The following is a 56,676-nucleotide window of genomic DNA, read 5'->3' as shown; positions in this document are numbered from 1 at the left end:
TCCTCCAATTAAGAGCCTGTGGCTCCCCAGCAAACAGAAGACAAAAACATTTGAGAAGCAAGTATGGTCTAGATGGAGATGATTTACAGTTTATTTGCGAAGATGTGTAGAGGTAAATCTAAAACAAAACCCTAACAAGTTTAGCATTTTCCTTCTCCAAATATAATGTGGCTGACTCCAGGCCAACAATATAGCCTCATGCTGATCAGCACACTTCCTCATGTTCAAATGTGCCCAGAACGGCAACCATCAGTGCTCAGCAATGAGACGCCATCCCAGTCATTTGTGAGTTTGTGGCCAGATACTGGCTTCTTCAGACAACCTGCAATCTTACTTACAACTGACCTTGCAGAGAACAAAGTTAATGGTGGAACTTGTTGAAACGGTGAGCCTTTACACATAACCAAAGGTCATATTTTTCCCCCCAAGATCATGTTTTGAATGTGCAATTAATCTTCCTCACAGGTGTGAAGCAACAAGTGAAGAACAGTTGCCATGAAGCAGTGAAGGTCAGCATCTCACAGGTGCCCAGCCGGGAGATTCCAAGTAGCATTTTTGTAGGGCAAACTGATGGTCTTCAAAACATGCAATGCAACTCAGATAATTCATGGAAGGCATGGCATAATTTCGTGGCATATGGTTCCCTAAAGGAGCAAAACAAGTGCCCAATTAACTGACAGAAGGGAGGCACATTCAGGGAACCTGGTTCAGAGTGACAGATGGATGCAGGGGAGAGTGGAGCCACTCCAGGTCAGAGGCTCAGAAAAGGAAATCTTGAGTAAAGGATGTGAGGTTTGAGATGGAGTTGAAAGGCTAGATGGAGGACTTTCCAGGCAGTCCTGTATGATTAGGATTTTGTGCTTCCACTGCCGAGGGCACGGGTTCTATCCCTGGTCAGGGAACTAAGATCCTGCATGCAGGGCAGCTTGGCCAAAAAAAATAAAATAAAATAAAATGAACTAAATTTCTTTTTTAAAAAAGAAAGAAAGGCTAGGCGGGACTTTGAAGATATAAAAAGGAGGAACCCAAATGGTGTTGGAGTGCCAGGTGAGACACACGCCCCCACCCAATCCTGTCTGCCTTCTCCCCGTAGGAGTTAACATTGATTGCATACTTACTACATACCAGACACCATGCAAAGTACTTGTTACATAAATAATTCATTTAATCCTCAAAATACTCCTAAGATTATCCATAAAATAATCTGATCCCATTTTTTCCATCAGACAAACAAGGCAGAGAGAGGTTAAGCAGCTGGCCCAGGATTGCACAGCTGTCGGATGACGGGCTGGATGAAAACCAGGCTAGCTGTTAACAGTCACGGTCTTAAGCACCCCTTCCCCTGCCCTAGGGAGCTTGGGCCCCACACTTGGGGACTTGGCTTGACTCTGCTTGGGGCCAGGGCTCACAGCTGACCTCACCCTTGCAGCAGAGAATCAGGATTCTTGGAAATACCTTACATTTTTAATTTATAAAAATACTGTCTTTTGGTTGTTTTTCTTACTAAAAACACAATACTTATCAGATGATAGAGAGAAAGAAGAAAAGTAAAAGACTTCCAGAATATCACCACCTCCCATCCCAAGACAGTCGCTCATAACATATGGCTGAGTTTCCTGAAAGACTCTCTCTGTACATACATACCACACCCCTGGGGTTATTGCACAGATACAAACTCCCTTGCAATCTGCTTTTTATCACTTAGCACCGACACAAACATCTGTCTGGATCAATAAATATTTATCTATAGCCTGATTTATCATCTCCTAATAGGGAGTTGGGTGCAAAGCACATGGGTAGGGGAAGGGGTTGTTTGGGGCCTGAAGCAGGGAAGAAGGCCCTGGAACTGATGGAATGCAGGATGAAGAGGCAGCAGAGGTGGTCAGGGGCTCAGGACTATCAACCTCCTCCAGAGGGGGCAGAGGACATGGTAAATTCAGCCTGATTCAGAGCTGCCCTGGGAGCAGGTGCGGCTGGCAGACTTCTGAGTGCTGATTATGAAACACCGGGATGGAGCAGGACTGGGGCCAGGACCGACATTCCACCTTATTCTCGGCACCCATCTGGGCTTGACAGGTAGTCCTGCCACGGCTGGAAGCCCACAGATCCATGGTTGGGAGCCCGCTCTGGTCTGCAGACTTCCTGTCTGTTGCAACTTGAACATTTCCACACACCTTCTCACAGGACCCCTCCAAGCCTGCTCCGGGCATCAGTGTTTTTGCTCACAAGGCCTTAGACACCAGGGTCTGCCTGCCGGGCGGCTGTCCTTCCCACACCTGTACCTTACCTGGACCCATCCATCCCTCCCAGGGCCTTTGCACAGCTGGAGTCAGCCAGGCTGACCCATCACATCCAAAGACATTGCAGGAGAATGCCAGAGCACAGGCGGGCTGGGCAAGGATGCCCCACCGTGTCTTGAACAGCAGGACAAGGAACCTCTTCACCTCAGAAGTAAAAGGAGAGCCACAGAAGATTCCAGAGCATAGGCCCTGAAAGATTCATCTGGAAGTCTCATGGAGGATGGATGATGGGGGAGATGACCAAGCAGTGCTTAATTCTGACTTCTCTAGTATCACCTGGGCAGTTGCTGGGCTGCCCATCTTCAGAGACTCTAATGTAAGTGGTCCCTGGGAGGTATTTGTTAAATACCATGAGTGGTTTAACCGGGAATGGGGAGTCTTAAAGAAAGGATGTTATCCCCAAAACACAGCTGAGTGGCCTACTCATTTTTTTCCAAAAGCAGCCAGCAGAAAGATATTTTCTGGAACGAGTTCCTCCCTGGGTCCCTGGGTCCTGGTCTCACTTTGCATTAGTTCCTGAATCTGGTAGCCACTCTCAGGCCCTGCCACCCTCACCTCTGCTAACCAGTCCGCACTCACCTGACGCTCGGTCAGCCACCCTGTCACTCAGTAACTAGGCCCGGCTATGCCTACAGATTCTGCATTTGCCTCCACAGTTGATATAATCAGCCGTTATTTTCCCAGCAAGCCCACATGCCCAGACCATGTAGAGCAGATAGAAGTGTGTGTGTGTGTGTGTGTGTGTAGGGGGGTGGTGTATGTGAGAGGCATTACAAAAGGAAACACTCAGGGCTCCGCAGCTGATTGAAGCTGACAGGCTACAATTGAAGAGAGAAGAGCAAGATTTCATTGAACAGCCATGAATTCCTGCAGCTGATTAACATTTGCTGAGAACACAGAGTTTAAAGTCTGTAGGAGGAAAAATATCTCCTATGTCACACGTCTTGGGCTGTGGGAGGGTGTGTGTTTCCGGCAGCAACACAGGCGTGGTGGTTGACAACGGGAGGCGGGTGAATTGACAGGTGTGGAGAGCCGAGCTGGAGCCCATCAGGAGAAAAGATGATAGAAGGAGATTAGTAAAGCCGCAGTGCGGGGATTAGAAGCAGGCGGGAGCTCCCACTCCTGAGATGGCAGAGCGAGGCTAAGGCTCTGCCTGGAGGAGGGTTTCAGGCTTTGACCTGAGCCATGATTTGAGCAGAAGGAGTCTATTGTAAGGATTTTCCCTCCTGGTATAAAATGAAATGATTAAGAGGGTGCATGCTTAATTTTTAGATGTCCTCCATGAGTGTGGTGGTCCAGAAGGACTCAGTTTGGAACTGGCTCATAAGACAAGGAAATTCTGGCCTGATTGGAACAGACCGGTGTATTCACTGGGGGAGAACTTGAAGTCAGCTCTGAGACATTCTGGCGGGGGTGGGGGGACTCCACGGGCCCACACAGTCCCCACCCAGGGACCTCAGCCCTGAAACTCAGCAGTTTGATATTCATTTCCTCCTGTGCCTTCCCATTTAGTCCACTTGTTAAAATTCAGACACTCGCTTTTAGAGGTAACACATTAAGTACATTTGCACCAAGGTGTTAATGACTTCTCAGATCTCCTTTCCTGATGACAGAGTGTAGAGTAAAGGGTAAAATCACCAGAAACTTGGATTACAAATCAGAAAGGAGAGGGAGACAGAGGGAGGGAGAAGAGAAAAAAGAGAGTTAGTTGTATACCAATGTCCAGAGCAGCATTATTCACAGCAACCAAAAAGTGGAAGCAACCCAAGTTTCCTGTAGGGAGTGAATGGATAAAGGAAAAGTGGTCCATCCATACACTGGAATACCACTCGGCTTTTAAAAGGAAGGAAATTCTGATGCACCACACATAGATAAACCTAGAGGACATTGTGCTCAGTGAAATAAGCCAGTCACATAAAGACAAACAAACTCTGCACGATTCCCCTTGCATGAGGTACCGAGTGTGGTCAAGCTCTAGGCACAGAGAGTAGGATGGTGGTTGCCAGGGGCTGGGGGCAGGGAGTGGAGCATCGGTGTTTAATTGATACGGAGTTGCCGTTGCCGTTTTGCGAGATGGAAAAGTACTGGAGATTGGTTCTACCACGGTGTGAAAGCACTTACCGCTACTGAGCTACGCACTTTAAAATGGTTGCTGCTGCTGCTGCTGCTGTGTCGCTTCAGTCGTGTCCGACTCTGTTAGGAAGGGAAATTTTATGCTATGGGTTTTCTTTTAAATAAGGGTAGTGAAAGACAAAAAGAAATGTCGTCTGTTTTGAAATTTTGCACAGAGCAGGCTCTGAATGGAAATTTTTGGGTTTTATTTTTGGTTTTGTTTTATTTTTTTAAGAGACAGAAGGGAGAGATGTGCTGTGGTTGTTGCTTTTCTGTCTGGAGTGCCCAACTCTGAATTCCTATTGGTGGGTTAATTCAGGGTCTCTTTCACCATCGATGTCAAGTTCAGTTCCCACGGACTGAGCACCTCCCACAAGGTCCGTGCTCCTGCGAGTCCTCATTTGTAGGGACCACTCTCCCTATTTTACAGAGGGAGAAACTGAGAAACCGCAACTCCTCCAGGATCCAAGAGCTGGCCTTCGGTGAGCTCCCGCTTTGGAGAGGTTTCTGTGTTTGTTTCTTGGCCCTAGTCAGTATTTGTATTTCCCATATCATCTTTATTCTCCTGGATTACAGAAAACTTGGAAGTGGAAAATAAGAGGCTTCATAGATCTCCTTGAGAACAAGTGCGGGACACAGTGTGAGCAGAGGAGGCCAGTCAAAGACAGTTCACTGTGTGCATCCCCCGGCCAGCATCCTGCAACTTCACCTCCACTCTGTGCACCCAGTTCAAGCCCAGCACAGGCAAACGCCCCTCCACGTGAAGACACACACGTGCAGAGCTAGCAAACAGCACGAGCTCTGGCGAGCCAAGGAGCAAGGACTTCTGAGCTGGTTGCCTTCCTTCTTGCAATCTCATGAGGACCCCACAGCAAATAACCGTGCTTCCTTGTGTTTACGGGCTTCCCTGGTGACTCAGTGGTAAGAATACACCTGCTGATGTAGGACATGTGGGTTTGATCCCGGGGTCAGGTGGATCCCCCAGGTGGAGGGCATGGCAACCCACTCCAGTATTCTTGCCTGGAGAATCCCATGGACAGAGGAGCCTGGCGGGCTACAGTCCATAGGGTCACAAGAGTCAGACAGAACTTAGTGACTAAAACACCACCACCACCACTTGTGTTTACACGCTAACACTTGCCAGTAGAGATGGATCCTCCCTTCCCCCCCTCCACCCTACCTTCACTCCTACCCAGGCAGACCTCCCACTGGTTCTCTCTGGACTTAGGTCAGAGCCCAGACACTGCCCTACAAGGCTCTACTGAGGTGGTTTTGCCCCCTTCCAGCCTTCTTCCTCTTGGTAGACACACAAGTGGCCAGATCCATGTGTATATCAGTGCGGGAGACTGGGTTTGAGCCCCAGGTTGGAAAGACCGAAGGCCTCACATGTGTTATCTCCTCTGATTTGTAGAACAATCCTCCAAGGTTGGTACTATTGATCCCATTTTACAGATGAGGAAACAGGCTCAGAAATACTTCAGAGTTTGCCCATGATCAGAGAGTTGGCATGCAGCAGTCAGAAAATGAAACAGGCCTGCCTGACTCCAAAGCCAGGACTCTCAAACTCGGTCTGTCCACTTGGCCAAGTGTGCTTCCCCAAATGCTGCAAACCCTTCTTTGCTAATTTTTTGGTCGGACTGCACAGCATGTCGGATCTTAGCTCCCCAACAAGGTATCGAACCTGAGTCCCCTGCATTGGATATAGCAAGTCTTAACCACTGGACCACCAGGAAGTTCCCACAGATGCTTCTTAAAACCCTCCTTGACTTTACCTCCCACCTCCCACCCCCGCAGGCACATCCTGTGACTTCTCCTTCTTGCCTCCTTCATTAAAACCTGTGTCCTCAGTGCCCACAGAGGGGCAGGCCTGTGAGGGGAACAAACCCTCCGTCTGATAAGTTAAAACTGTCGCTCCCTCAAGGGCAGGGCCTGGGTTGTGTTTTTGTTACTGGCCCTCCTACTTCACAGGTGACTAGATTGACCTGATTCTCAGCCTGGAGGCCAATGGTTAGAAGAAGGTTTATTTATCCTGGGGCCCTCTCCCCGTTTTACAAGGTTTACTGGAGGGGAGGTTCTTCTTTCTAAATCCTTCATGCCACCCCCACAGAACAGGGCTGTCCAGGATCAAGCTCAGGGCTGCAGGTTGTAGACCCATTCTCCTCCCACCAAGATCAACGTGATCCCCAACTAGTCATTTCTGTGAACAAATCCTTTGATTTAAAATTGTGTTAGTCCAAGACCAATCTGGCCGCCAAATGACGTCTAAGAAGTATCTTGCTCAAACTTGCTGTGAACCGACTGCCTGAGCATCAGCAACAGAGAGAAAGCTTAGAGCACTCCCCTCCAGCGGCCCTCGGCATGAGGAACATGCAGGACACGTGGTGACCGGCTTGCCCTGTAAGAGAGGGGACATGAGGGTAGCATTGACATAGATACACTACCTTGTGTAAAACAGACAGACAGCGATGGGAAGCTGCTGTAGAGCACAGGGAGCTCAGCTTGGTGCTCTGTGATGACCTAGAGGAGTGACATGCGGGGTGGGGTAGGAGAGCGGTCCAAGAGGGAAGGCATATATGTATACATATAGCTGATTCACTTCATCGCACAGCAGAAACTAACACAACATTGTAAAGCAATTTGTTGTTGTTGTTCAGTCATTAAGTTGTGTTCAACTTTGTGCGACCCCACGGACTGCAGCACACCGGGCTTCCCTGTCCTTCACCATCTCCCAGAGTTTGCTCAAACTCATGTCCATTGAGTCAGTGAAGCCATCCAACCATCTCATCCTCTGTCGTTCCCTTCTCCTCCCGCCTTCAATCTTTCCCAGCATCAGGGTCTTTTCCAGTGAGTCAGCTCTTCCCATCAGATGGCCAAAGTATTGGAACTTCAGCTTCAACATCAGTTCTTCCAATGAATATTCAGGACTGATTTCCTTTAGTATTGACTGGTTGGATCTCCTTGCAGTCCAAGGGACTCTCAAGAATCTTCTCCAACACCACAGTTCAAAAGCATCAATTCTTCTGTGCTCAGCCTTCTTTATGGTCCAATTCTCACATGAGTACTGGAAAAACCATAGCTTTGACTATACAGACCTTTGTTGGCAAAGTGATGTCTCTGCTTTTTAAATTGCTAAGTTTGTCATAGCTTTTCTTCCAAGGAGCAAGCATCTTTTAATTTCATGGCAATTATCCTCCAATTTAAAAAAAAAGATGCAGTTCCAAAAAAGGGGGGTGGGGGGACAAATGACCAAGAGTTTTCCCACGACATTCGCCTTTTACTCACCCCACAGGCATGAAGAAGTCCAGCCCCTATCCCGACCCTCTGGAGACCTGCTGAGTCACCCAAGCTGAGTCCTGGGTCTTATCGATCTGGTCAAAAGAACAAAATGCCAGGTGCCAATGATTCTTCCCCTGGGCAGGAGCCACAGGGAAGCTGTGTGAACTCTTTGGGCCCTGAAAGTACCATTTACAAGATTATAGAACATTCAGAGCACCTGAGTCATGGGATTAGGTCCTGACAATCTGGTTCCATGGAAACGCGTGAAGAAGGATTTAAGCAGCACATGGAGGCCTCGCTCTCTATTCTGTGCCCGAGGAATCACGTCTGCTTTGTGAAGTGCTGCAAACCAGGGGATTTAATCCTATTTTATAAAAATCTTCCAACACCATTCTCCTGATAAACTGTTAACAGGTCACCTGCAGTGAGTACCAGCTGTTTGGCTCTTGCCCACCTCAAGTCATTGGTGTGGAAGACTAACCAGCCTTTAGGGATGAGCACTTAGACCTTGGCAGTTACCTCCTTTGTAGACATAAGCTCAGGGCTGAGATGTTTCTGTCTGTCTTTAGGGAAACACCATGGAGCCACATCAATTAGTCATTTAGGTCCAAAGCTTTCATTCCATTTTCCTTCCACTGAGACATGTTGAATTTATGAGGCTGGGCTTACAGAATAAATGTTTCCAACATCTCAAGGGAAGCTCTTTCTTTTTTTTTTTTTTTTTTTTTTGCTGTGGACTATTTTTAAATTCTTTATTGAATTTGTTATAATATTGCTTCTGTTTTCTGTTATGGTTTTTTGGCCAAGAGACATGTGGGATATAGTTCCCTGACCAGGGATTGAACCTGCCTCCCTGCATTGGAAGGTAAAGCAGTCTTAACCACTTGACCACCAGGGAAGTCCCCTGGAAGTTCTTCTTCTTTTCACTGGCCATTTTGTATTGCCTAAATTCTAGATATTTCAGATGTTTCTTTTATGTTTCTTTATTTTTAAGGCACTATTAAAACTTGTATTCTCAGTGAGTTTCAGTCAATAATTCTTCCTCTGGAAAAAATGTTCCTCAATATGCAAGAACAAATGGTGGTTATTCCTGGAGAATGGAAGAGGGAACCAGGTTTGAGGGTGATGGAAAATGGCATTTTAGTCTTTCTCTGTTGAATATATTCTACTAACATACTTACAAATTAAAATTTTTTGTGTTGTTCAGTTGCTCAGTTGTGTCTGACTCTTTGCGACCCCATGGACTGTAGCACGCCAGGCTTCCCTGTCCTTCACTGCCTCCCAGAGTTTGCTCAAATTCATGTCCATTGAGTCAATGATGCTATCTAACCATTTCATCCTCTGCCATCCCTTTCTCCTTTTGTCTTCAACCTTTCCCAGCTTCAGGGTCTATAAGTAAACATAAACAATGTGAAAAAAGTAACTGATTTGGAGGCTGTCACTGCTTCCCCCAACACAGCTAAAATAAAGCTGTTCCATAGGTCCCCATAGCCTCCTGAGAAATTTATTCAGTCTGTACCAGCCATTCCCTGCTGCTGCTGCCTAGCCAGGCCTGGATACAGCCCCAGAACACTGGGCACCTCCATATCCTGGCAGTTGTTTCTGCCACAACCTTCAGGGTGGTGCTGGCCCTTCCCAGGGGGCTGCTGCCAACATTCCCAGCACTGCAAACTCTCTAGGAGCCCAAAGAGCTTTCTGTTGCCTTCATGCTGCCTCCCAGCCCTCGGTCCTTTTCTTTTGTGCATGAACTGAGGACAGTATTCCTCTCCCTAAGGTCCACCTTAGCCCTTATCCGGATGAGCACGGGATACTACATTTTCTGCTTCTTTTCTTTGACTTGACTTAGGAGGCCACCTGGTTCATTGTCTGCTCCAAGAATCTTCAAAGTGTTCCCTTGGAAGACCTTCTTTCCCTTGCAAATCACTCAGGAAGAGAGTTTGGAGAACAGTGGATCATCCTTGGCCCCACATGCAAATAGCTTAGATTTAGTCATATATGCTTACTTACACATGCATGCAAGAAAAAAGGTATGTGCGTATTTGAAAGTGTAAAACCATATTTACGTACATAAGCAGATGTACTAGTGAATGCACAATTCAAGTAGAGATTCAGGCAACCACTAAGTGCAGTGCCCAGCTCATAATCTGACCACTTGTTGCTTTTAGAATTTTATATTCCTGGAGTCCAGTACATTCTCATTAACAGAGTTGTGAAGTGAGTGAGTGAAAGTCACTCAGTCTTGTCCGACTCTTTTTGACCCCATGGACTATACAGTCCATGGAATTCTCCAGGCTGGAATACTAGAGTGGGTAGTCATTCCCTTCTCCAGAGGATTTTCCCAACCCATGGATCAAACCCAGGTCTACTGCATTGCAGGTGGATTCTTTACCAACTGAGCTATGTGAGCTATTATAAGCTAACATAGTTGTAGCTTATAATAATTCTCAATGGGACACATTATTTCAATATGTTTGGAAAGATCTCCTCAGGCCTTTAAATATTGCTATTAAAAAAAAATCCTTGCAAACGTCATCAAGGAGTTAAAAGATTTCAAAATACCAGGGGTTTATTATGAATGCCATTTTACAAGTTAAATTATACATCAGGGTTATATATAAGGTAAGTAGTAAGAAATGATGGTACAAAATTCAGTAACTAGCCAAAGATTTATGGAGGAAAATATGGCTGAATGTTGATCTCATGTTTTCAACATTCCTGTATCCACTACTTATACAGTAAATATATATCCCTTTATAAAACATATCTATGTGCATAAATGAGAAAAGCAATGAAAATGTGCTAAAACAAAGGACCTAAGGGGGCTTGCCTGGTGGCTCAGATGATTAAAAAACCCACCTGCAATGCAGACGGCTCAGGTTCCATCCCTGGGTCAGGAAGATCTCCCTGGAGAAGAAAATTGCCACGTACTTGAGTATTTTTGCCTGGAGAATTTCATGGCCAGAGGAGCCTGGCAGGCTATAGTGCACGGGGTCCCATTACTACTTATACAGTAAATATATTTCTCCTTATGAAACCTATCTATGTGCATAAATGAGAAAAGCAATGAAAATGTGCTAAAACAAAGGAACTTATTTGATTTCTTCGAGAACTCATTAAATTAATTTCACTTGGTTCTTAGGGTGGCTAAGCTTGGAAAATCAGGTTCAAGAACATCTGCTTCCTCCCAGAAAAAGAATCTGCAATTCAAGGCAAAAGAATACAAAGTAGAGACAAAATGTGCTGTGGATCATTTAGCTGGAACACACAGGCATATCAGGTTTGGGGGTGGGGGAAAGGAGTGTGTGTGTATGTGTGCGTGTCTACCTGCATCTTTAATTTGCAGAGGCTTGGCTCCCAGCATAATCTGGACACCCAGCAGCAGGAGATGGCATGCCTAATTACTTAAGAGACCCAGAGAATAACAGCAAGATCTTTATTAATGGAGGCGTTTCTTGCTTCTTGTGCTTCTTTCTCTGATAAGCTGATTATCATTTTATTGGTGCCAGTCTTGTCAGGACCATGGACAGCTCCACCACAGCGGGGAGTCTCCTCTCTGCCTCCTCTTCTACTGGTAGAATTTCAGAGAAAAACAGACCTGAAAGCTTAACTATTTTCACACCTTCACTGTACAGATGACAAAATGGTTGCTTACAGAAGTTAAAGGACATGTTCAAGTCACACGTTTTAATCCAAAGAGCAGGCTCTCCCCTGACATAGCGGGGCATGAAAGAGTACGTGAATGGGTCTAAATGGACGTTCTGCCTCTTAGTAGCTGTGTGTAATTTGGGCTTCAGCTTCCTGATTCTGCAAAATGGGTGTCAGGATGCCTTCCGTATACAGAAGGGAGCTTCAGAGTGAAGCCTGTAAAATGCTGAGCTCACCCTGACAAAAAGCAAGGCCTCCATAAACAATAGCCGGGGATGAAATCAATGCAACCCACATACCACACTGAGAAATAAGTGCAAGACGTCATGCAAGGTGGGGTTGGCTTCCTGAAATGAGTGAGGCTGAATTCCAAAGAGCCTGGAGTTCTACCTGACTTGTTTCAAGTCATGTTGTTGTTATTGTTTAGTCACCATGTCATTCTGACTCTTTGTGACCTCATGGACTGTAGCCCACCAGGCTTCTCCATCCAGGCAAGAATACTGAAGTGGATCAACATCCTCTCCTCCTGGGGATCTTCCCAACTCAGGGATTGATCCTGCATCTATTATATCTCCTGCATTGACAGGCAGGTTCTTTACCACTAGCGCCACCTGGGAAGCCCTCTACAATGGAAACATAATGGCAAAATCCAGCATTTCAAATCTTATAACATGATATATGTTTTTAGTGCTGTCAACTTTTTCCCTTCACTGGAAGAATACATCAGAATGAGGTCTTTTTAATGTAGCTAACAACAACAAAAAAAGGGAAATCCTCTAGAAGTACATTAAAATATACATCACAAAGCCCTATGCTGGGCCAACAATCACATTGGAATGCTCACGAAGGATTAAGATACTGATGATCACCAAACCAGTCTGGAGTGTGCATTTGGGAATTTTTGAATGTGTGATTAATGTGGATGATGACTATGGACTTTGTACATGCTTGTCTACTTTTGAGCCATGTTACCTGATTTGCTGCATAAATTTCACATCTAAGGCTTATTATACAGAGCATAGCTAATACTAATAAGGATTTGTGTGTAAATTTTCATCCTCAAAGTACTCAGTAAGCATTAATTAATACATTAAGCCCCTTGTTGAAAGAGATGTGCTTTGTAGCCCTATTTTTAGAGACTTGGGACTCTACACTTCACCTCAAGGCAGTAAGGGAATTAGTGATGGAATGTGGTTATCTCAGTGTGTAAAATACTTATCCTCAAGGTGTGTGCAAGTGCACACGTGTGTGTGTCTATGTCCTCCCTCACTCTCTTTAGCTTTATCTCTCTTTTCTTTCTCCCCATTTTTTTCTCTCCAGTCTTAAAGATCAGCAGTTTGGAAACAAGTTAGATTAAGAAGAAATCAGCAGAAAAGAAAAGGAGTGAAATGGAAAAGAAAAAGTATCCAGTCCATAAATAATTCATATTGGCTTGTATAACACTTCACTTTCCTGCCTATGATTTACTACTGTTTGATTTAAAATGATAACAGCCATCCTGCATTGAGTGACTTATATGTGAGGCATGTGCCAGGCAGTGTTCCAGGCAGAGGAGAAAGGTTTTTTAAAATGGGAGAGACAGGGACTTCCCTGGGGGTCCAATGCTTCACTGCAGGGGCATGTGTATTTGATCCCTGGTTTGGGGGAAAAAGATCCTGCATGCAAAAAGGCACAGCCAAACAATAAATAAATTTTAAAAATAAAATGGAAGAGACAAGCCTTGGCTTTCCATGGATGTATAGCATATTGAGGAGACAACCTCGGAAATAGCTGTCATGTCCTGTGGCAAATGATATGGCAGCTGTACCCAGAGCGTGAAAAGTCATCATAGAGAAGGAGAATTTGATCTAGTCCGAATCAGTCATAGGCGAATCCCTAGAGGAGATGCGACCTGGGCAAAATCTTATGAGATGAATGAGAGCTCCAGGGTGTAGAGGGGAGAGGCCTTCCAGGCAGGAGAGCAGCATGGTGTGTGTGTGTGCGCGCGTGTGTACGCTTGTGTGGTAGGCAGGAGTGGCTGCAGCAGAGGCAGGTGGAGGAAGCCACAACATTCACCTTAGTTGCAGGGCGATGATCAAGGCACAGAGTAGGAGGCCTGGAATCGGGAGTGAAGACAGAAGCCTCCATAACTAAGGGGAAGCCATCATCTCCCTCTATCGGCTCTGTGCCGGCCACATTGTACAATCTGATGGAAAGAAGCTGCGTTCCTGAATATATTTTTCATAAACAAAGTGTGGGGCAGCCATGAGACAGAATACTACTCAGCACTAAAGAGGAAACACTCCTGGTATACACAACATGCTTGAATCTTGTATAAATTATGCTAACAAGTCAGGTTGATGTCAGTCAGTTGCGACAGCCCTAACGAGAAGAATAGACTTATAAATAGTCAATACATTTTTTTTAAAGATATCTATTCCTTTAAAGTAAAAACTTTCAAAATGTCTAATCACTTTGGAGGAATGTATTTATCGGCTTTATGTATAAATGCAGTATAATGAGCATATTTTATCCCCTTGTTGTTTCCACCAGGCCTTCCCATCTTCCTTTTGTATCAGGTTGGAATGGAGCATGGCTGGGCTCTTGGGGACTTGAGAAGACAGGGCTCTCTGTCTCTTCTGTGACTGGTCCCAGGATGCTCTGCTTGTTGAGGACTTTCATCTGCTTTTAGGCTTTGGTTTGGTTTTGTCTTTGTCTCCTCCTATTCTTTCAGGCTTTTTCACGTTCTTGTCTCTAGCCTTCTGAGTTCTTCTTAAAGGTATTTCTTATGGGTTGTGAGCTGAACGCCAGATAACCAAGTTTGTTGGAATTCTATCTAAAAATTCACATCTTTGTCTCAGATTTTGTGACATCTTCTTTTAACTTTTCAGAAGTGGTCTAACATCCTTCCTAGGTCTTGGCAGCGTCATGCACACTTGAGATGGCCATCTAACTGACTGCCAGAAGTGAGACGTCTCTGAGACGGTGGAGAGTTCTTCATGGGTGTGACTAGCTGTCTCCCAGGGCTCCAGAGTGTGAGGTTCGTTTATACCTTTCACTGTGTTCTGTCCGCCTTATCAGTGGGCCCCGTGATCTCAGCCCAAGCTGGCTGTCCCATGGAGCGGCTGTCAGGATTCTTTCTTGTCTTCCCGGCCTGACATTCTGCCAGATTTGTGACTCTTGTAGAAGACAGATACCATTTATCTTCCTACATCTGCATCTAGATCCAGAAAGATACCCTAATTTGTCAGAACTCATTCACAGCCATCACAGAATTCAGGGCCTATAGACTGGCAAGGCAATTTTATAACTGTCAAAAGAAAACTTGAGGACCAAAATTAAACTTGAGCAAACTGGCCCACGAGATGGAAGCCCTGGGCACTGGCTCCCTGGTGGCTGGGGCCATGCTGGTACCCAAGGGGAAGATGCCCAGCCCTCTGTGCTTTAGTTTAATTGAAGTGACGATTCCTTCTTGTTTAACTCTGAGCTGAGCAGCACTGCGGGGACCCTGAGTACTTGCTAACCTCTGGCCTGTTCATTGCCCAAGCCCACTTTATAGATTCCTGAGCACATCACAGTGGACCAGGGAGGGAAGGCTGAAGTGGACAGGTCATCCTTGCAGCCACATCTACTGCTATTTCCACTGGAACCACAAATGCTTCCACCCTCCATGTCTTTCCCAGGGTACCTTCAATCTCACATCCTTATGCTGTCAGTAGATATGGAAAAACGGTATGTTTGCAGTTTACTTTATGCATATACTAGGGAAGCCCAGGTGGCTTAGTGGTAAAGAATCTGCCTGCAATGCAGGACACGCAGGTTCAATCCCTGGATTGGAAGATCTCCTGGAGAAGGAAATGGCAACCCACTGCAGCATTCTTGCCTGGGAAATCCCATGGCCAGAGGAACCTGGCGGGGTACAGTCCGTGGGGTTGCAAAAGAGTCGGACACAACTGCGTGACTAAACAACATGGCCCAAATAAGTTCAAGGCAGGACTTTTACCCAAAGCTGCAGGCACCAGCTGGCCCTAGTGGTGAAGAATCCGCCTACTAATTCAGGAGACCTGGGTTTGATCCCTGGGTCAAGAAGATCCCCTGGAGAAGGGAATGTCTACCCACTCCAATATTCTTGCCTGGAGAATTCTGTGGACAGGGGAGCTTGGTGGGCTACAGTACACGGGGTCACAGAGAGTTGGACATGACTGAGAGACTAACACTTCACTTTCAATGCATGGACAGTGGCCCAGAGAAGCCACTCAATCTTGCTGGGCTTCAGCTAATGAGAACGAAGACTCTTAAATTCCGCCAGCCCTCTGGGTGACCCATCGTAAAAGCTGACACCCTCCCCGCCGGCTGACCTGGGTTGGGATGCAAGAGCGAGTGTTAACGTTTCATGTATGTTTGTCTTGGCTTCTCTGTTGGACGCTCCCCAATAGGGCCGGGACCAGGCTGCTGGCATTCATGCATGTGAGCCATCATTTATTCACATGTTCACTTAGTATAAACCCAGCACTCAAGGGATGCCTCATCTGGTCATCAGCCTGGCTTGCCTCTCTCCTCTGAGCTAGAATAATATTACCCCCAATGTCCTTGGGATGCTAACCATCATGCCCTAACTCAGGCTGGCAGCATGGCCTCTGGGGGCAAGGCTGAGGGTGTTTCAGACACCTTCAGACCCCACCTCTCCCTTTTCAGCTGGGGGAACACTGACCTCATGTTTCTTTGCACCGCCTATGGTAGCACCATTCAACACTGTTGACTTAAGGGGAACCCCATGCTCATCCTCATGGCCCCCAATCCCTCAATGCCCAGCTGACTTTGAAGCCACCCTGTGCCCTGTGCTGTATCTTAATTCATGGTTGGGAGCGGGTGATATCACCAAATTTTTATTTGATGACTTCTGTAGTTCCCATTTCGTACAATTTTCTCATGAAAAAGCCTCTTGTGAGCCCCCCATCCTGATCTGCACTTTCCTCTATGACCTCCTTAATCTGGGATTTCTCAGCCTGTTTTCTCCGCAGCAGGGGCTTGTCTGGTGCCATCAGAGGGGACCTTAATTGGAATCTAGAGCTAAATTCCAATTAAGAATTGGAAAAAGACTGTTCTGCAGAGGCTGCTGGGGGTGTGAGGAAGGAAAGGAAAGGCGACGCTCCCATGCTGGATGGAGGCTCAGAGTCAGGAGTCCCTTTACTTCCGAGTGGCCCCCGCATTCATGTCCCTCTCGTTCAGGCCACCTCCCTCCCGTGCTTGTCCTTTCCCAGCCCTCTCCCTCCACCTCTGAGCATGGGAGACGGGACAGGCAAGAAAAAGAAGAAAGAGGAGATTGGAGATGGGATGGACGCAGAGGAGGAAACCTTACTTCTCCTCCCCCAGCCCACCCTTCAGCTGAAAAACAGCTCCTGTCACCTTAACTTAACTCTAACCTCCCCAGCAAGCCTTCTGCTCAGCAAAGCTGCTTTTAGCATTTGCTCATTCCAAGCTGAGATGGGAATTACATGGGAAAGCACTCTTATTTCTTCCCTCCCATCCTGGAGGAGAGACTCATGCAAGTAAACAAGAAAACGTTGAGAAAACAAGAACAAGCCCTTCAGTCGACTGTACTTGTAGATGCCCTAAGAGATTCTGTAAAATACAGCCGATCAATGAATCAGAAAGAGAAAAGAACAGAAGGCAGAGAATACTGAAAATAGTACCTGCCTGTGAACCCCGGAACATGACTCACCTGGGATGCGCCAGCTGGTGAGGTAGGAAGCCAGCTTTGAACAAGCACACCTACTGCCATTTACATTTTAATTATCACATTTTATGAGGCTGTTACATCTTAATGAAATACAAATTTGTTTACCCAAAGTTCTCTTTGCCATATGGCTCAATAATCGGGCCTGTCTCATAAGCTTCACAGGGTCAGGATGGAAAAGAATGATCTTTCATAGTAACACAACCTTCCAGAAGGATGCTGTCCAGCCATCATCCCAGAGGTGGGGTCCAGCCAGCCTCGGGAGAAGGCCTGGAGGGCTTAAATTGTCATTTGAAAAATCTCTCTTCAGAAGACCTGTCCTCCACTGCTGCTCTCAAAATGTGTGAGGGATCTGAATTGATTTACAGCGGACAGAAAATAATAGAAATCACCCTCCCATCTGTCAGCGAAGGGCCACATTTTCCATGTGTGTGCTCAGTCACGTTTGACTGTTTGGACCCCATGGATCATAGCCCACCAGGCTCCGCTGTCCTTGGAATTTTCCTGGCAAGCCCACCGGAGTGTGTTGCCATTTCCAACCCCAGGGTATCTTCCCAACCCAGGGATCGAACCGGAGTCTCCTGAATTGGCAGGCAGATTCTTTACCACCGTGCCATCTGGGGTTTCCCATTCCTAACAAAGGAACATGGTATTTGTCATGATAGAAAACGGCATTAGCTTTCTTCTGAAACAGCATATTTTTGGGGGAGACAGAAGGCTCCTTCTCTCTTTGAGAAGGAAGCTTTCTAATAAATCGAGCATTCCCTCCCTTCCTTTAGAAATTTTCACCTGGAACTATCATCAACATCCTATGATAAACTATAATGGAAAAGAATATTAAAAAAAGAATGAGTGCATATGTATAACTGAATCACTGCTACACAGCAAAAATTAACATTGCAAATCAACTATACTTCAATAAATTAAAAAAATTTTTTTTATCAGAGGATAATTGCTTTACACTATTGTGTTGATTTCTGCCACACATCAAAATGAATCAGCCACAGGTATACATGTTTCTCCTCCCTCCTGAACCTCCCTCCCCGCTCCCACCCCATCCCACCCCTCTAGGTTGTCACAGACACTGGATTGAGCTCCCTGAGTCACACAGCAAATTCCCACTGGCTGCCCATCTTGCATATGGTACTGTATGTTTCCCTGCTACTCTCCCCATTCGTCCCACGCTCTCCTTCCCCCACTGAGTCCACACAGCTGTTCTCTGTCTGCGTCTCCACTGCTGCCCTGCAAATGGGTTCATCAGTACCATCTTTCTAGATTCCATATGCATGCATTAATATACAATATTTGTCTTTCTTCAATAAAATTTTTAGAAAATTCTCTCCCGGTGATCTTCAGAATTAGTCTGAAGACTCAACAGGTGAGTAGATGTTAACAGCTCCAGGAGTTCTCCACAGCTTTCTGGTTTCTCCAGTCTCACCGTTTTCACATTGTCCCCTGCCTGTGTTAACAGGAACGGAAAGGCCACCTGCAGAGCTGGGGTGTCTCAGGGCTCAAAACTGCACACAGGAGAAATGGCAAAGGCCTCCCTGACTCACCCCAGAATTGGGCTGTAACTGCCATTCCCGTTGTCACCAAAGGCACACCCAAAATTAGTCCCAGTGGCTAGAAAAGAGACCAACGGCCAAAGTGTGTGGTGGGTTGGAGCATCATTGGACCAAGGGTTAAGGAGGTGGACGGCAAGAAGGCACAGCCAAGCTGATTCTAACTCCACTGTGGGAAGGTGACCCCGGGATGCAGGACGGCCCACAGGAGCGAAGGGGATGTTCCTGAAGGCCTGGGTCAAGCAGGGGCCCCAAGGGCCCGCCGCTCCTTCTCTGCCCTTTGGCAGTGCTTCCAGGGACACTGATGATGATGATGGGGACAAAAGGCATTGTTTATCATTCGGTCAACTTTGCAGTCACATCGCACACATGTTGCATCATTGTGAGGCGGGCTGGGTGGCTGATCACAACCAGCTAAGAGACAGAGAAACCAAAGCTCAGAAGTTTCAGTGATTTTTCCCAGTCTCATGGCAATAAACTCAGGACTCCAGTTATCTAGAATATATAACTCCAAATCCTGTGTTTTTTACAACACCAAGTTTTCTTTCTAAAATCACTCAAAAAAAAAAAAAACCCACAACACCCCTAATATTAGAAAAGAGGGCTGACCTTTTAGGAATGTCTAGTCATCATGGTGAGTCATGTATCTGGCCAGTCAAGGGTATGTTTTCAATCTAAGGTCATACATCTCACGGTCTTCTGTTTAGACTTTTTATTTGACGAGTTCAAGGTTGCCTGGAAACAGTGAGCAGAAGAAATGAAAAACCAATATCTCCTCTTTTTTTAAATCCCAAAATGTAATTGAATTTATAACTTACATGGGAATTCTTATGTTAAAAGTCTATTTTTACCTAGCCTTCAGAAAGGCAGCCTTCCTTCATTTCAACAAAACTTACTTGAAACGACTTTGTAGATTCACAAGTGCCTTGGAAATCTCACTGATGGCAATAAAGGTTTCTATTAATCAGACAATGCTGTGTACTATGGGGAACAGAACACAGCCTCAAGCTGCCTATCATCTAGTTGGGGCTGGGGACATGGAGAGCCATGAGGAGGCTGCTGGACCAGAAGTCAGAGAGGGAAAATGATGGAGCTTTTCCAGACATATTTCTGCCTTTTTAAATACTCCTCAACCCTTTCCTTCCTCTCTTTAACTTCAAGGACCATCCATCCATCCATTCATCATCCATCCATTCATCCATCTATCCATCCATCCATCCATCTACTCAGCTTGTCCATCACTAAAAGTCGACTATGTCCAATAGAGCAGGAGCCATCCTTGCCTTTTTGAGCCTACCTCATTGATTTATGTTTCCACTAAGGCATCAGTTTCTAGTGTAGGATACCCCCAAACTCTTGACTCAAGATTTTCATGACACCGGTGAAATTTCATTTCTTCCCTGAAGACTTCCTATAACCCCCCAATGTCAGCTAATGAACCAGAAAATGGTAGAATCAGAACTTTCTGTGAACTGGGAGGAATCTTAACAATCATTTCTTTTTACAGATGAGGGAACTGAAGCCTCTGAAATGAAGATGCTTTTCCCAGGGCCGCCAGCTGTTGGGTGATGGATGCAGTCCTAGAAGCCCCCTCTTCTGCCAACTGGGCACCCACAGCAGCTGGGGTCCAGGGTGGGCACTGCGAGATGGCCAAGTCCTTCCCACATCCCTAACTCCTTGTTATTATTTATGTCTGATTTCCAAATAGTGCTGGTCGGTTGTGATAATATACTCTAAAGATTTTCTGCCCAACTGCAGTCTGGCTGACCTTTCTGTAATCTTCCTTTGCCAGATTCTGGGAAAAATCTAAAGGGAAATTAACAATGATGTTGAGTTTTTTTAAGGTTAAAACCTTGATTTCAGTTTTCAAATCACTGCCTTTTTATTTAAGCTTTGAAAAATTTCCAGAATTTCCAGGTTTTTCTTATATAGGAATATACTGCTTTCAAAACAACCCAAGCAACTACAAAGTGGCTAGAATTAACCTGTAAAATAATTAATAGGAATACTATGTGATGCTCAATTCAAGACATCTTCAAAGATGAGCATAGCTATGTCCCAAACAAGGGATTTTTCCCCCCCATCTTCTCTGTAATTTAAGGTTGCATGGTTAAATAGTATAAACAACTCACAGTTGCAAAAAGGAAGTTGGAGACAGACTATAATTTCACATCAAATACAATTCCAAAGAGGTATATAATTTGTGAGAATGGTATTGTTTCTCTGATTCTTTCCTTATATATCAGCTTCCCCTTAACACAAACCTATACAAAGGATTTCATGTTTTCAAGTATTAGCATCTCCTGTGAAAGAATGAAAGAATTCTAACTTTGCCCGCACGCCCTCAGTTTCTATGTGGGTCAGCAAGACAGACCCTATTACCAGAAGCTTCTGGGACAGCTTTAAATTAAGCCAAGATAAAAAAGAGAAGTCTTGGATGGTCTTTTGCTACCAATAAATCTGGGCATATAATCATTCCTATGTTTCATCAGAGTGCAATTCAATTGCATATGCAGAGTGGTGGCCTGAAATTTACTGGGGCACAGAAGAACCTGGCATTTAAAAAATACCCAAATGAGGCAATTTTATGGTGCAGAGTTTCTAATGGCAAAGACGCCAAGAGTTAAGGAGGTTTCCAAGTGTTCTCTCCTCCTCGAATTCCGGGGCTATGCGCCACTGAAGCCGCTGGGGTGGTCTGGAATAAGTGCCAGGAATAACAAAGCCAGGGCAATCAGAGGCTGATGATGTGGAAAAACACACTTTAGCAGAACTGAACTACACGGGGCTTCAACCTTTCTGAGGTCAGCACTGAGCCTTTGGAGCGAGGCTGGGGGCTGCCTGCTGCTGTTGGGGCAAGGGGGGTGGGCAGGGCAGGGAAGGGAAGGCAGGCAGGTGCCTTCAGACAAGGTGGAGCCAGGATGGAGGGACAGCATGGATAAGACAGAGCAGTGTGTTCTTCTCTTCCAAACCTCCTCGGAATTCAGATAGAGCTTTTTTAAGTTCAGTTTTTAATATTTTTTTAATTTTTATTTTTAATTGGAAGATAACTGCTTTACAATATTTTGTTAGTTTCGGGCACACCAGTTTTTAATTTTTATTTCAAAATAAATTTCACACTTACCGAAAAGTCGCAAGAATAATACCCCGACTTTTCATGTACCTTTCACCCACATCCTTCAAATATTAGCATTAAAAAATTTTTTACATTTGATATGGGAGTATAGTTGATTTACAGTGCTGTGTTTCAGGTGTACAGAAAAGTGAGTCAGTTATACAAGGCATCCCTTCTTTTTCAGACTCGTTTCCCATAAAGGTTGTGACAGAAGATAGAGTTCCCTGTGCTACATCAGACAGATCTTGAAAGGGGAAAAAAATTCTAAAAATGACGAGGAAAAGGAGGGGGCGCTGTCGAGACTGAGCAGCGGGGAAGCCAAGCTGAGCCTCCAGCTGACTCTGGGGAGGGGATGAGGAGGCCAAGGGGACCTCGGGAAGCTGGGTTGCCTTCAAAATTGAGACTGAGGGCACTGCATTTCAATATGAGACGATGCTCCCGGCCACCTGTTTTAAAAAGAAGGTCAAGTACCCCCAAGACAGGCCAGAGCCAATTAAGCTGCTTTTCTTCACCTTCAAAGCCCAGGAGAAGACAGGCCTTGATATTTAACTACCCGTCTTTCTCTTTTCCCTTTTCCCCAAGAGGGGAAAACCCCCACTTTAGCCAAAATGGTAAAGAACTCTCCAGATTGGCTGGTGTGGCGGGGGTGGGGTAGGGTGGTGATGGTGGTGCCAGTTCAGTGCTGATGTTTTAAATGCTAATGCCATTTAAACAAAGCACAACAAAAACCTCTTTAATCTGGTCTTCAACCCAGAAACCAACAAACCTGTGGAATTCCCACCTGTAGGCATTTCTTTAGATTCCCAGAGCTGCCATAACAAAGCACCACAAACTGGTCGGCTCAGAACAACAGGAATGGTTATCTCCCGGTCCTGGAGGCTGGAAGTCTAAGATCAAGGTGCCAGCCGGGCCTTGATGCCCCTGAATCCTGTATCCTGGCTTCCAATGGCCTTACGGCTCCTGGGCTTGTAGACGCCTGGCTCCCCTGTGTCTGCAGGTCATCTTCCGTCTGGGTGTCTGTGTCCAATCGACCCATTTTCATGAGCACACCGTCACAATGGACTGGAGCCCACCCTCATGGCCTCATTTGAACTTGATCACCTCTGCAAAGGCCTCATCTCCACACAAGATCACATGCTGAGGTCATGGGGGCTCAGGACTCCAGCGCATTTTTCTCGGGAGACACAGTTTAACATGTAGTGGGGCTTGGGGTGACGGTGTGGACGGAGGCACGATACTCTGGCCTGACATGCTTTCACCGGAGGCTGTGGCCACCCTGAGGGTTCTCCAGAAGCACCATCGAAGAGCCCAGGGTCTGACCATCTCCAACCCTCTCCCGCAGGTTCTGTGCTTTCTTATTTTTAAAAATTGAAGCATAGTTGATTTACAATGTTGTGTTTATTTATTTTAAACTCTTGGCTGCCCTCTGTGGCATGTTTGGGTTCTGGTTTCCTAAACAGGGATCGAACCCGCACCCCCTGCATTGGAAGGCAGAGCCCCAGCCACTGGACCACCAGGGAAGTCCCCTCTCCTATAGGTTTTGAACTCAACCTGCAGAAGGTTTGTTTTTCCTTCCTAGGGAATCCAGCTTCAATTTTAAAAGAAAAACTAGTAGAAAAATGGGGTTCACATACCTTCCACTTAAAGGTGACATATTAAACACCAACTTTTTAATCTCCTTTTTCCTCCCACACCCTGCTAAGATAATAGTAAGGCAATGAGAATTATTCCTAAACTATTAATAATGGTTCCAAGTATATGACACTCAGGAAACGGGAAAACTATGAAGTAAAAGGATTGGGGGTTGCCAGGGGTTGGGGGAGGAGAGAGCTGAATGGGCAGGACTAAGGCGATTTTTAGGGGAGTGAGAATGTTGTGTAGGATGCCATATTAGGGTATATGTGTCACTACCCATCTGTCCAAGTCCATAGAGTGTGTACCACGGAGAGTGCTCCCTGCTGTCTGACTATGGGCTCCGGGCGATGAGGGCATGTGGATGTGGGATCATGGATTGACCGGAACATCCCTCGAGTGGGGATGTTGATAGCCAGGAGGCGGTTTACAAGAATTCTCTGCATCTCCTGCTCAATCCCTCTGTGAATCTAAAACCACTCTAAAAATAGTTTCATTATTAAAAATATTAACCCCAAAGACAAGGCATACAGAAAAGAGGGAAACTAAAGGCTGTTTGGAAGGTTCACATGAGGTGGAGTAGTGAGATGAAGGAAGCCGGGCGGGCAGGGTGGCAAGATGACCGGCCTCGCAGCCTTGGTGGATCAGCCCTGCAGGCTTGGCGGTCTTTGGGGTCCCCGTGCATGCTGGCGGTAGTCTAGAGCTAGGGACTCTTTCCTTCCAGAGAGAAGCCCTCTGCTGGGCCGGCTGCAGCAGGGCATGACCGGCCCCCGGGGGGGAAGGAGGCTGGAGAAGGTACCAGGTCACCCATGTCATCCCCAGCACTCAGGGTCACCTCACCCGGCTCCAGGGGGCATCTCTGAGACAGACGTCCCCTCTCCACCTGACCTTCCTGGGCCCTGCTCTTAGCCCGGCCCCCACCCAGCTGGCTGATGGACCCTCAGCAGGAATCACCTGCTCCTTCATCTGCTGGTCCCCCTCCCCCACCCGCTCGCTCTCCTTCATGCTGTGAGCAGATGACCACTGACCAGTGTCAGAATCTACACACTTGTTTGGATGGACGTCCAGAATATTAAGGAACATCCTTGCTGGTCCAGTGGCTAAGACACTGCACGCCCAATGCAGGGGGCCCAGGTTGATCCCTGGACAGGGAACTAGATCCCACATGATGCAGCTAAGACCTGGGACAGTCAAATATTTTGGAGAAGGAAATGGCAACCCACTCCAGTATTCTTGCCTGGAACCTTCCATGGACGGAGGAGCCTGGTGGGCCACAGTCCTTGGGGTCGCAAAGAGTCAGACACGACTCAGTGACTTCACTTTCTTTCTTTCTTTTCCAGAGTATTATGTTTAGTGACATAAGTCGGAGAAAGACAAATACTCTATTATCATTACTGGGATCTAAAAGATGAAAGGAAGGAATTGTAAGGAAACAGAAACTGGACTCAAAGGTAGAGAACAAACCAGTGTTTACCAGGGGGGAGAGGGAAGTGGGGAGGGACAAATAGGAGCTGGGGGACGAAGGGATCCAAACTACTGTGTGTAAAACGAGTAGGTGACAGTGAGAGACGGACTGTACAGCACAGCAAAGTAGTAACTTTAGATGGAGCACAATTTACCAAAATGCCGAATCACTATTTGTACACCTGAAGTTAATACAATATTGTAAATCAGTTTATAAAAAGAAAAAATCGGTTATCAAAAACTCCAAACACTTGTAAAAAGGTGTATATTTGGAGATGTCTTACTGGTAGCTCCTTCCACTCCCACCCACCCCATTCCCCCACAGGTAACTGTTTTACGGGTCTTTCACTTCTCACCTGCCTCTCTTAGTCCCGTCCCAGGGAGGGAGGTTCATAGTGAGGTGTTTACGCTTCCCTACTCTGCTAAACTGGTTTCTTATTTCATCTTTCAAATATTTCCTGAAATATTGTCATCTGCTCTCCCATTTTCTTCTCCTTGTGCATTTATACTTCTAAACATTTCTTTATTGTCATTTTAGTGACCTCATGAAGGAAGGGAGAAAAAGTCAGCAGGAGATTTCATTCCTGCCCGAACCCTCATGCTCTCTTTTAACCCTGAACAAATTGTCAAAAAGAACTTAACCAGAAAAGAGGCAATGCTAATGTGTACAGTTTGCTACTTAAAAGGCTGACACTCACTGAACCATGGTCAGGCCCAAATATAGACCATAATCAGCTCACAGAATCCCCCACCCCACATTCCTGACCCTCCCCAGCCCCAGCCCCCGTGAGTGGGCTGTAGGCTAATGACCATCACCAGGGGAAGCTGGCTGAAGGGTACAGGGGCCTCTGTCCTCTTCCTGCAATGACATGTAAATGTATAATCATTTCAAAAGAAGCCTATATATATTCATACATATGATGAATTACATGTGCATCAAAATGTGAAACTATTTCTATACTTTTTGTGACAATCACAGTCACACACCAGAAAAATCATTTGGAAAGGCACACGTCCATCACTTGCTATCTGTTCAGAAAATATGGTCATGGTACATTTGTAAGAAAAACTGGCAGACCAGGGAAGGAGGAGAATTCAAACTCTGTGGACACTATTCATATCTCCATTTTAGTGACAAGAAAAGAGAGGTGTTCTAAGATACCCAGGGTCACATGGCTTGTATGGATATGGTCTTGGTTCCTGTCCAGTCTGGTCTTACTTCCCCAGAGACACTCACTGGTGACCCATCTAAAACCACCTTTAAACCTTCATGTTCTCCCATCCTAGCCTGTTATTTTCCTCAGAAGTGGTTATTATCACCAACACTGTGTTAAGCACTCACTCATGGTCTTCTTATCATCCATCTTCTTCCTCTTACCCCAGTATATAGACCCCACGAAGGGCTTTGTCTGCCTTATTGATCTTATTGATGCTGAAGCTCCAATACTTTGGCCATCTGATGCAAAGAGCCAATTCATTGGAAAATACCCTGATGCTGGGAAAGATTGGAGGCAGGAGGAGAAGGGGGTGACAGAGCATGAGATGGTTGGACGGCATCACCAACTCAATGGACGTGAGTTTGAGCAAAGTCTGGGAGATAGTGAAGGCCAGGGAAGCCTGGAGTGCTGCAGTTCATGGGGTCACAAAGAGTCAGACACAACTGAGAGACTGAACAACAATTGATCTCTGATCCCCAGTGCCCATAAAAATGCCCGACACATAGTAGGCTTGCAAGAAATATGAGGTTAATGAAAAATAATCAAGTTTTAAAACAAAGGAAGGTATATGATCCTTAAGAGAAAAATAGCTCTATAGGAGTGCCCCAAAATAGGATGCCTTCTCACTTGGCTCGATACCAGAAGCCAGGGAAAAATCATTCTTCCTCATTATGGATTTTTCCTGAAACCTTAGGCTGGGTGTGTATCTAAAAACCATCAGAATGCTTGTAGGCAACATAATATTAACAGGGCATCTAGCATTTCCTACCAGCTTCATGACCTTAAAAATTTAGTAGTTGAATTCGTAAGTGTACCAATGGCTATGATGAAATCTACACCATCGCTGAAAATTCAGCATTCCTGGTTGGTGTGTTCGAATCCCCTCCAACCTCTGCAGGCAGCTGCCTATGTTGTCTTTGTTCGTCTACAGCAGGGGCACTTTGAGCACATGCTGGACCCCTTGTCCTGAGCATGCAAACCCATTAGTTAAGACAATATTCCCCTAACTGTGGTCCATGTAAGAAAATATTTTCCTCAGAAAGAAATTCTTTATTTTTGTGAACTTGAAAAAAGGTAATAGGACATCCCTTGTGGTCCAGTGGTTGACTTCTCCTCCCAATGCAGGGCGTGTGGGCGCGGTCCCTGGTCAGGAAGCTAAGATCCTACAATGCCTCGCAGCCAAAAAAGCAAAACATAAAACAGAGGCAATAAATATTGTAAGAGATTCAATAAAGACTTTAAAAATGGGCCACATTAAAAAAAAAAAAAACTTTAAAAAATTTTAAAAAGATAACTGATATTGTCATGAGTTGGCCCAAGGGAGCCTGGGGCTATGGTGCTGAGTCCCAGTGATAACTTGACACAGAAGTTCATTTAGATGTAATCTGTTTCCAAGGGTTAATAGTACTCAACTTTGAAGTCATTCTTTCCACACCCCAATCCTTCTGACACTTTCCCCTCCCTGTAGGCTGAGAAAAATCATTCCCAAGCAGAAGAAGGAGAAGCACAGGCCCCCGGAAGCTCACCCCTCAGAGGCAAATCTAGCTCGTGGGGAAGAGCAAGGACCCTCATTCTGTCTATTGGAATGGGTTGCTCAACGCTTTTGTGCCTCCATTTCCTCATCTCTCAACTGGGGATACTCACAGCACTTACCCAATAGGGGTGCAATGAGGGTTGAAAAAGTTAATACATGCACTTACCTGGTAATCGTTGACTCTTCCTGTCTCACTAGAACTTAAGCTTCCTGAGGGCAAAGATGTGGTCTGTTTGGGGGACTGCAGGGCCCCAGTGCCTACTCAGGAGTGACATGTGATGAGCGCTCATGGAAATATTTGTGGCATGAATGAATAACAAATTCTAGCATAGCATGGATCTGTGCAGTAGCACAGTAGAAAGGGTAGCAACTGTATCTCTTGAAACAACGATAAGGGCTTCATAGTTAGTATCTGAATTTAAACAATCACAAAGGAAGAACCCTTTCTATGATTGGCAAGTCCCCACTGATAGAAGGGAGTTAGCCCTCCACCCCCTGCCTCGCCCTCCCCAGAATGGCACTGGGTACAAAACAGCACTTGGAAGGCAGAGCATCAGAACCAGGGCAGCAGGTAAGAATAGTGACCTTTGGGACTTCTCTGGTACTCTAGTGGTTAGAATCGGCCTTCCAGTGTGGGGGAAGCGGGTTCAATCCCTAGTTGGGAAACTAAGATCCCACATGCTGAGGGGTACCTAAGCCCACGCACCACAACTCCTGACCCCACACACTGCCACAAAGGCCCAGCACAGCCAAAAAAAAAAAGAGCAGTGACCTTTCCTCGGTCACTCCTGGATAAAGATATCAGTTCCCCAGGGAGGAGAGATTCAATGTTAAGAACAAAACAAGGTTCCAGTTTCCCAAATGCTGGAGGACAACCAGCCGGCCGTTGCATCTCTTTCCCCAGCTCCAGCTCCAGCTGCCCCATCCCGTGATCGTCCCATCCCTCACGGCCCTGACTTCTGACTCCTGGGTATCTCCTGGTTGTTTAACATGCGGTTCTGGTTGAGAACTCTGATGCTACCAACCAGCTCAGAGAACAGCAGGAGTTCCAGAAACCACACTTTTATTAGCATCACCTAACAAGAAGCAGCTGTGGTAGCAACTACTTCACGCTGGGCGGACTCCTGGGAGACTTGCTGAGTCTCTGCAGTACCGCGCCCTCCACTCATGGCTCTCTTTGAAGTCAGGTAGCCGCCTCCCAGGTCTGGAGGAACGAACTGTCTCAGGGAGTCAGTGGAATACTTTTCCTTTGGAAAGTTACATCCATATTGTCTGCTATAAAAATTTAATTATGGAACCGCAAATGTAGAAATTATCCATGATTCTGCCAGTCTTCTGCCATCACTGTTTTTTAAGTACATACTGATATTTTCTAAGGTCTTTTTTTTTTCAGTTAAATTTAATATATTTATTTATCTATCTTTGGCTGTGCTGGGTCTTTGCTGCCGCCTGCAGGGTTTCTCTAGTTGCGAGCGAGGGCGACTTTTCTTTGCGGTGCACAGGTTCTCATTCCGTGGCTTCTGGTTGAGGAGCATGGGCTCCAGGGTGAGTGGGCTCAGTAGTTATGGCACACGGGCTTAGCTGCTTTGTGGCTTCCCAGACCAGAGATCGAACCCATATCCCCTGCATTGGCAGGTGGATTCTACCACTGGGCCAGCAGTGAAGGCCCCATCACTGTTCATGTAGCAAAGTTGATGGCGGGTGTGTTTCCCATCTCCAGCTAGTACACAAATGCCATCAGTTTTACATCCTGAGTTTTCCTCCGTGAAGTCAGCATCTTCTTGTCATTTGTAATGGTTGAATAATATTCCCAACAGGGGTTTATAGGGTTGGCATAACCATTCCGTTTTTATTTAAAGTGTTTACTGTTTATGACCAACCTAGACAACATGTTAAAAAGCAGAGACATTACTTTGCCAACAAAGGTTTGTCTAGTCAAGGCTAGGTTTTTCTGCGGTCATGTATGGATGTGAAAAGCTGAGCACTGAAGAATTGATGCTTTTGAACTGTGGTGTTGGAGAAAACTCTTGAGAGTCCCTTGGACTGCAAGGGGATCCAACCAGTCCATCCTAAAGGAAATCAACCCTGAATATTCATTGGAAGGACTGATGTTGAAGCTGAAACTCCAATCCTTTGGCCACCTCATGTGAAGAGTTGACTCATTGGAAAAGACCCTGATGCTGGGAAAGATTGAAGGCGGGAGAAGAAGGGGACAACAGAGGATGAGATCGTTGGATGGCATTACCGACTCAATGGACATGAGTTTGGGTAAACTCTGGGAATTGGTGATGGACAGGGAGGCCTGGCGTGCTGCAGTCCATGGGGTCGCCAAGAGTCGGACATGACTGAGCAACTGAACTGAGCTGAACTGTTCTTTCACGCTAATAAGCAGTGCTATCATAAGCAGAGTCCTGAATGTAGATTTTTCAGGATTTGGGATTACTGACTTTGGCAAATTCCCAGAGGCAGACTGGCTTGCACACTGGTGTGGGGAAGATGTTGACCTTTTCATCAGGGACCAAACAGGCTAAGTTGTTTTGCCAGAAAATCAAGTTACCCATTTCCAAGAAAGCCCTAACATAACTATTACTATTTTTTAAAAGCTTTAAAGCAAATATTCATAGGGAGGCTAATGATGAAGCAGAATGCAGTGAACCCAGGAGCCATGCTTCTTGGCTCCGAGTCAGAGCAGATTCCTGCCCACCCTCTTGTTGTTGTTATTTAGTTGCTAAGCCGTGTCTGACTCTTTGAGGCCCCATGGACTGCAGCCCACAAGGCTCCTCTGTCCATGGAATTTTCCCAGGCAAGAATACTGGAGTGGGTTGCCATGCCCTCCTCCAAGGATTTCCTCCTCCCAGGGATCAAACCTGTGTTTCATGACTTGGAGGCAGATTCTCTACCACTGAGCCACAGGGGAAGCCTGTCTGCCCTCCTGTCTGACTAGTAAATGGAACGTGGTGAGTGTGGCCCCCTCTCTCTTAGCCCAGAAGCCCATCATCTGTATTTTGCATCAAGTTACAGAGGAAGCGGGGTCTGATTCACCCTCCCCCGACTTCAATATCAAAAGCCCCTTTTCATGAGTGTCAGCATCACCAATGAAAGCCAGGGTTGCCTCCAGACCCAGGCAGGCCTAGGGACCTCACCACTCTTCCCCTGAATCACACCTTCCTCCCAGAGCTCAGCCCCTCCTCCTCCCCCAGCACTGGGGAGAAAGCTGGGCTGCAGGAAAGCTGATTCCTCCAGTCGCAACACCAGGGATGGTTTTAATTACCTGGGAGCTCCTTCCCCAACCGGCTGTGGAAATAAAACAGGGTCAGGGAGGCTGGGGACCAGCTGTCACACCGTCTGTGCCTCTAACAATGGAAATTCATTGGCTCTGTTCTTCCTGCCCCGTCTGGCCCTTCATCTAGGGGTGTCTGACACCCCCTCCTCCAAAAATACCCCCTTTAGGGCCCTTGACACTCTTCCTTTGGCAGGTTATTTACTTTGGCAAGAGGAAATGGCACGGGTCACCCAGTCTGAAAGAGGCGGGCGGGATGGGCTGGACGTGGGACCTGCAGGCGCCAGAAACGTCAGTCGGCCTGGTGACTTACAGCGACTCTGCATCCAGTACGTCTGCGACGCTGGAAGCCTTCCTGCCTTCTGCTTTTCTGTCTTTGATTCAGGAGAAAAGAAGAGCAGGCGGGAAGCAGAAAGGAGGCGGAGCCAGCCCGGGGTGGGAGGTGGAGGCAGGCGGGCGGGGCGGGTGCCTAATTGTCTCCTGCAGAGCATTGGAGAGGCCGAGGTACCACCTGTGCTCGAGCCTGGGTGTTGTGTCCCCACAGAATTCTTACGCCAGGTCCCAACTTGGGAGGCGATGAGGTCAGGAGCGGGGAGCACTCACGGATGGGATTAGTGTCCTTACAAAAGAGACCCCAGGGAGGTGGGGTCCCGGGGGTGGGGGGAGAGTGACCACGTGTGATGCGAGGAACAGAGGTTCATGAGACACCGGATCCTCTGGCGCCTCCATTGTGGACTTCCCGGCCTCCAGACTGTGAGAAATCAATATCTGTGTTTTTAAGTCACCCAGTGTTTCTGTTACAGTCGCCCGAACAGACTAAGACAGACACTTAAAACCAGTGCTGGTTGCCTGAGCTCGGAGCAGGCAGGGCTGGGAAATGGCGCGATGCAGAGGGTAACAGGCGGGACCGGGGCCCACTCTGCCTCTCACACCCCATGCCGCCCTGGGGACATCATCACTCAGGCCCTCGGGGTTGGGGTGTTCATCTATGGGACACGCTGTGCAGAGTGTTGGGTGATACTGTCTTGGAGCTGCGACACCCACTGTTAGGTGCACAGGGGCCTTCATTCCAGGGGCCATCACCACCCAGCCTCTCAGGCTGTTCTGGCAGCGGGCTTCCTGATCCCGCCAGTCAGTCCCATCTCATCTCCTCGTAATAACAGCGCTGTCACATCCACACCTCTTCACGGACCACGGTCGGGGGTTGCTGAAAGACTGGCAATGTTGTTCCTGCCGGGAGGGCTCCTTCCCCAGGGAACGCCTGTCAACCGAGAACACAGGGTTGCATTCTGTTGCTATTTACAGCTTGAGGCACTTTCTCTCCCCAAGGCTCCCTGCTTCCTCGGTTCTGGTTGCATTCCAGAGACATGGCATTAAATCCGCACAGAGGAAGAACAAGATGCCTGGCTCCACGTTACAGCGAGGCCACGCCGGGCGGTAGACGGGCTCTAAGCTCCGAGGGCCTGAGGTCCGGCTGGCACCAGGCAGGGGTGCCACCAGCCCCTCACCCCCCTCAACCTGCTGGGCTCCAGTCTAGAAACACCATCTGCCATCCAGCACTTCCCCTTGTCACTTCAGGTGTGCTTTGGGGTCTTCTGGAAGAATGATGTTCTGTTGTGAACACAGGGAGAATGAACGTGAGCGACTCTGCATCCAGAAGTGGCTCCTCTGGGGCCGTCCATCCTCAGGAGAAGAGGAATGCTTAGCCCCCTGAGCTCAATGAATCCGCTGCCTGTTAGGCTGCTCACAAATTGCTCAGCTATCAAGGGAGGACTGGGGTTTAGAGCGTCTTTTACTGGCTGCCAGCCACAGTTTCACATACTACTGGAATTCGATATTAGCAATGACTTCTTGGAGACAGGAAGTGTCTGAAATTGCTCTGTCTAGAAAAATGCGGGTCGATGGATTTCTTAATAAATATGTAGGACGAGGACTTGTGTGAGTCCAGGCTGACTGATGCCAAATGGTAATTAACTTGCCTGCATTCTTAGGTTTTCAAAGCCAAGTGGGAACAACTTACAAAAAAATGAGTGGGGAATCGCAGGCGCTTGCCAGAGCTGCTCCTGCTGGGAAGTGAGCTAGTGAAGCCTTCAGGCTCATTCACTTCCTCCCAGGAGCCGTGTGTTTCCTGCGGGTGATGCTGGAGACGGGAGGCAGCTCTGGAGGACTTGAACTTGATTTCTTTAAGGTGACTAGAGATGAGGGCCTGGCCATGTGTTCACCCAACAGTGTTGAGTGGCCATCGGTACTGCAGACACAATAGGTTAGATTTAGACCAGAGCGGACTATGGAGGGTGATCATTAGTAGCCTGGGGCTGGGGCAGGAGCGCCTCAAAAGATGTGTGGTGCCATGTAATGTGATGCCCGGGGCTGTGGGCTGTCCCTGGGCAGATGAAGGTGGTCCAGGGAGCAGTACCGCATATACAGAGGCCCCAATGTCTGAGAGAGCTTGTGGGCAACAGAACCGAGTGTGCGCCCAGTGTGGAGGGAGCAGAGGAGAGGGAGGGGGTGACTGATACAAGCCAGGCCGGCACTGGGGGTCTCGCCAGGGCACTGAGTGAACCTGGACTTTATTCTTGAGCGGGGTTTCTCGGCACTGGCATGGCTGACATCAAGGGCCAGATGGGTCTGTGTTGAGGGTGGGGTGGGGTGGGTGGAGGGTCGTCCTGTACACCCTGTGGGGCGCTCAGCAGCGTCTCTAGCTCACACCCACAGGATGCCAGCAGGAGCTCGCCAGTCATGACCATCGAAAGTGTCTCCAGACATTGCCAGATGGCCCCCTCGCCCCCAGTTGGTGGGGGTGGAGAAATCCCCCCTGTTGAGAACCCTTGTTCCAGGGGCCAACGGGAACTATGGAAGGGTCTTCAGCAGCACCCAGGCCCCGAGAGCAGGAACATGCACGGTGTGGGTTTGTTCCTGTCACTCCCATTACCCTTTCCTCTGCTGGGCGAGCTTCTTGTGAGCATGCAACACCACAGGAGAAAAAGGACTTGCTGCGTTTCTCCTCAGAAACTGAACCTAGAAACAATTTCCTCTTCTGATGAATCAGTACACTACCTTTATGACTCAAGAGCCCTGAACAGTTTCTGAAAGCTTAGAATCATTTTTGCATTTTAACTCCATCAGCCTCTCTGGGCGAATCCTAGTGAGTGACCCCAGGTGAGTGAGACAGCAGGTGGGCGGCAAAGATCTTGCACATCTCCGTCGACCCGCCAGGGGGCAGCAGCTTCCCAGCTCTAGCTATGGGGCCATGATGTCGGATTTTGGAATTGTTTGAGAAAAACAGGAAATCCAGATTTCGGTGTAAAATCTCCCAATGTTTAATTAGTAAATTAAGATGCGGATAAGGCATCTGCCAGGTTCAGTCAAATCATCTTGGGGATCTTTTCTGCTCAAGGGCCTGTTTGTAACCTCCCAATCTGTGGTTTTTGTTTTGATCTTTAAAAGAAAAAATGTATCCTTTTTCTTCTTTTTGCTCTGGTTTTAACTATTTTAATTTCTTTTTTTTTTCTTTAAAGTAGAGGATTGTGTTGTCTGTCTCCTGTTAGACCCACACAAATCCACTTCCATCTTCCCCCACCTCACCCTGTGTTCTGGGAGGACTTGGGGGTGTCGCCAGGTGACACTGGCAGGGTTCAGAGGAAGGATGCAAATTGGAATGACCCACCAGGCCGCCCTCCCCCTCTGCTGACACTCGTGCAGGAGCGGGCTCAGGTTGCCCGCAGCACCCTCTCCAGGGCTGGAATCTGCTCCCCACTCCCGTCCTTCTAGGGCAGGTCAGCTAAGGAACCCTGACACCTTCACTATAACCTTGTGGTTTTCCTTTGTTGTTGTTCAGTCGCTCAGTCGTGTCCGACTCTTTGTGACCCCAAGGACTGCAGCACACCAGGCTTCCCTGACCCTCACCAACTCCCTGAGCTTACTGAAACTCATGTCCACTGAGTGGGTGATGCCATCCAACCTTCTCATCCTCTGTCTTCCCCTTCTCCTCCTGCTTTCAACCTTTCCCAGCATGAGGGTCTTTTCCAATGAGTCAGTTCTTTGCATCAGGTGGCCAAAGTATTGGAGTTTCAGCTTCAGCATCAGTCCTTCCAATGAATATTCAGGACTGATTTCCTTTAGGATGGACTGGTTTGATCTCCTTGCAGTCCAAGGGGCTCTCAAGAGTCTTCTCCAGCACCACTGTTCAAAAGCATCAATTCTTCGTTGCTCAACCGTCTTTCTGGTCCAACTCTCACATCCCGCTCGCTCGTGGCTTATAGTGCTCCAGGAGTACCCTTGGGCTACAAGCACAATTAGATGTGGCCTGCTCTTCCAGGAGCTCTTGCTGAGCAGGAGAGTCAGAGTCACATCTCAGGCAGCAGGTAGGTGGCCTCTCAAGTCAATGTCAAGGAGAAAATCAAGCACGATTAACACTACCTGTGGGGGAAACAGTCCCTCGGGGAGTGGTACCTTGGCGTTTGAAACCACGCTCCCTAAGTAGCAACAGCGCAGCCAGCCCCTCCCAGCAGTGCACAGATGGCCGCTCAGCACCAAGGAAGCACTCAGCATGGCTTGCATTCTGAGGTCAGGCTTTACAGAAAATATGATTGTTGCTTGAAATGTGGGTGTGAGAGATGCTCTTAGCATGAGATGCTTCCAGCACGAGAATCAGAATGGGTGCACATGTGCCCAAATCCACACTCCAGGGCATATGTGTGCGGTGGGGAGGGCTGACAGAGCCCACGCTTTGTACGCATGGTTTTCCTTGAGTCTCTACAATTGAATTCACTTGAGCTAAATGCCTACAGGGCGGGATTCGATTGCAAAATGACCAGTATGGTGCCACGTGGCAAAGGCAACGCTCTTTCAGAGGAGGTGAGACAAGTCAGGAGACAGACACCTCTTGCCCACTGTGTATAAACCAGAGTTAAAGAGTAAAGCAGAAACGACCCCAAACTAAGACATTCAAAGGAACAGCAACAACGACAGCAAAGAGGTTAAGAGGGACAACATGTTAAGATGTAAATTCAAAAGGATGTTTTGTTTTTATGGAAAATATGATTAAGATAGGTGAAAACTAAAATGTGGATAATCAAAGCATGTCAGCATAAAGAAATTAAAATGATTTACAAATCACGATAAAGGGAATTTTTAAAAGATAAAAGTTGAGGCAAAGATAAACAGAACAATTTTAAACAGTGGCTGGAAGGAAATGAAGGCAGTTAAAGATGGATAATGATATAAACCAAAGACCAGAGGGAAACATAAAGACTAGAAAAGGAAAGTAAGCAGTAGTTTATGTGCAAACGGAGAATATTTTCGAAAAGTACCCAAAAGGAAGGCTCTTCAGAGGAAGGTGATTGAAAGGCCGAGGCAGCAGCTGGAAGCCAGGGGTGAGACCAGGACTGTCCTCTGACCACGGTGCCTGCAGTGAAGGGGTCGGCTGGTGCCGTGGACCCTGGGGCCCAGGAGGCTCCCCGGGCCTCAGGCCAGCCCGTCTGTCATCTCTGCTTCTCCTGCAGGGCTGGCGCGAGCCTGGACGCGCCTTCTGAAAGAGCTGCTGCCGCCAGTCAGCCTGAGTCTGCCTCGAGCCCCAGCGCCCAGGAGCCCCCACTCTGGGAGGCAGTCTGTCCCCACCACGCCCTCCACCCCCTCCGACCACTGCAACGGGATGCCTGATGCACACACTCCTTCCAGGGCACAAATGTCATGGAGGGGGGCTGAAAGGAAAGCCTAGAGTGAGAAGGTGGGCAAGAGAGGGAAGAGGAATCATGACGGGTCCATACTGTGTTCTTGGCGCTGCACAGATGCTGCTTCTCTTAGGGACCCTCCTGGCCGGCCACCATGTGAATTGCAGCATTGTGCCCATTGCACAGATGTGAACCCGGAGGCCCGGGACCCTCTGCCTATCCCCTCTCTAGCCTCTGCAGTTTTGGTGCTCCGTGCTGATTTCAGAGCTTTCCCCATTGATCCTCAGCTCCTGGCCGCACTTGGCGTTGCATTTATGCTCTTTCCTGCCCGTTCATTCTGTGCTAAGTCACTTCAATTGTGTCTAACTCTTTGTGACCCCATGGGTGGTAGCCCACCAGGCTCCTCTGTCCATGGGATTCTCTAGGCAAGAATACTGGAGTGGGTTGCCATTTCCTTCCCCAAGGGATCTTCCCGACCCAGGGATTGAACCTGTGTCTCTTCTGTCTCCTGCACTGGCAGGTGGGATCTTTACCACTAGTGCCATTCTAGCCACAGTCAATTCTGACATGTGCTCAGCTTCTCTCCTGATACACATGTCTTACACAGACATTCTGTACCCTGTTATCAAAAGATGGAACCTCTGGCGTCAGATTTCATGCCACCCCCATTTTGCCTACTAAACATGAGAAAGCCCCCCAGGAGCCCCTAAAAACCAAGCTCCTTAATTTCCTTTTTGCATTGATTTTTAGATTGTTAAGACATCCCCACGCAGGAATGAAAATCATCTCAGTCTATGATGCTGAACTTTCAAAGAAAGGGAAGAGCCTTTTGAGACTTGAACTGTTAGTAATTGATGTCAATAAACAGCATAGTCTTACCTGTTTCTGACCATTTTTTTATTTAAAAAAGAAAGTGGGTGAGTGCTCTGTCGTGTCTGACTCTTTGTAACCCCAGGGACTGTAGCCTGCCAGGCTCCTCTGTCCACAGGATTTCTGAAGCAAGAATGCTGAAGTGGGTAGCCATTTCCTCCTCCAGGGGTCCTCCTGATCCAAGGATCGAACCTGTGTCTCCTGCTTTGATAGAGTCTTTATCACAGATTCTTTATCAATGAGCCACCTGGGAAGCCCTTTAAAAAGAAACCATGTAGGCAAAAAAGAGTTAAAAATAAAGACTAACGTTTAGAAAATAAGCACTTTTAAAGTTTGCCCTCTAGTGGACAGAGGTAGAAATGCATATAACCTTGAGAAAAACGGATGCCTTACTGACATCAGTCTTACTGACATAGAAAGTACAGAGTGGCTGCTGGGGACATCAATTGTGGCCCTGCACACTCACACCTCGGAATGAGACTGAGTTTGGATATGGGTCTGTAAAGGGGGATTCAGTTACAATGAGGCCTTCAAGGGGTCCTAATGCAATCTGCCTGGTGTTCTTAAAACACAGAGAGACCCCAGGACCATGGTGCACAGAATGACCAGCTGAGGACCCAGGGAGGAGGCGGCCGTCTGCAACCCAGGACAGAGGCCTCAGGAGAAACTCACCCTGCCCACACCTTGATCTTGGGCGTCCAACTTCCAGAACTGTGTTTAAATGTCTGCTAGTCAAGGCTATGGTTTTTCCAGTGGTCATGTTACGGATGTGAGAGTTGGACTGTGAAGAAAGCTGAGCGCCGAAGAATTGATGCTTTTGAACTGTGGTGTTGGAGAAGACTCCTGAGAGTCCCTTGGACTGCAAGGAGATCCAACCAGTCCATTCTGAAGATCAGCCCTGGGTGTTCTTTGGAGGGAATGATGCTAAAGCTGAAGCTCCAGTACTTTGGCCACCTCGTGCGAAGAGCTGACTCACTGGAAAAGACTGATGCTGGGAGGGATTGGGGGCAGGAGGAAAAGGGGACGACAGAGGATGAGATGGCTGGATGGCATCACCGACTCGATGGACGTGAGTTTGAGTGAACTCCTGGAGTTGGTGATGGACAGGGAGGCCTGGCGCGCTGCAATTCATGAGGTCGCAAAGAGTCGGACACGACTGAGCAACTGAGCTGAACTGAACTCTGCATGTTCCACTAACGCAGGTAGGTGGTGGGTGGAGGCACCTGGTTTCAGCTGCCTCCAAGGGCAGAACACTAACCCAACCATGGCAGGCCTGCTGCAATAGCCCCAGTAAAAGCAATTCCAACTTAAAAAAAAAAAAAAAAAGGCTGCTGTTTCAGCCACCCAGCCTGTGGTATTTGTTACAGCAGCCCTCACTGACTCACACAACCAGCACTTGCGAACAAGCATCCCCACTGACAAGGAGGTTAAACATCTGGGTACCACCGAGCATCTGTTCTCTACACGTGCATCCCGCCTCCCACAGGGCTGACGGCCATCTGACTTCTGTGAAACCCCCGCCGGGTGCCCCATGAGGAGGGCAGGCCCCTCGTAGAGCTACATGATACCACCTGCTCTCACCCCAGCTGGCTTCCTCGTTGATGTCCACACACCCTATCTATACATGCTGCTGCTGCTGCTGCTAAGTTGCTTCAGTAGTGTCCGACTCTGTGCAACCCCACAGACAGCAGCCCATTAGGCTCCTCTATCCCTGGGATTCTCCAGGCAAGAACACTGGAGTGGGTTGCCATTTCCTTCTCCAATGCATGAAAGTAAAAAGTGAAAGTGAAGTCGCTCAGTCGTGTCCAACTCTTTGCGACCCCGTGGACTGCAGCCTACCAGGCTCCTCCGCCCATGGATTTTCCAGGCAAGAGTACTGGAGTGGGGTGCCATTGCCTTCTCCAATACATGGGTGTATGACAAACACGTGTAACATTTGACATGGCAGAAAAAGAGGCAGATCCGCAAGGGAAGAAAATGTGTCTAGTGCTTTCCAAAGTAAAACCTACATAAATGTGAATATTCTGTTTTATTCCTCTGGGTGCACTTTCACTGGGGAATCTAACATGATCTGTAATGGAAGCCATTTCCTCACCTGCCACCTTGTCAGGGAAGCACTATTTTCATGAACTGCCTTCCTTTCAGAAGGGTGACGCTTCCTGTATCAGAAACGAGCCATGACCCTGTGGGTGAAGCCAACACAAGTGATGATAAAGTGGGTCCCACGAACTGGGAGCACATTCCAAGGGGACTTTTCAAGCCACCTGTGCCAACAGCTGATTCACTTGTCCCTGGTCCCGGCTCCTCTCTGCGGTCACCCCTCTCAATATGTCCTTTCCAGCCTCAGCATCCATCTGTGAACTCTCGTTGGCCAACACTTCACCCTCCCTCCAAACACATGTGCTGAACCCACTTCCCTGTTCAGGCCCTGCTCGCTCCTGGGATCAGGCTCTGCCCAGGATCCAAGACACCCTGGCCTGGGAGGATGGGGATGCATGTTAACTGTGTGTAAATACAATCGCAGAATTGAATTTGACCCTTTTCCAACTTTAGGAAATTGACATCCATTCTGAATCATTTTGCTCCCCAAGTGCTTCAGCAGTAAAGAACCCACCTGCAAAGTACCAGAAGGGGCAGGAAATGTGGGTTCAATCCCTGGGTAGACAAGATTCCCTGAAGAAGGGAGTTGCTACCCACTCCAGTATTGTTGCCTGGAGAATCCCATGGACAGAGGAGCTTGGTGGACTACAGTCTGTGGGGTCACAAAGAGTCAGACACGACTGAGCACACACACACCTGAAACACTGTAAATCAACAATACTTAAAAAATTAAAAATAAAAGTCAAAAAAATTTTAAAAAGCATTCTGTTTAGATTATCAAGAAAATATGAACAAGTAACTCTGGTGTCTCTGGCCTGGATGATGAATGAATCTGATGGGGATGGAGGAGCTGTTGATCAGAATGAGCCCCACTGTGTCCTGAGACGCCAACCCTGGGCCAGGCATTGGGAAGCATTGAGTGACAAATGGCCCCTTTGACAACAGTCTTTCCTGCAGCAAAGGCCTGGGACCACCAAAGGGAGTAACAGGGGCTCCACTCATGCGGCAGGAGCGCCCTCTCTGAGTTCTAACCTTTTCTGGTGGCAGCCCCTCCTTCTGACCCCCAGCTCTGACCTGGGAAATATAACCACCCAACCAGACCTGGTGGAGGGACCGTTCCGATGTGTTGAGTAGCCAACCGAGAATAACTCCGTGTCTCTTTCACTATTACTTCACTGTCTAAACTCCCCCGGAATTTTCTTGAATACGTAAGTATTTCAACAAATGTGTTGCCCTCTCTTCCTCAAAAGGACACTGTAAGAGCCTAGTTTAATTTAGTTCAGCCAGAAGGAAATGGCAACCCACTCCAGTATCCTTGCCTGGAGAACCCCATGGACAGAAGAGTCTGGCGTGCTGCAGTCCATGGGATCACAAAGAGTCGGACATGACTTAGCGACTTAACAACCAGGTGCTTACGTTCATCTAAGGAATCTGTCTGTCTGTCTCTGTTTATAATGCTTCCCCCAGCCCTGGAGACTCCATCCTTGCAGTACAAAAAAACGTAAAATGTCTCATCAGTAATTAGAACATATATTGAAAAAATAATATTTCAGATATACTGGGTTATATTAAAGTTAATTACACCTTTTTTTTTTTTTTTTTGCTTTTCTAGTACCACTACTGGAATATAGAGAAGTCCACATGACTGGGATGTTTCTATTGGTCAGCACTGTTCTGCAGGGCCCTGCATGGTCTGACCCTGCTGGCTTTCCTGGCTTCATCTTCTCCTCTGCCTCATCTGCTCATCCCCACCATACTTGGCTCCTTGATGCTTCTTCAAGGCACCCAACAGGTTCCTGCCCCAGGACCTTGGCATGTGCTGCTCTGTTACATACCCACCCACATGGCTGTTCCCTTTCCTCCCATTTCTACTCCACGGTCACCTGCATGACAGTGGTGACTGTCTAAAGTGCCTCCCTCTCTAAAAGGTCACCGTCACCTCCCAAATTCCTACCCCTCTCCCCTGCTTTACTGTTCATGCTTAATATACATCTCTAGCCAAAATCGTGCTCATCTATCTTGTTTATGATCTGTGTCCCCATCAACAAGAAAGCTGATAAAGGTGGGGCTTTTGTCTGTTTTGTTCCCAGCTGTACACTCTGTACCCAGAAAGAAGAACAGTGCTTTGAACAGAATAACATGAGATAACTATTTATTGAATGAGTGACTACAGAAGGCAGGCTTTTAGCCTCAGAGTTCTCACTCCAAATGCAAGAAGTCAAATATATATAACAGATTAAAGATGGTACCGTGGTGCAGGGAGTGGGGAAGCAAAAGAGAGACCAGAGGCGGCGGGGACGGGAGTGAGAACTTGGCCAGCTGAGGAGGCCTGGTCCCAGCCAAGAGGCTCTCATATCCACTCAGTCCTGCTGTCTGATGGCGGTGGGGGTGGGTGGAGGGTGGAGCTGGCTAGAAAGGGGGAAATGAAGAATTTATATTTTTCGAAAACTTTCTATAAGATTTGTGGGGCTCACTCACTGAGACCAGCCCTTGGGGCTTTGGCTTGTCTTTGCAGTGTGATGGAACACAGTGGAGGAAGAATGGCCTGGCTCGTAGGGCAAGTGGCCCAGAACTTGCTGCAAAGCCCACTGCAGAAATGCCAATTACAATTTGTGTTGAATCCCGTCCCCAGAGAACCCTGTTCATGTAGCACCTCAAAATGCATCCAGCTCCATCCGTGAATGAATGAACAGACAAAATGTGGCCCATCCATACAATGGAATATTATTTAGCCTTGGAAAGGCAGGAAAGTCTGACATCTGCTACAACAGGGATGAACTCTGAAGACGTTTCACTCGGTGAGAGAAACCAGACACAGAAAGACAAATACTGTACTGTTCCACTTACTTGAGGGACTAAAGCAGGTAAATTCGTGGAGATAGAAAGCAGAAGGGTGGCTGCCAGGGGCTGGGGGTGGGGAGAATGGGGACTTGGTGTTTAATGGGGACAGAGTCTCCATTTGGGAAGATGAAGTTTCATGCATGGATGGTGGTGATGCACAAGTATGAATGTGTTTAATGCTACTGCACTGTACACTTAAAAACAGTTAAGATGGGAAATTTTATCTGTATATTTTACCAAATCTTACAAGTGCTTATGGGCTTCCCTGGTGGCTCAGACAGTAAAGAATTTGCCTGCAATGCAGAAGACCCACATACAATCCCTGGGTCAGGAAGATACACTGGAGAAGGGAATGGCAACCCACTTCAGTATTCTTGCCTAGAGAATCCCATGGACAGAGGAGCCTGGTGGGCTACTGTCCATGGGGTCGCAAAGAGTTGGACACGATTGAGCAAATAACACTTTCACATTCACAAGCGCTTACAAGTCTCTTGGGCTTCAGCCTGAGAATCTGCATTCCTAAGGAGGCCTCTGAGCAATGCTGATGTTGCCTTCCCTGGGGGAACCTCCAGCGAAGCCGACAAAAGTGAGTTCAGCACCTCACAGCTTCTGGGTCCAGTGTCCAACCAGGGACCAATGTCATGTCTGCTACACGCAAGCTTAGTCCTCTCTGTTAGCACCAGTTTCAACAGTTCACACAAGGAGCGCCCCCCAGCTCCCCACCCTGCCTTCAGGGAGGGACCTCTCTCCTTTAAAGACCCTCGGGAAGGAACCTGACTTCAACAGCATTTTCATGAAAGCATTCACTTGGGAACATCTCACATGTGTGAAGGGGAGTGTTCTCTGGGTAGAGGTGTGTGAGAACTGATTGTAGAAAGCTTGAACAAATCAACAAAAAATGAGTAACACCCTCACGGGAAAAAGGCCAAGAGTAGTCTTAAAGAGGCATTTGATTAAATATTAATAAGAAATACAGATGGCCAGTACGTGTCAAAAGCGATAAATCTCATGGGTAATCAAACAAATGGAAGGAAACATTACAAGAATGCATTTTTCAAATACTGGTTTAGAAAAAAATTAAAAGAATAATAACCAGTATTGGCATGGGTATGAGGAAAATAACCGCCCTTTCAGATTGAAGGGACCATAAACAGGTACATTGAAGGAACAATCCGGTGAGATGCAGCAAAAGTCCCTGTAAGGAACACAATCTTTATAGTATTCTCTTTCTGGGAGTTGTTTTTGGGGAAGCAAGCAAACCTGTGCACCAAGATATATGCACAAGGTGATTCATTGCAGTGTTGTTTACCATAGAAAAATAATGCACACCTCCTAAATAAGTGGTAAAATAACACTGATCTATCTATGGTTGTAAAGGGGTACTCCACAGCCACCTAAAAGATACTGTGGATTCTAGTTCTCTCCTACTGGGAAGGATGTTCAGCATACATGTGTTGGAAAAGCAGTTTAGAGAGCTACATGTATAATGCGAATGAAATTTGTTTCTAAAGAACATTCATATTTACATTAAAGGTCAGAAATCCGGGTTACTGTGCTTGTCTCTGGGGGGAAAGACTTGGATTATTTTAATCAAATCTCTGGCTGTTGCTTATCTGTAATATCTATTTTTTCTACAATGACTATGTATTACAAGAGTTTGTTGTTGTTTTAATCTCCCATTTTGGCACATGAAGAGGAGCCCACAAAAGAAACCAGCTGCAAAGATGAAAGGTGTTTACCAAACTGAGTTGTATCGTGGGGGTCGGGGATGTCACTGCGGGCCAACTGAAAGGCGGTAATTAGGCTGAACCTCAAGGGATGGGGCATTCAGGGGAGACGCAGAGTCGCCGGCGGCCAGCGAATGCCACGGGGACCCCAGGAACCACAAACGCGGGATGCTGCGGGGAGAGGCAGCCCGCCTCCTGCCCCCGCCCCACCCGCGGGCATCTGGGTCCAGGCGGGGACCTGGGCCCCAGAGGACGCTGCCCCGCGTGCGCTGGGTGTCCCAGCCTCGCCCGCCCAGAGGCCGCCTCTGCGTGCGCCACCACCCCGCGCGTGACACCTCAGGGTGCGCCCCCGCCACGGGCGTAGGACCCCCTCCCCGGGCGTAGGACCCCCTCTCCTCCCTCCCGCGCACAGGCCGGCTTGGTTCCCACGGCAACCTGGACACCGCCCCGCGACTCGCCGCGGGAGCCGCAGCCCAGCTGGGGGCAAGGTCACGGTCACGCTCCGCGCCGGGGGAGGGGAGGGGCCAGCAGCCGGCCCCGCCCAGTGGCCTCTCCCTTATCCCCCGCCCTGGGGAGGGGCGCGGGCGCTGGGGCGAGTCTGGACCCTCCCGGGCCCGCGGAGACCACGCGGGGACTGCCACCCGCCTCCCAGGGGCGCGTGGTCCGCGCTGACCAAGGCGGGACTCGCGCCACGGCGGCCCCCTCTCCCCCGTGACGACCCCGCACCCTAAAACAGGAACAGCCTGCTGGGGACCCGAACTGGAGCTCGGTTACCCAGAACTCACCTTTTCAGCAAACTCCACCGAACCGAACACAACCAAGAACTGGTTGGGAAGCAGAAAAGCCTGCCGTGGGAACAGGGATTTCTAAAGCCAGTGAAAAGAGGTTGGTGAGCCAGGGAGCGGGGCCCTTGAGGAGGGCCACCCTCGCTGCTCCCCGAAGTCCCCTGTTTGCTGAGACCTGCAGCTTCTCGACAGCAGAAATTGACTTCTGCCGGCTGGGAAAGCAGGACGTCTGGGATCTGCGTGCAGCTGGGCGGGTTCTCATGAGGCCCTCTTCTGGGTTGCAGACCACAGACTCCTTGTGTCCTCACATGGGTTGGGGGCGCTCTCAGTTCAGTTCTGTCTCTCAGTAGTGTCTGACTCTGTGACCCCATGGGCTGCAGTACTCCAGGCCTCCCTGTCCAGCACCAACTCCCGGAGCTTGATCAAACTCATGTCCATCCAGTCGGTGATGCCATCCAGCCATCTCAGCATACTGGGCACCTATCGACCTGGGGAGTTCATCTTACAGTGTCATGTCTTTTCACCTTTTCATACTGTTCATGGGATTCTCATGGCAAGAATACTGAAGTGGTTTGCCATTCCCTTCTCCAGGGGACCACATTTTGTCAGAACTCTCCACCATGACCTGTCCATCTTGGGTGGCCCTACACGGCATGGCTGGTGGTTTCATTGAGTTGGACAAGGCTGTGGTCTGTGTGATAAGTTTGGTTAGTTTTCTGTGATTGTGGTTTTCATCCTGGGGTCCCTTTAATGAGACCACTCCTCCCATTCACAAGGGCTCCACTCTCCTGACCTAATAACCTCCCAAAGGTCCCACCACCTCAGACCATTGTCTTGGAGGTCAGGATGTGAACATATAGATTTGTGGGGACACAAGAATTTGTGCATGACATCCCCCAAGCCAGTTTGGTTATCTGGTTTCCTGGCCAACACAAAAGAGCCACGGGGCAAAATGGAGCCCCTCCCAGACCCCTCTTATTGGGCTACACCCTGTCCCTAGCCTCCAGGAATATTGGCTGTTGTGGACTCACAGGTGTCCCCTTCTTTGGAGACTTGTCTTTGGTCAAACCAGATCTGACTCACCCTGAGGGTGGTTAGAAGCATCTGCCCTCCCCACCCCCAGGCAACCCATAGCCAGTGACTGACTGGCAGAGGAGTGCCAAGGTTGACTGCTTTGCATCCAGCTGCAAGCTATCAGATGCAGTCCTGCTTCAGGGCTCCCAGCTGAGAGTGCATCCTTCACAGTCCCCACTGCCCAGCACTGCTCCTTTTCTGCCATCTCCTGAGAGCTAGAAATGAGAGCTTGGAAGAGACTGTCCAAGCCAGTGTCCCCAAATCTGGCTGGACAACAGCTTGTTGAAATGCAGATTCCAGGGCCCCCCCTAGACCTTTGGTGGTGTTAGTTGCTATCTTTGAGACCCCATGGACTGCAGCACACCAGGCTTCCCTGTCCTCTACTATCTCCTAAAGTTTGCTCGGATACATGTCCATTGAGTCGGTGATGCCACCCAACCATCTCATCCTTTGTCATCCCCTTCTCCTCCTGCCTTCAATCTTTCCTAGCATCAGGGTCTCTTCCAATGAGTCGGCTCTTCGCATCAGGTGGCCAAAGGATTGGAGCTTCCACTTCAGCATCAGTTGCTCCAGATCTACCATGTCAGAATTCAGTGTGGGAGGTAGGAATCTGTATTCTCAGCAAGTTTACCAGATTAAATGCTGCAGGTGGTCCTGAGACTGGCATCTGAATGAGAGGATCTCGCCTCTGAATGGAGGACCACACTTGTGCTTTTTCATAATGATGCCTCTGAGAGATCAAGACACTGTATGAAACATCAGAGCTTTAGAGACTACCTTTCAGGGCTGCTCGCCCCTCAGTACGTCCAGCAGAGTCAGCCCTGCTGGGCCTCACGTTCAAGGATGCTGCTGCTGCTGGGGGTTACTTCCTGCTCTTGCTCCTGAAAGGTCAAGTGCATGGGTGTTGGACCCTGGCAAAGGCTGCACTGCTGGAGTTCAGGGGGAGTCCCCTGGGGCCTGGCATGGCCTCAACTTGTGAGCACAGCCCTGGCCAGGGCCTGCCTCTGCCAGTGCTGGGGACAGCCCTGAACATCTGCTTTGCTCTTGAACTGATGAGGCTCTGGGTGCATTCTTGGTGCTGGTGCCAGGGCCAGGGGCCAGCGCGTGACAACTGTTCCTAACTGTGAAGGAGCTCAGACCCCACCTCCACTGGGAGAATGGCATACCCTGCTCTGCCTCACAGCCTGGGTTTGCCTTCTCCTTAAAGAAAAAGGAGTTTTGACCTCCCATCATTTAGTACTTGAGAACAGCACCTCTCTATAATTACAAATGGGCTTCCTGGGTGGTTCATCGGTAAAGAACCAGCCTGCAGTGTAGGAGACACAGAGACATGGGTTCAATCCCTGCGTCGAGAAGATTCCCCTGGAGGAGGACATGGCAACCCACTCCAGTATTCTTGCCTGGAGACTCCCATGGACAGAGGAGCCTGGCGGGCTGTGGTCCATAGCGTCACAAAGAGTCAGACATGACTGAGCACATACACACACTCATAATTACATATATAGATGGATAGATGATAGACATATAAAATGTGAGTGTAGGGTAGTTCTATCTATCTGTCTATCTATGTCTGACATTTATCTGGCCAGTTCCTAACCCATCAAGAATGGTGGCCACTTTTTTTCAATCTATCACCTGATACAAATAAAAGTTTTTCATATCTGGCAAGAGGCTAGTAGCAACAGCATCACCCAGAGGCACACAGACCAGTTTTACTTCTTAGCGTTTCATTTCATCCCGTGATACACTGTGACTCAGAGAAGCAGCGACAAATAAACACGGACAACATTTGACTGAAGGAGCACATAACAACTGGAGCTAGAGCCGCGGCAACCTACGTGCTGGGGGCAGAGAGAGGGAGGCTGGAGGGGGAACATCCCAGGGCTTAGATGTCCCTGGAGCTCTTTGTGGGAAATGAACCAGCGTCCAAAAGTCAGAAATCCCACGACAGCTGCTCAGGGCCACTGATGCCCATGAAATCCAACCGCCATAAATCCGGGGCCTTGCGGGGGTGGGGGGTGGGCTGGATGCATGAATTTGGATGCAAAAGGAGGATTTTCCAATATCAAAGCAACACACCCAGAGAGTCAGAGACTCCTTGGCGCTCTTGAAAAATCAAAGGCATGTGCAGGGCCCTGAAGTGTGGATTCCACCCCTCCCCCCACCCACAATGGCCCTGCCCAGGAGCCCTGGAGTCTCTGTGGGGCCCAGTCTTTGGTCTCAGAGAGCAGCGGGAGGTGTGGGGACAGGATGGGGCATGCGTCACTCTGTCAGAGGCGTCACCAGCCGAGGAGTCAGCCAGGCGGGATTCCTGCCTCCTGGTCACTGAGGCTCCTTGGCCGGCACCCTGAGGCTGGGTGAATTCCCAGCCCCACAGGGCTGTGGTCACGCCGGCTCTTGTCACCGGTGTTACAAGCCTGGTGTGTGAGTCACTGCACATCCCATTATCAGATGGGTAAGAGGGCAGCAGTGGGGCCTTCCTTGTCACTACTTCCTGCTGCAAACCTCACGCTGAGTGTTGGAGGCAGGGACGGTGTGTGGACAGGACCAGACAGACAGACTGCCGGTGCCCCAGGAGGACTCTGAGAAAAGCCCCCTTGCCCCAACGTATCTTTCTCATTAGGAAACCATGGTACTTGAATTCCTGCCAGGAGAGTTACTTATTCAGTTAAGTTACTCCATAAAGTACGGCTTAACAAGGAATAAGGAGTTGATGTAGCAATTCAGTGAATTGTTGTCTAGTCTCAGGTAGTTCACAGGATGAGCTAAGCAGAAGGGCAGGTGAGCTTGGGCAGAGGGAGTCAGGACCGTGGGTGTGGCTGGGAGGACAATGAGAGAATGAGGCAACTGGGTGAGCAGAGAATGCTCCGGGCAACTGGATGGGAAGGGGCGGAGGAGGCAGGGAACAGAGTTGTGGGGGGTGGTGGGCAGAGCTGGGGCTTCCCATGTGGCAAGAGTGGTAAAGAACTCGCCTGCCAATGCAGCAGACTTAAGAGACACAGGTTTGTTCCCTGGGTGAGGAAGGAAATGGCAACCCACTCCAGTATTCCTGCCTGGACAATCCCATGGACAGAGGAGTCTGGTGGGCTACAGTCCATGGGGTCACACAGAGTGGGACACCACTGAGTGACTTAGCACGTGGGGGAGAGCTGGTGGGAGCAGGACAGGAGGAGTGAAATAGGCCCTTCTATGCTTAGGGTCTTGCGCACACATAATTTTCATACAAAGGTGATGTCACCTTCTATATGCAATTTCTGGCTGTTAAAATGGGGTGGAAAAAATGCAAGCAGAATTGATTCAAAAAGCAGCACAAAATCACCCTGAAAAACAACTTGTTTTCATCCCCAGAAATCATCGGTTGATTGTTATGCTCAGGATCTGGACAAAAGAGTACTTTAAAGTTTGCCAATCAAAGACGTCTAAGTAGGACACGGAGAGCAGGCGGAACACGGGCGGCGAGGCCATGGCAGCACGTGTAACTCTGGAATGCACAGCTGCACTCCACAGCACAGCTGGGAGGGAGCAGTGCCGGCCCAGTCAGCCCAGCCCGCCCTCAGTCCTGGCGCCTTCAGAGCACCGGCCGGCTGCCGAGCCTTGCATCCGGAGTCTTGAGGTGTATGAGGATGAAGATATGGTCCTTCTCAGGAAGGTCACCATCCAGAGGAGGTTAAGGAATACACGCTATGGAGTAGAAATAGCCCTGATGTGAAGGCTGCCATCAGAATTCAATTTCATAGCACCATTCTGAGCAACTGTTTCATTTTCTGTAACAAAGAGTAATAATATATACCTCCCAGGGTTGCATAAACCTTGAAGGAGCTAATAAAAAGTCTTAATGCAATGATTGATCTAATAAATGTTAGCTTTCCTCCTTTCCACAAATGTGTCTAATACATGGCAGAATGTGATGTGTCACAAAAGAACTGTGTTATGAGGATTCAGAAAATAGAGGCGCAATTGCCTATATCTGGGGAAGCTCGGAGCAGAGTTCATGTACTTGGTTTTGAAGATGAGCAGATTTAGAGATGGAGGAACAGGGGAGGAGGACTTCCAGGCAGAGCGACCAGCATCCAGGGACAAAGACTAGGAGCAGGTGACCACTGCATGGGAGACAAAGTTGGAAGCTTACCAGGGTCATGCCATTGAGGGTCTTGATGCAAGGCTAAACCTCAGGGGTAACCAAAAGTATTTGAGCAGGGAGCTGAGCTTGATCAGAGCTCTGCTTTATAATTATGACTGTTATAGCTGTTTCTTGTCAACTGGAAGGGAGACTGTTGAGGACGAGATGCTGGAAGCATGACCTCGTGGTCTTAGATTGGATAAAGGAGTGAATACATCCCCTAACCCGCCTGACTTAGCTAATGAGCTAATAAGCTTCAACTCCATAGCTCGGTGAAGAATGAGATTAGGTCAAACAGGAAAAGCAAAAAAATTACGCTTGGAGAAAAAAATACCTTTACTGAAGCTGGAAAATCATGCCTTCTCTATGGAGTGGTGTATCATTGGGTTGTTGTGTCTATTGCTTAGAAATGTCGTCATTGCCAGTATGAAGGCTCGTGGTGGATTCTCTGAGCTTATAGGAGCCCTTGGTCCCATTGCCGGGGAGAAGCTCAAGCATCCAAACTCAGAAGAACTGGACAGGAAGGCTTCTTACGGTTTGAGTGAATGTTACCCCACATTTAACATGCTCTGCATTTTCTTACTCGGGGAAAATGAGCCATCCGTCAATCTTCAGAATGGGAGGCTCTGTGGAGACGGGAACCCTAAAGCCAGACTGGAAGCAGCTTTTCTCAGATACGATGTTTGAGGTTTGCTCCTTTTTTTTATTGTTTAATTGGACGAGGTTTGCTCTTGCCTCATACATCTATGACACATTCCTTGACCTTTCAGAATTTTTATTTAATTTTAAAAGGAGTTATGATAAAAGTACATTTTATCCTAAACATGGTGGGTTTTATTAAAACGTTGGTCATACACACACACACAGACACACACACACACATGAAAAGGGGTTCAGAGAAAGAAACAGAGAGACATAGAGAAGCACAGAACAGAAAGCTCTTGGCAGCTCTCAGGCCAGGACCCAGTTGTGATTTAAGAACTGCCTGTGGGATTTCCCTCGTGGTCCAGTGGTTAAGACTCCACACTCCCTGTGCAGGATCATGGGTTCTATTCCTAGTCAGGGGATTAAGATTCTGCAAGCTGCATGATGTAGCTCCCCCCCCCCGCCCCAAAAAAGGAGCCCTTTTTGTAAGGTCCCTGCGTGGGCTGTTGAAAACAAAGGAATTTCACAACATTTCAGGGCTGAGTGGAGGAGAGGGCAACCAGCTGCTTCCTCACTTAACACGGAGTCCCACTGGCTCCGTTGCAAATGGCAGAAATGTCAGACCAACTCGCAGACAAATATCTGCAGAAAGATGTCCTCAGGGCAGCTGAGGACACTGGGCTCTGCTCTCCCCACGTCAGTGGCATCTGTGACCAGCATGCCTAGCCCTCCAATGCTGAGCTCTCCATCGGGGAGTCTTCACAACTCCACATGACACATCATCCAGCCCATAAGGGAAAACCTGCTTTTCTCTCCTTTGAGGACAAACAGTGTCATCAGTGGGCCGGAGGGGAGGAGGTTGGTGGCGGGGAGGGGGGACTTCATTTCCTGTAGTAAGACAGAGCCCGAGATCCTGGGCTCAAAGCTCAAGGATGGACGGGTCACCCTCTTTGATTGAAGGTTTACATCAGGGAGAATTTGCGCCACCAGCTCAATGTGAATGCACTTGACAAGTGACACGCTGTGAAAAGAAGTCAGAATGATATTGTGAAGAGGAGAATAACAGTCATAACAGAATCTGAAAAAACTCGAGGGTGGGTGATGAGAGTGGCACTGTCCCCAGGGAGGAGGCAGGGAGGTGACACGCTATCTCATCTCCTTGGCATTCTTATTGGTGTTGGCGTTTTGTCGTGCAGTCATGTCCGACTCTTTGTGACCCCATGGACTGTAGCCCGCAGGCCCCTCTGTCCATGGGATTGCCTAAGCAGGAATACAGGAGTGAGTTGTCATTTCCTTCTCCAGGAGATCTTCCTGACTCAGGGATTGAACCTGTGTCTCCTGCACTGGCAAGCAGATTCTTTACTGCTGAGCCACCTGGGGAGCCCATGAACGAGTAATTTGATATCCTGGTTTGTAAAGGGGTGTGAATCTGTTCACTGGCATTTTAATAGATCTAAGTTGTAAGGAGGCCTTCCCAGATGACACTAATGGTAAAGAACCAGCCTGCCATAGCAGGAGACGTAAGAGACGTGAGTTCTATCCTTGGGTCAGGAAGATTCCCTGAAGGAGGACATGGCAATCCACTCCAGTATTCTTGCCTGGAGAGTCCCATGGACAGAGGAGCCTGGCAGGCTCATGGGGTCACACACAGTCAGACACAACTGAGTGACTAACACTTTTTCACTTTCAAAGTGAGGACTAAGTAATAGTCTAGTTGCATTGACCTTGAAGTCAATGAGGATTAAACAATATAACATACAAATAACGCCTTGTTTATGGGATGCTGGGCTTGCACTGTCCCATGGGGTCAGAATCCCCAGTCTTTCCACTGCGTGTTCTCTTATTCACGTGTTCATTCATCCATTTACTCCTTCACTCATCAGAAGTTACTGGGAACTTATCATTGTTCCAGGAGCTAGGGGTACAGCATGAAAAGACTGTCCTTAACCTCGAAGAGTTTGCAGTCAAGAGAGACACAGTGAGGTTCTGTACCCAGTGCCAAGGTGTGGATGGGAGATTTCACTGGCTGTAAATCAAAGCTTCCTCCTTGGGTTTGATTCATTTGCTAGAGTGGCTCATAGAACTCAGGAAACCTGTTTACTCTTGAGATTACTGGTTTATTTCAAAGGATATTAAAGGATGCAAACCAACAGCCAGACGAAGGGCCGCAGAAGGGTGAGCCCCCGAACAAAGTGACACATGGAAGGGTTTGGGTTCCCCAACTGAGACGTTCTCTGAACCTCATCATTTGGGGTTTGTGTGGAGTCTTTGTTACATAGGCACGACTGATCAAATCATGATTAAATCATCTGCAACTGAGTCAACCTCCAGCACTTCCTCTCCCTGGAGATTAGGGGGTGGGGCTGAAAGATCCACCCCTTTCCTGGTTTGTTCCCCTGGCAACCAGCACCCCCACTTCCAAGAGTCACCTCATCGACATAAACCCAGCTGTGGTAGAAAGGGTCTCACTATGTATAACAAGATACCCATTTCACCTTGATGGCTCTGAAGCAATTTCAGGAACTGAGAACAAAAGGCCAAATATTATTATAACAAAAGATGCTCCCATGGCTCTTATTGATCAGGAAATTCCAAGGTTGTCAGAGCTGTGAGCTGGGAATAGATGAAGACCAAAATACATGTTTTTTTTTTCTTTTGGTTTGTTTGTTTTAAATAAATCGCAGTATCACAGCAAGTAATGGAAGCAGGAGAGAGTTTGGGGGAGCAGAGCCGAGGGAGCCCCCAGGGGTGCCTGGCAGAGCCAGAAACCATGGAACAGAAGCAGGTTTGGCTGTGCCCGGAGGCGAGATCCTGCCTTTGAGTGAAAGTGTGCAGGGCGATAGAATGAGCTGGACAAGTCTGGAGAGGCATGAGGATCAGAGACGGCTGAAGGGCCACGGGGCAGTGGAGGGGGCCAGCTTGGGGGAGAAGGGTCTGAGCAGGTAACACAGATGTGCCCCTGAGGGTGGCCCTGAGGGTCCACTATTCCCCAAGGAACAGACGAGCCCAGCTCTGTTTCCATCAGCCAAGCAAACATCTATCGAGCGACCCAAAAGCATCACTTTGCTCTTTAAAGAGCCTGCGGGTAAAATCTTTGTCCGAGTCTTTTTGCCTTCCATCCTCTCTCCTGCAGCACCCTCGGACACTTTCTGTCCAGTTCCATTCCCTTGGGGCCTCTCATAAATCTCCCCTCTGCATCATGGTGCTCCACAGAACAAAATTCCTGGTTTATCTTATCTGGATGACGACAGTAGTCTTTGTTAAATACAAATTCTTTAAAAGGTTACTTTCCATTTACAGCTATTACAAAATACCGGAATTACAAAATATTCCCCAGACATCCTTGAGCCCATCTTACATCCAACAGTTTGTACCCCTCTTCCCCCACTCTGTGTTACCCTTCCCTCCCCTCCCCACCGTAACCCTAGTCTGTTCTCAGTATCTGTGAGGCTTCTTCTTCTTCTGTCTTATTAGTCTTTTAATCAGTTCCTCAGCTTTTTTATCTTGCTGTCCCCTCCAATCTGTCTTCCTCCCTGCCTCCAGAGTAATATTTACAAAACCTAAAGCAGAATGTGTCTATTGCAGCTTAAAAGTATTCAGTGAGCTCTCTTTGTTTACGGGATAAAGCCTATGTACCTTAGTATGTGGTACGAGACCCTACAAGCTTAACTGCCAACCACACTGTCGCCTCTGGACATGCTCTTCCTGGAACCTCGGGTTTTAACTAACCACTTGCATTTCCTAGAATCTGTCTGGCTATTTCCAGCCTGCAAGGTGTTTTTCTTCTGCCCTTGCTGCCTGGCATTGTTTTCCCTCCTTTAGTGTTTTTTAGTGTTAGTTGCTCAGTCGTGTCTGACTCTTTGTGACTCCATGGACTGCAGCCCACCAGGCTCCTCTGTCCATGGGATTCTCCAGGGAAGAATACTGGAGTGGGTAGCCATTCCCTTCTCCAAGGGATCTTGCTGACCTAGGGATTAAACCCAGGTCCCCTGCACTGCAGGCAGATTCTTTACCATCTGACTCACCAAGGAAGCCCTTTATTACTTGGCAAATAGCTATGTATCCATCTTTCAAGACTTGGCTCAAATACCCTCTAACCTGCTCTCCCTTTTCTGGTTAGAACCAGCCTCTCCATCCTTATACAGATCTCTATCTGCTGTACAGGGGAAAAGACTGCATTTCCTTTGGTCAGCTTTCTTGAAATATAACTTACAGACAATGAAGTTCACCATTTTTATTGAAACAATTCAGTGAGTATTGACAAATACACAGTTGTATGCCAGCAACACAATCATGAGAATATTTCCATTTCTCCTAAAGTGCCCTCAGACCCCTCTGTATTCATTTCCTTCCTCCTAACAGCCTGGCCCTTGGCAACCCCTAAACTGCTAACACTATAGTTTTGCCTTTTGTAGAAGTTCATGTAAGTGAAATAAAATAGTCCATAGCCTTTGTGTCCAACTTCTTTCACATAATATATTTTAAGGATTCATTCATGTTAGTGCATATGAATCTAATCCATCCTTTTTCCTTTCTGAGTAATATTTCAGTGTATGGATATAATGTTCATTCATTCACAGGTTAATGAACATTGGAGGTATTGGGACAGTTATGAACAACGCTGACCACATTTGAATGCGATTTGCTGTGGAGATACAGTGGGAGTGGAGATGCTGGATCCCATGGAAAGTGTATGTTTAACTTTATAAGAAATAGCCAAACTGTTTTCCCAAGTGACTAAAATGTTTTTCATTCTGACCATTGATTCACAAGAGTTCCATTCACTCTAGAACCTTTCCACAGACTTTACTTTTAGCTCTTCTTGTGGGTATCTCGTTAATTAACAAGGTTATAGCCTCTTCTCACATGTTCATTTGGCATACACATAGTTTTGCCACTAAATATATTTTAAATCTTTTGTCTATTTTATTAAAACATTGGGTTATTTTGTTTTCCTTTCCTTAAGTTGTATGTGTTATCTATTGTGGATGTTGAGTCCTTTGTCATATACATGCTTTGGAAATATTTTCTTCCAGCCTGTGGCTTGTTTTTAAGTCTTTTAGCACTTTTCTTTGAAGGAGCAAATGTTTTAAATGTTAACAAAATCTAATTTATTCATTTCTGCTTTGTGTGTGCTATTTTATAGATCATTGCTTACCTTAAGTCACTAGGGTTTTTCTCCTTTGTATTCTAGTCAGTTTATAGTTTCAGCTCTTTTATTTATGTCTATGTTCTATTAAGGAGAAGGGGACGACAGAAGATGAGATGGCTGGATGGCATCACTGACACGATGGACGTGAGTCTGAGTGAACTCCGGGAGTTGGTGATGGACAGGGTGGCCTGGCGTGCTGCGATTCATGGGGTCACAAAGAGTTGGACACGACTGAGTGACTGAACTGAACTGAAAGGTATATATATATACATGGGCTTCCCGGGTGGCGTCAGTGGTAAAGAGCCTGCCTACCAACACAGGAGACAAAGTGTCGCACACAACTGCGTGACTAAGCACAGCACAGCACAAGAGGCTCGGGTTTGATCCCTGGGCTGGGAAGATCCCCTGGAGGAGGGCATGGCAACCCACTCCAGGGTTCTTGCCTGGAGAATCCCATGGGCAGAGGAGCCTGCCAGGCTACAATCTACAGGGTCACAAAGGGTTGAACACGACTAAATTGACTTAGCACATACACGCATACACACACACACACACACACATACATATATATATTGCTGTCTGCTTGTTCTAGCATCATTTGTTGGAAGATTATCCTTTATCCATTAAACCACCTTGGCAATTTTATCAAAAACCCACTGGCCAGATATCTGTGGATCTGTTTGGGGGTTCACTACGCTATTTCACTGAACTACTTGCCTGTTTCTACACCAATACTATTTTGATTACTATTGCTTACAACCTGGGAATGTGAGCTCTCTCAGTTTGTTCTTCTTTTTCAGAACTGTTTTGACTATTCAAGGTCTTTTGCATTTCCATGCA

General features: G+C 47.8%; 5 long non-coding RNA genes across 8 annotated transcripts; 2 read left to right on the top strand and 3 right to left on the bottom strand.

Moving 5' to 3' along the window:
• Positions 1 to 433: 433 nt before the first annotated feature.
• LOC123328992 lies at positions 434 to 2,868 on the bottom strand. The gene is made up of 2 exons (XR_006544073.1): positions 2,288 to 2,868; positions 434 to 644 (listed from the first exon to the last, which is right to left on the bottom strand). It is a non-coding gene; the product is annotated as an uncharacterized LOC123328992 (long non-coding RNA).
• A 507-nt stretch (positions 2,869 to 3,375) lies between these two features.
• LOC123328990 lies at positions 3,376 to 7,837 on the top strand. Of its 3 annotated transcripts, none has more exons than XR_006544071.2 (4): positions 3,376 to 3,510; positions 4,732 to 4,894; positions 4,989 to 5,333; positions 7,702 to 7,837. It is a non-coding gene; the product is annotated as an uncharacterized LOC123328990 (long non-coding RNA). The 3 variants fall into 3 exon arrangements; XR_006544070.2 differs by having other exon boundaries at positions 3,405 to 3,510; positions 4,843 to 4,894; XR_006544069.2 differs by lacking the exon at positions 3,376 to 3,510 and having other exon boundaries at positions 4,466 to 4,894.
• Positions 6,413 to 9,630, bottom strand: LOC123328991. Its single transcript, XR_006544072.2, has 2 exons — positions 7,695 to 9,630; positions 6,413 to 6,807 (listed from the first exon to the last, which is right to left on the bottom strand). It is a non-coding gene; the product is annotated as an uncharacterized LOC123328991 (long non-coding RNA).
• An 8,521-nt stretch (positions 9,631 to 18,151) lies between these two features.
• Positions 18,152 to 45,036, bottom strand: LOC123328993. 2 transcript variants are annotated; one of them, XR_006544074.2, is made up of 3 exons: positions 44,846 to 45,036; positions 19,221 to 19,346; positions 18,152 to 19,025 (listed from the first exon to the last, which is right to left on the bottom strand). It is a non-coding gene; the product is annotated as an uncharacterized LOC123328993 (long non-coding RNA). The 2 variants fall into 2 exon arrangements; XR_006544075.2 differs by lacking the exon at positions 44,846 to 45,036 and adding an exon at positions 31,164 to 34,736.
• On the top strand, positions 44,813 to 49,708 carry LOC123328994. Its single transcript, XR_006544076.2, has 3 exons — positions 44,813 to 44,949; positions 46,409 to 46,521; positions 49,268 to 49,708. It is a non-coding gene; the product is annotated as an uncharacterized LOC123328994 (long non-coding RNA).
• The last annotated feature ends 6,968 nt before the right edge of the window (positions 49,709 to 56,676 follow it).

Source organism: Bubalus bubalis, chromosome 13 (assembly GCF_019923935.1).
Source record: "Bubalus bubalis isolate 160015118507 breed Murrah chromosome 13, NDDB_SH_1, whole genome shotgun sequence".
Classification (NCBI taxonomy): domain Eukaryota; kingdom Metazoa; phylum Chordata; class Mammalia; order Artiodactyla; family Bovidae; genus Bubalus; species Bubalus bubalis.
Note: the sequence above shows the minus strand (reverse complement) of the source record. Positions and strands in the feature narration are given on the sequence as shown.